This window comes from Camarhynchus parvulus, chromosome 3 (assembly GCF_901933205.1).
Source record: "Camarhynchus parvulus chromosome 3, STF_HiC, whole genome shotgun sequence".
NCBI lineage: Eukaryota > Metazoa > Chordata > Aves > Passeriformes > Thraupidae > Camarhynchus > Camarhynchus parvulus.
In genome coordinates, this window is record NC_044573.1 from 111,516,421 (window position 1) to 111,588,056 (window position 71,636).

At 47.3% G+C, this 71,636-nt stretch overlaps 2 protein-coding genes across 2 annotated transcripts in view; both read right to left on the reverse strand.

The window, feature by feature from the left end:
• Positions 1-1,193: 1,193 nt before the first annotated feature.
• Positions 1,194-37,022, reverse strand: ADCY3 (adenylate cyclase 3). Its single transcript, XM_030944794.1, is given in 9 exon segments — positions 1,194-1,487; positions 1,541-1,634; positions 13,084-13,211; positions 14,683-14,756; positions 14,759-14,790; positions 23,586-23,716; positions 29,665-29,814; positions 35,358-36,165; positions 36,466-37,022. Coding segments are annotated over 8 exon segments (1,596 nt in total). The 5' UTR covers positions 36,051-36,165; positions 36,466-37,022.
• A 12,426-nt stretch (positions 37,023-49,448) lies between these two features.
• Positions 49,449-71,636, reverse strand: part of DNAJC27 (DnaJ heat shock protein family (Hsp40) member C27) — a 35,264-nt gene continuing 13,076 nt past the window's right edge. The window contains exons 5-7 of the mRNA XM_030944795.1: positions 65,127-65,176; positions 62,841-62,963; positions 49,449-49,772 (exon numbers count right to left, since the gene is read on the reverse strand). Of these exons, the coding sequence (XP_030800655.1) occupies positions 49,640-49,772; positions 62,841-62,963; positions 65,127-65,176 (306 nt within the window). The 3' untranslated portion in view covers positions 49,449-49,639. The remainder of the gene's footprint in view (positions 49,773-62,840; positions 62,964-65,126; positions 65,177-71,636) is intronic.

The following is a 71,636-nucleotide window of genomic DNA, read 5'->3' on the forward strand; positions in this document are numbered from 1 at the left end:
TACCGTGTCACTGTCCCGTTCACTGCTGTCATTCGCGTCATGTCACTGTGTAGTGTCCTCACCTTGTCACCGCGTACACGTGTCACCCATTACGCCATGGCACGAGGTCAGGGACAGTGTTTGTGGTGGACGTGGTCACCCTGGATGTCCCCAGTGCCACCGGTGCCAGTCGCCACGCCACAGGACACGGTCAGTGACAGTGTCTGTGGTGGCACGCAGTCACCCTGTGTGTCCCCACACCCCATGTCCCCAATGTCCCCTCACTGTCCCCACCACTGTCACTCACCTCAGCGTGGGACACCATCAGTGACAATGTCCCCCCACCCCATGTCTCCCCACTGTCCCCACTGGTGCCACTCGCCACTCCGTGGAACACCATCAGTGACAATGTCCCCATGTCCCCAGTGTCCCCTCACTGTCCCCACCACTGTCACTCACCTCGGCGTGGGACACCATCAGTGACAATGTCCCCCCATTGTCCCCATTGGTGGCACTCACCGCTCCACTGACACAATCAATGGCAATGTCCCCATGTCCCCAATGTCCCCAATGTCCCCACTGGTGCCACTCACTGCTCCATTGACACAATGTCAATGTCCCCACACCCATGTCTCCTGTGTCCCCACATTGTCCCCATTGTCCCCATCAGTGCCACTCACGGCTCCATTGGCACAACGTCACTGTCCCCACACCAGTGTCCCCATGTCCCCCCCGTCCCCCCGGGGCCACTCCCCACACCATTCCCCAATCCCCCCATGTCCCCTGTGTCCCCTCGGTGCCACTCCCCACTCCATGGACACAACGTCAATGTCCCCACACCCATGTCCCCATGTCCCCCCGCTGTCCCTGCCGGTGCCACTCCCCACTCCATGGACACAATGTCAACGTCACTGTCCCCACACCCATGTCCCCATGTCCCCCCGCTGTCCCCGCCAGTGCCACTCCCCACTCCATGGACACAATGTCAACGTCAATGTCCCCACACCCATGTCCCCATGTCCCCCAGCTGTCCCTGCCGGTGCCACTCCCCACTCCATGGACACAATTCAATATCACCCACCCATGTCCCCATGTCCCCCACTGTCCCGCCGGTGCCCCTCATGGACACAATGTCAATGTCCCAATGTCCCCACACCCTGTCCCCCACTGTCCCTGCCGGTGCCACTCCCCACTCCATGGACACAATGTCAATGTCAATGTCCCCACACCCAATGTCCCCCCACTGTCCCTGCCGGTGCCACTCCCCACTCCATGGACACAATGTCAATGTCAATGTCCCCACACCCGTGTCCCCATGTCCCCCCGCTGTCCCCGCCGGTGCCGCTCACCACGCCGTTAACGCCGTGCCGCAGGCCCTGCTTGGGGACCACCACCAGGTAGGTGACAATGCCCTTGTCCCTCAGGTAGTCGCAGCGGGAGCCGCCCTCGCCCGGCTCCACCTCGAACTCTCCCTTGAGGCAGTCCACGGTGCTCTGCAGACGCTCACGCTCGCGCGGCCGCCGTCACCCGGCGCTGCCGGGCGCCACGAGCTGCCGCGGGCGCGGGGACACTCACCCGGGGATACCGCCTCCATCTTGTTGGCCACGGTGACGTCGGTGGACCAGACGTCGTACTGCCAGCGCTCCGGGCCCGCACTTGCCCAGCACGGGGGTGCCGCTCCACCGGTGCGATCCGCCCCGCGCTGGGCGGGCCGGGCTGTGGGACATGGGGGGTGTCCACGGCGGTGCGGCGCCGCTCCCGAGGCTGGGACATGGGGACACCCGTGGGGACATCGGGGGGGGAGGAATGGGGAATGGGGAATGTCCACGGCGGTGCGTGCTCCCGCACCGAGCTGGGACATGGGGACACCGTGGGGACATCGTGGGGACATGGGAATGGGGAATGGGGAATGTCCACGGCGTGCCGAGCGTCCGCTCCCGCACCGAGCTGGGACATGGGGACACCGTGGGGACATCGTGGGGACATGGGGAATGGGAATGTCCACGGCGGTGCGGGGCGGCGTCCCCCAACGAGCTGGGACATGGGGACACCGTGGGGACACCGTGGGGGGACATGGGGAATGGGGAATGGGGAATGTCCACGATTCTCATTCCTGTTTTCCCAAAAGAAACCCCAGAAACTCCATCCCAAATTCCCCATTTCTGTTTTCCCCAAAAGAAATCCTAGAAACTCCATCCCAAACCTCATTCCCTCGCTTTGTCCTCAAAAAGAAATCAGAAACTCCATCCCAAATTCCTCATTTCGTTTTCCCCAAAGAAATCCTAGAACTCATCCCAAATTTCTCATTTCTGTTTTCCAAAAGAAATCCTAGAAACTCATCCCCAATTCCCTACTTTCTGCTTTCCAAAAAAACTCGGGTGTGTCGATAGAAACTCAATCCCAAATTCTCATTCCCATTTCTCCCAAAAAACCCAGATCTGGTGAAATATCCATCTTGCAACCCACCCCAACTTCCCCATTCCCCAAGCTCAAAAAATCATGGATGTATGAAAACAAAGCCCCAAAACTCAAACTTGACTTCCATTCCCCGCTTCCCAAAAAATTAATCCTGGATGTGGGGATACAAATCAATCCCTAATTCCCATTCCCATTTTTCCCAAAAATAATCCAGATCTGGTGAAAAGACTACCACAAACCTCAGTCCTGACCTCTTCATTCCTATTTTCCCAAAAATCCCAAATATGGGGATACAAACTCAATCCCAAATTCTCATCCCAGTATTCCAAAAATTCGATGTGACGATACAAACTCAATCCCACCCTACTCATTCCAGTTTTCCTCCCCAAAAAAAATCCAGGATAAGGCAAAACGAAGTCCAACAAACTCAATCCCAAATTCCCCACTGGCTTCCGCACCAAAAAAGAAAAAATCATGGATACTGCCAAATGACTCCCCAAAAATTCAACTCCCAAATCTCGCCCTCGCTTCCAAAAATCCCAAATATGGGGATACAAACTAATCCTCACCCCCATTCCCAAGCTTCCAAAACCATCCTGGTAAGGCAAAACGACACAAAACCCAACCCCTGATTTCCATTCCTGAGTTTGTCCCCCACAAAAAAAAATCCCAGATTCAGTGAAACAACTCAAAAAACTCAATCCTCACCTTCCCATTCCAGTTTTCCCTAAAAAAACTCTTGGATGCGCGATAGAAACTCATTCCCTGACTTACTCATTCCCAGTTTCCCCAAAAATATCCAGGATGAGGCAAAAACGTATCACGACAAACTCCACCAACTCTGCTCCCTGCTTCCCCAAAAACTGGCGGATGTGGCGCAAACAAAGCCCCAAAAGCAGCAAAACTCAAACTTGACTTCCCATTCCTGTTTTCCCCAAAAAATCCCGGATGGGGATGCTCCATCCCAAGCTGCCACAAACTCAGCCCCAGCCTCCCCTTCCCCGCTTTCCCCCAAAAACAATCTGGGATGAGGCAAAATGACGCCGACAAACTCGATCCCTAATTCCTCATTTCTGTTTTGTCCAAAAGAACCCAGAAACTCGAATGAATCCTAAATTCCATTCCCTGTCAGTCCCCAAAAGAAATCCCAGAAACTCCATCCCAAATTCTCATTCCTGTTATCCCCAAAAGAAATCCCAGAAACTCGATCCCAAATTCCCTATTCCTGTTGGTCCCCAAAAAGAAATCCCAGAAACCCATCCCAAATTCTCATTTCTGTTTTCCCAAAAGAAACTCTGTGAAACTCGATCCCAAATTCTATTCCTGTTTTCCTCAAAGAAATCCTGTGAAACCTCATCCCAAATTCCTCATTCCTGTTTGTCCCCAAAAAGAAAATCCTGTGAAACTCCATCCCAAATTCTCATTTCTGTTTTCTCCCCAAAAGAAATCCCAGAACTCCATCCCAAATTCCCCATTTCTGTTTTCCCCAAAGAAATCCTAGAAACTCCATCCCAAATTCTATTTCTGTTTTCTCCCAAAGAAATCCCAGAAACTCATCCCAAATTCCCTCATTCCTGTCAGTCCCCCAAAAGAAATCCCAGAAACTCCATCCCAAATTCCTCATTTCTGTTTTCCCCAAAAGAAACCTAGAAACTCCATCCAAAATTCTATCCCCATTTTCCCCAAAAGAAATCCCAGAAACCTCACTCCCAAATTCCTCATTCCCACTTTGTCCTAAAGAAACCCAGAAACTCCATCCAAATTCTCATTTCTGTTTTCCAAAAAGAAACCCAGAACCCATCCCAAATCTCATTTCTGTCCCCAAAAGAAATCCCAGAACCGATCCCAAATTCTCATTTCTGTTGTCCCCAAAAGAAACTCCGGTGTGTCGATAGAACCAACCTACCACCCCATTTCTCCCAAAAATAAATCCCAGATCTGGTGAAAATGACGCATCTGCAAACTCAACCTCAACCTCCCCGCTCCCGTTTTCCCCAAAAAAATATGGATGTGGCTAAAACAAAGCCCTAAAAACTCAAACTGACTTCCCTCATTCCTGTTTTCCCAAAAAATAATCCCGATGTGGGGATACAAACTCAACTCCTAATTTCCCCATTCCCATTTTTCCTAAAAATAATCCCAGATCTTGGTGAAAAAAGACGCCACAAACTCTGGGCCCTGACTCTTCTATTCCCCGCTTTCCCAAAAAATCCCAAATATGGGGGATACGATAACTCAATCCCGACTTCCCCATCCCAGTTTTCTCCAAAAAATTCGATGTGACGATACAAACTCAATCCTGACTCTCATTCCCAGTTTTCCTCCAAAAATCCAGGATAAGTAGCAAAAACGGGGTTCAACAAACCCAACTTCAAATTCTCATTCCCCGCTTTCCCAAAAAGAAAATCATGGATGTTAAGCAAATGACGCCTCTAAAAATTAATCCCAATTCTCGCCCCGCTTTCCCCAAAAAAATCCCAAATATGGGGGGAGGGGATACAAACCCAACCCCACTTCCCCATTCCCCGCTTTCCCAAAACCATCCTGTAAGGCAAAACGTCGCCGACAAAAACCCAACCCCTCGAGCTTCCCCATTCCAGTTTGTCCCCCCAAAAATCAGATTCAGTGAAAACAACTCAAAACTCAATCCCTAATTTCCCATTCCAGTTTTCCAAAATCCTGGTGCGGCGACATAGAAACTCATCTCCGTTTCTATTCCCTTTTTCCCAGTTTTGGGAATTCTCACCGGTTTTCTGGGAATATTTTTTTAAGGAATTTTGGAATTGTATGCCGGGAATGTGTTCGGCACAGGACGGGGGAATTTTGGGAATTCCCGGCGGTTTTCTGGGAATGTTTTCCAGCCTGGAATTTTGGGAATTCCCACCATTTTTCCAGGAATCATTTTGCACGCAGAATGGGGGAATTTTGGGAATTCCCGCTGATTTTCCAGGAACATTTTCTGCACCGGAATTTTGGGAATTCCCTCCACTTTCCCGGCAACGTTTTCCACGCGGAACAGGAGAATTTTGGGAATTCCCGCCGGTTTTCTGGGAATGGTTTCTACACTGAAATTTCTGGAATTCCCGCCGGTTTTTCTGGAATGTTTTCTGCGCAGAACGGGGGAATTTTGGGAATTCCCGCCGATTTTCTGGGAATGTTTTCTGTGAGGAATGTTGGGGGAATTTGAGGAATTCTCACGTTTTCCGAATGTTTTCAAGGCAGAATGGGGAATTTTAGAATTCTCAAGTTTTCTGGAATGTTTTTCCACCCTTGGAATTTTGGGAATTCCACCATTTTTCCAGAAACTGTTTTCCACAGTGAATGGGAGAATTCCACACTCCCAAAGTGTTTTCTTGGGAATGTTTTTCACCCTGGAATTTTGGGAATTCCCACCATTTTTCCAAGAATCATTTTCCACACAGAATGGGGAGAGAATTTTGGGAATTCTCATGATTTTCCAGGAACATTTTCCTCAGACCGGATTCTTTAGAACCCCACGCTTTCCCCGCAACGCTTTCACATGGAACAGGAGAATTTTGGGAATTCCCGGCGGTTTTCTGGGAATGGTTTCTACACTGAAATTTCTGGAATTCCCGCCGGTTTTTCCGGAATGTTTTCTGCACAGAACGGGGGAATTTTGGGAATTCCACCCATTCGGGAATGTTTTCAGAGAACGTTGGGGAATTCTTCTCAGGAATTCCACCGGTTTTCTGTGCAAGGGAATGTTTTCCACCTCTGAATTTTGGGAATGTTATTGAATTGAAATTCTCTGGAATTCCCACCGGTTTTTCCGGAATGTTTTCTGTGAGGAATGGGGAATTTTTGGAATTCTTCAAGGTTTTCCAGGAATGTTTTTCCACCCTTGAATTTTGGGAATTCCCACCATTTTTCCAGGGAACTGTTTTCCACAGTGGAATGGGAGAATTCCATGAATTCTCGTATTTTCTGGGAATGTTTTCCACCTCTGTAATTTTGGGAATGTTTTTCTACACTGAAATTTCTGCACCCCCACTGCTCTTCCCGAATGTTTCTGTGCAGAACGGGGAATTTTGGGATTTCTAAAAGGTGTTTTCTGGGGAATGTTTTCCACTTGAATTTCTGGAATTCCACCCATTTTTCCAGGAATTTGTTTTCCACACTGGAATGGGAGAATTCCATGAATTCCCAGCAGTTTTCTGGGAATGTTTTCCACCCTGATTTTTGGGAATTCCCACCATTTTTCCAGGAATATTTTCCACATGGAATGGGAGAATTTTGATGGGGAATTCCCTGCTGATTTCTTCCGTTAATGTTTTCTTGTGAGTGGTCGTTGGGAATTTCAGGAATTCCCTACCAGTTTTCTGGTGCAGAATGGGGAATTTTGGGAATTCTGCTAAGCCTTTCTTGGGAATGTTTTCCACCCTGGAATTTTTGGGAATTCCACCATTTTTCCAGGAATCATTTTCCACACATGGAATGGGAGAATTTTAAATTCCCTGATTTTCCAGGAACATTTTCCTAATCAGAATTTTGGGGAATTCTCACGTTTTCCGGGAATGTTTTCTGTGCAGAATAGGGGAATTTTGGGAATTCTCAAGGGTTCTTTCCAGGAATGTTTTCCACCCTGGGAATTTTGGGAATTCTACCATTTTGCAGGGAATCGCTTTTCCACACTGAATGGGGAGAATTCTATGAATTCCCAGCAGTTTTTCTGGGAATGTTTTCCACTTTCAATTTTTGGGAATTCTTCACCATTCTTTTCCAGGAACATTTTCCACACAGAATGGGGGAATTTTTACCCCCGCTGATTTTCCAGGGAACATTTTCCAGATCGGAATTTTGGGAACTCCCCGCCGCTTCTCCCCGGCACGCTCTCTTCGTGGAATTGAGGAATTCTCGGGACTCCCCACCCGCTTTCCTGGCAACTGCTGGATTTTGGTGATTTTTTGGGGATTTCGGGATTTCACCTGACGCTCGTATGTACATGTACATGGTGTTGAACTGCTGCAGCTCCTTCTGGCTCGGGTCCTTCTTCATGTCCTTCTCAGCATCCTCAAGCCGTCACGGTTTGGGCAGGATGGAGAGCATCAGCTTCTCCTGGGGCCTACCATTCCCGCAGGGAGGGAAAAACACTCAAGGAATTACGTATGGGAGAAAAAAAAATCGGGAATTACCGGATAGGAAAAAATTCGGGAATTCGGAGGGAAAACCACGCTAGAATGCCAGGAAAGCTGGAGCAGCCTGGGATGGTGGGGTGGAATGTGGGATTTTAGAAGGTCCATGGATCCCATCCCCAACCGCTCTGGGATTCGGGATCCAGGATGGATCAGGATCCATGCCCAGGGATTTATGGAATTTGGGGTGGAAACAGAAGGGAATTGCAGGGAAAAGTCGAAATTCTGGGAAAATTTGGATCTGGTGGAGGGGAGGGGTTGATTCCCTTCCTGGGAGTGCCCATGGAAAAGGTTGGAGCAGTTTGGGATTGGGATTGGAATGTGGATGGGATTGAAGGTCCAGGGATCCCATCCCAACCGCTCGGGATTTGGGATCCAGGATACCTAGGATCCAACCTGAAGTTTTGGTGAATTTTGGGATGGAAAAGGGAAGTCTCCACATTCCAGGAATTCCCAAAATTCTTCCCCGGAGAGGAGTCAGGGTGGGAATGGGATGGGATTGAAGTCCATGGATCCCATCAATGGAATTCCGGGATTTTGGGATCCAGGATCCATCCTAAGTACTTTATGGAATTTTGGGAATGGACAAGAGAAGGGAGTCTCACATTCCCAGGGAATTCCCAAAATTACTTCCCGGAGAGGAGTCAGGGGTTGGAATGGGATGGGATTGAAGGTCCATGATCCCACTGAATTCTGTGATTTTGGGATCCAGGATCCATCCCTAGGGGTTTTATATGGGAATTTTGGGATGGAAAAGTGAAGTCCCAAATTTGTGGAATTCCCAAAAATTCCTCCCCAGAGAGGAGTCAGGGGTTGGAATGGGATGGGATTGAAGGTCCACGATCCCATCCCAACCGCCCGGGATTTAGATCCAGGATGGATCAGGACCATCCCGGTGGGGTTTTTAGTGGAATTTTTGGGATGGAAAGGGAAGTCCCAAATTCTGTGAGAATTCCCAAAATTCCTCCCCAGAGAGGAGTCAGGGGTGGGAATGGGATGGGATTGAAGGTCCATGGATCCCATCCTGAACTGCCTGATTTGGGTCCAGGATCAATCCTGGAGGGGTTTTAATGGAATTTTGGGATAGGCAGTCCCAATTCTAGGGAATTCTAAAAATTCTCCCCAGAGAGGAGTCATTGGGGTGGGAATGGGATGGTTGAAGGTCCATGGATCCCATCCTGAACCATTCAGGATTTGGGTCCAGGGATCCATCCTGAGGGGATTTTATGGAATTTTGGGGATGGAAGGGAAGTCCAAATCTCAGAGAATTCCAAAAATTTTCCTCGGAGAGGAGTCAGGTGGGACTGCATGGCATTGAAACTCCATGGATGCCATCCCGAACCGCTCGGGATTTTAGATCCAGGGATGACTAGGATCCATCCCTAGGAGTTTTACATGGGAATTTTTGGGGATGGAAAAGGGAAGTCCCAAATTCCCAGGGAATTCTGCAAAAATTCTCCCCATGAGAGGAGTCAGGAGTTGGAAATGGGATGGGATTGAAGGTCCATGGATCCCATCCTGAACCGCTCCGGGGATTTTTAGATCCAGCATGGATCAGGATCCATCCCCAGGGTTTTAATGGAATTCTTTGGGGTGGGAAACAGGAAAGGAACTGCAGGAAAAAGTTGGGAATTCTGGGAAAATTCTTGGATCTGGTGTGTGAGGGAGGGCTGATTCCCTTCCTGGGAGTGCCCATGGAAAGGTTGGAGCAGCTTGGGATTGGGATTGGAAATGTGGGATGGGATTGAAAGTCCAGGGATCCCATCCCAACCGTCTGGGATTCTGGGATCCAGGACACTCAGGATCCATCCCGAAAGGGGTTTTAATGCAATCTTTGGGATGGAAAAGGGAAGTCCCAAATTCCCAGAGAATTCTCAAAAATTCCTCCCTCGAGAGTAGTCAGGGGTTGGAAATGGGATGGGATTGAACCTGATGGATGCCATCCTCGAACCATTCCAGGATTTGGGATCCAGGATACACCTCGAGGGGATTTTTATGGAAGTCTGGGATGGAACAGGAAGGGACCCAGGAAAAGTCGGGAATTCTAGGAAAGGTGGACTGGTGAGGAGGGAGGGGTTGGTTCCTCCCTGGCAGTGTCCGTGGAAAGGTTGGAGCAGCCTGCTGGGGATGGATCAGGGATGGATCAATCACATCCTGACTATGGGACAGATCGGGACTAACATCCCCCGCCTAGGATGGATCAGGATTGATAAGGGATGGATCAGGGATTGATAAGGGGATTGATAAGGATCGATAAGGGGATCAATATCCCTGCATCAGGGATGGATCAGGATCAATATCCTGGCTCAGGGATGGATCAGGATGGATTAGGATTGATAGGGGGGGATCATCCCTGGCTCAGGATGCATCTGTGGACCGATAAGGGATTGATAAGTGATCAATATCCTGCATCAGGGATGGATTGGGGACGTATTATCCCGGCCTGTGGGACGGATCAGGGATGGATTAGGGATTGATAGATCAATATCCCTGGCCTTGTACGGATCTGGATGGCTCGATCAATATCCCCGATCAGGGATTGATCAGGATTGATATAGTGGATCAATATCCCCGCATCAGGGATTGATCAGGATCAATATCCTCGCCTCAGGGATTGATAAGACATTGATCAGGGATCGACATCCCTGGATCAGGCATTGATCAGGGATCGATATCCCCGCTCAGGGATTGGATAAGGGATTGATCAGGGATCGATATCCCCAGCTCAGGGATTGATCAGGTATCAGTATCCCCGGCTCAGGGATGGACTAGGATTGACAAGGGATTGACTAGATTGGATAAGGGATGGATCAGGGACCCATATCCCCGCTCAGGGATGGATCAGGGATTGATAAGGGATTGATCAGGATTGATAAGGGCGGATCAGGGATCATATCCCCGCCTGTGGAGACTCCATCAGGGATCCATATCCCGCTCAGGGATGGATCAGGGATTGGATCAGGGATCACATCCTCGGCTCAGGGATTGATCAGGGACATCCCCGCCTGTGGATGGATAAGGGACGATATCCCCGCCTGTGGGATTTCCCGATCAGGGATCATATCCCCGGCTCAGGGATGGATCAGGATCGTATATATCCCGGAATTGTGGGATGGATCAGGGACAATCAGGGACTATCCCCGCCTGTGGGATGCAATCAGGGATTGATAAGGGATTGACTAGGATGGATCAGGGATTGATCAGGGACTCCATATCCGGCCTAGGATGGACTAGATTGATAAGGGATTGATCAGGGATGGATCAGGGATTGATCAGGGATCGATATCCCTGGCTCAGGGATTGATCAGGGATCGATATCCCCGGCTCAGGGATTGATCAGGGATCGATATCCCCGCTCAGGGATTGATCAGATCGGTCCTCGCTCAGGCCGGGTTCCGCAGCTGCAGTAGTGGGATCGCCCTCGCCTCAGCCCGTGGCGCACCCCATCGAACGCTGAACCGCTGACCAGCCGCAGCCTCCAGAACGCTGAACGGCCGGAGCCAAGGGCATGCATGGGACGCCACAGCAACGCCAGCAGGTTCCATTCCCAGGGACATTCCCTGTCCCTGTTCCCAGGGGGACATTCCCTGTCCCTGTCCCCATTCCCAGGGGACATTCCCCTGCGTCCCTGTCCCTTAGAGGACATTCCCGCAGGTCCCCTGTCCCCATTCCCAAAGAACGGCTCTGTGTCCCTGTCCCCATCTCCACAGGAGGACATTCCCGCGTCCCTGTCCCCATTCCCAGGAGGACATTCCTGTCCTGTCCCCATTCCAAGGGAGGACACCTCGTCCCTGTCCCCATTCCAAGGAACAGGCCCCTGTCCTCGTCCCTATTCCCAGGGACATTCCCGCGGAACCTCGTCCTCATTCCTAGGGGACATTCCCCGTGTCCCCTGTCCCTCAGGAGGACATTCCTGCGGTTCCCTGCTGTCCCCATTCCCAAGGGAGGACATTCCCGCGGTCCCTGTCCCCATTCCCCAAGGAACGGCTCTGTGTCCCTGTCCCCATTCCCAGGAGGACATTCCTGTCCCTGTCCCCATTCCCAGGAGGACATTCCTGTCCCTGTCCCCATTCCAAGGAGGACATTCCCTCGTGTCCCTGTCCCTCATTCTCAAGGAACGCCCCTGCAACTCCCTGTCCCTCATTCCCAGGGGGGACACATTCCCTGTGTCCCAAGTCCCCATTCCCCAGGGGGACATTCCTGTCCCTGTCCCCAGGAGGACATTCCCAAGGTTCCTGTCCCCATTCCCGAGGACATTCCCTGTCCCCTGTCCCCATCTCAAGTGAAACTGCTCTGTGTCCCTGTCCCCATTCCCAGGAGGACATTCCCTGTCCCCAAGTCCCCATTCCCAAGAACCTGCTCTGTGTCCCTGTCCCCATTCCCAGGGAGGACACGTCCCAGTCCTGCCCCGTGAGGCCCTGTCCTCATCCCAGGAGTGACATTCTACTCCTGTCCCCATTCCCAGGAGGGACATTCCCTGTCCCTGTCCCCATTCCCAAAGAACGCTCTGTGTCCCCTGTCCCCATTCCCAGGAGGACATTCCCCGGTCCCCAGTTCTGTGGGGACATTCCCTGTCCCCTGTCCCCATTCCCAGAGGACATTCTGTCCCTGTCCCCATTCCCAGGAGGACATTCCCGTGTCCCTGTCCCCATTCCCAGGACATTCCCCGTGTCCCTGTCCCTATTCCCTCGGAGGACACCCTATGTCCCCTGTCCCCATTCCCAAGGGAGGACATTCCCCTGTCCCTGTCCTCATTCCCAGGACATTCCCGTGTCCCTGTCCTCATTCCCAGGACATTCCCATGTCCCTGTCCCCATTCCCAGGGGGACATTCCCCGTGTCCCCTGTCCCCATTCCCCAAGGGAGGACATTCCCCGTGTCCCTGTCCCCTATTCCCAGGAGGACATTCCCATGTCCCTGTCCCCATTCCCAAGGAAACATTCCCTGTCCCCAACCCCAATCCCCAACCCCAACCCTATACCCCAAATCCCCCATCCCCAACTCCCAATCCCCACTCCCCACCACCCCCAATCCCAATCCCCATCCCCAATCCCAACCCCACCCCCCAATCCCCAATCCCCAATCCCAATCCCCAATCCCAATCCCAATCCCAATCCCCAATCCCAACCCCCAATCCCCAACCCAATCCCAACCTCCCCAATCCCAATCCCCAATCCCAATCCCAACCCCCAACTCCTCCCAATCCCCAATCCCAATCCCCATCCCAACCCCAATCCCCAATCCCAACCCCAACCAATCCCCAATCCCCAATCCCAACCCCCACCCAACCCCCATCCCCAATCCCCAATCCCCAATCCCAATCCCCAATCCCCACCCAATCCCCAATCCCCAATCCCCAATCCCCAATCCCCAATCCCAAATCCCAATCCCCAATCCCCAATCCCCAATCCCAATCCCAACCTAATCCCAATCCCAATCCCGTCCCCAATCCCCAACCCCAATCAATCCCAACCCCAATCCCCAATCCCAATCCCAATTCCCGATTCCCAATCCCAATCCCCGGGCTCCCTTACGCGATGGCCTCCACCATGGCCAGCCCCATGCGGATGGAGCAGGCCGCGTGGTCCTCCCGGAATTCCGGCAGCCCGCAGATGCAGTAGTAGCAATCCCCCAGGATCTTGATCCGCAGCTGGTGATGCCTCTGGCATCCCAAAACAATTCCCCAAAATTCTGAACTTCCACATCATCCCACAAAATTCCCGACCCAAACCCTCGGATTTCCCTTTTTTCCCATTTCCAACCCATTTCCCGCCCACCGGAGCTTGAACATCTCCATCCCCTCAAGCACTCCCACCCTCCTGGTCCCATCCTGGATTTTTATTTTTCAGGGAATTCCAGGGATTTTTCCAGGAATTCGAGGAATTTTTTTCCCCCAAATTTTTATTATTAATATTATTATTATTATTTAGGATTATTTCAGACTTCTTCAATTTTTCCCGGATTTTTTTAAGGTTTTTCCCATTTTTTTTCCCCACGATTTTCCCAGATATTTCTAATTCTTTCCCTGATTTTCCCATTTTTTGCCCCGGAATTTTCCTGAATTTTTTCTGGGTTTGGGGGAGATTTTTGTTGGATTTTTCCCCGCAATTTTTGAGGTTTTTTTCCCAGTTTTCTCTGGAATTTTCCCAGATTTTTTCAGTTTTATTTTTATTTTTCCCCACATTTGGTTTTTCTTTAATTATTACTATTTTTAGGGGAATATTTTTTTAAATTTCTCCCAGACTTTTTTACCTTTTTTCCCCCTTTTTCCCTAGAATTTTTCACCCCGATTTCTTTTTAATTTTTTATTTTAATTTTCCTGGAATTCTGGGGATTATTTTCCCCCCAGATTTTTATTATTATTATTATTATTATTTAGGAATTTTTCAGACTTCTTCAATTTTTCCCGGATTTTTTTTAAGGTTTTTCCCATTTTTTTTCCCCACGATTTTCCCAGATATTTTTAATTTTTTCCCTGATTTTTCCCAATTTTTTGCCCCAGAATTTTCCTGGATTTTTTAATTTTTCTTTTTTTATTTTCCCGGGTTTGGGGGGAATTTTGTTGGTTTTTTCCCCCGGAATTTTTTTAGGTTTTTTCCCGGTTTTCTCTGGGATTTTTGCGTATTTTTTTTTTACATTTATTTTTCCCCATTTTGTTTTATATATATATTATACATAATAATAATAATAATATGTTACATACATAATAATAATATCTAAAATAATAATACATATAATATATTATTACTATTTATATATGTAATTATTTAATATTTTTATATATTTTTATAGATATTTATATGGATATATAAAATATATATATTTCTATATATATTTATATATATAAAATATATAAATAAATACATAAAATAAAATATATAATATATATTTTTATGTATGTATTTATACATTATATATTTAATTATTCAATTATTTATTATTTATTATATATTTAATAATAATAATAATAATAATAATATAATATTTTTTATTTTTTTTTTATGGATTTTTCACTTTTCTTTTATGTCTCCCAGACTTTTTTTCACCTTTTTTTCCCTTTTTTCCTAGGATTTTTCACATAATTTTTTAAAATTTTTTTTAAATTTTTTTCGCGTAAATTTGGGGAATCTCACGGCGGCCAGCTTGCCGGGCGGGGCGAAGAGCTCGTTGAGGAGCTTGACGAGCTCGGGGGCTGCAGGACGGGAAAGTGCGTGAAGCCCACGATGTCGGCGAACAGGATGCTGCCGGACGGAGCGGGGACAGCACGGATCACACCCGGCTTCCCGTGATCCCCAAAAAAATCCCGGATGTGGGGATGCTCCATCCCAACTTCCTCACCCCAGTTTTCCCAAAAAACAAATCCAGGATGAGGCAAAAACGACGCTCGACAAACTCCACCCCAACTTCCTGATTCCCGTTTTCCCCCCCAAAAAAATCATGGATGTGGTGAAAACAAAGCCCTAAAAACTCAAATTTGACTTCCTCATTCCTGTTTTCCCAAAAAAAAAAAAAATCCCGGATGTGGGGATGCTCCATCCCAAGCTGCCAAACTCAGCCCCAAGCCTCCCCGCTTCCCGTTTTCCCCACCCAAAAAAATAATCTGGGATGAGGCAAAAATGAGGCTCGACAAACTCGATCCCGAATTCCTCATTTCTGTTTTGTCCAAAAGAAATCCCAGAAACTCCATCCCAAATTCCTCATTTCTGCTTTGTCCCCAAAAGAAATCCCGGGGAAACTCATCCCAAATTCCTCATTTCTGTTTTCCCCAAAAGAAATCCCAGAAACTCCATCCCAAATTCCTCATTTCTGTTTTCCCCAAAAGAAATCCCAGAAACTCCATCCCAAATTCCTCATTCCCGTTTGTCCCCAAAAGAAATCCCAGAAACTCCATCCCAAATTCCTCATTTCTGTTTTCCCCAAAAGAAATCCCAGAAACTCCATCCCAAATTCCTCATTTCTGTTGTCCCCAAAAGAAATCCCAGAAACTCAATCCCAAATTCCTCATTTCTGTTTTGTCCAAAAGAAATCCCAGAAACTAAATCCCAAATTCCTCATTCCTGTTGTCCCCAAAAGAAATCCCAGAAACTCGATCCCAAATTCCTCATTCCCATTTTTCCCCAAAAGAAATCCCAGAAACTCGATCCCAAATTCCTCATTCCTGTTTGTCCCCAAAAGAAATCCCAGAAACTCCATCCCAAATTCCTCATTTCTGTTTTCCCCAAAAGAAATCCCAGAAACTCGATCCCAAATTCTTCATTTCTGTTGTCCCCAAAAGAAATCCCGGGTGTGTCAATAGAAACTCAATCCCAAATTCCTCATTCCCATTTTTCCCAAAAAAAATAAATCCCAGATCTGGTGAAAATGTCGATCTGCAAACTCAACCTCAACTTCCCCGTTCCCGTTTTTCCCCCCAAAAAAATCATGGATGTGGCGACAACAAAGCCCTAAAAACTCAAACTTGACTTCCTCATTCCTGTTTTCCCAAAAAAAAAAATAATCCCGGATGTGGGGATACAAACTCAATCCCGACTTCCCCATTCCCATTTTTAATAAAAAATAATCCCAGATCCGGTGAAAAAGACGCTCGACAAACTCAGTCCTGACTTCTTCATTCCCGTTTTCCCAAAAAAAATCCCAAATATGGGGATACAAACTCAATCCTGACTTCCCCATTCCAGTTTTCCCAAAAAAAAATCCGGGATGTGATGATACAAACTCATTCCTGACTTCCTCATTCCCAGTTTTCCCATAAAAAAATCCAGGATAAGGCAAAAACGAAGCCCAACAAACTCAATCCCAAATTCCTCATTCCCGTTTTCCCAAAAAAAAATCATGGATGTTGCCAAAATGACGCCCTAAAAATTCAATCCCAAATTCCTGCCCGTTTTCCCCGAAAAAATCCCAAATATGGGGATACAAACCCAATCCCGACTTCCCCATTCCCGTTTTCCCAAAAAACCATCCTGGGTAAGGCAAAAACGACGCTCGACAAACCCAACCCTGATTTCCCCATTCCAGTTTGTCCCCCCCACAAAAAAATCCCAGATTCAGTGAAAACAACTCAAAAACTCAATCCCGACTTCCCCATTCCAGTTTTCCCCTAAAAAAATCCTGGATGTGGGGATACAAACTCATTCCTGACTTACTCATTCCCAGTTTTCCCCTAAAAACAAATCCAGGATGAGGCAAAAACGACGCTCGACAAACTCCACCCCAACTTCCCGATTCCCGTTTTCCCCCCCAAAAAAATCATGGATGTGGCGAAAACAAAGCCCTAAAAACTCAAACTTGACTTCCTCATTCCCGTTTTCCCAAAAAAAATAATCCCGGATGTGGGGATACAAACTCAATCCCGACTTCCCCATTCCCATTTTTAATAAAAAATAATCCCAGATCCGGTGAAAAAGACGCTCGACAAACTCAGTCCTGACTTCTTCATTCCCGTTTTCCCAAAACAAATCCCAAATATGGGGATACAAACTCAATCCTGACTTCCCCATTCCAGTTTTCCCAAAAAAAATTCCGGGATGTGACGATACAAACTCAATCCTGATTTACTCATTCCCAGTTTTCCTCCCCCCAAACAAATCCAGGATGAGGCAAAAACGAAGCCCAACAAACTCAATCCCAAATTCCTCATTTCCGTTGTCCCAAAAAAAAAAAAGAAAAAAATCATGGATGTTGCCAAAATGACGCCCTAAAAATTCAATCCCGAATTCCTCGTTCCCGTTTTCCCGAAAAAAAATCCCAAATATGGGGATACAAACTCAATCCCGACTTCCCCATCCCAGTTTTCCCAAAAAACCATCCTGGGTAAGGCAAAACGATTTCACAAACCCAACCCCGATTTCCCCATTCCAGTTTTTCCCCCCCACAAAAAAATCCCAGATTCAGTGAAAACAACTCAAAAACTCAATCCCGACTTCCCCATTCCAGTTTTCCCCAAAAAAAATCCTGGATGTGGGGATACAAACTCATTCCTGACTTACTCATTCCCAGTTTTCCCTTAAAAATATCCAGGATGAGGCAAAAACGACGCTCGACAAACTCCACCCCAACTTCCCCGTTCCCGTTTTCCCCCCCAAAAAAATCATGGATGTGGCGAAAACAAAGCCCTAAAAACTCAACCTTGACTTCCTCATTCCTGTTTTCCCAAAAAAAAAATAATCCCGGATGTGGGGATACAAACTCAATCCCGATTTCCCCATTCCCATTTTTAATAAAAAATAATCCCAGATCCGGTGAAAAAGACGCTCGACAAACTCAGTCCTGACTTCTTCATTCCCGTTTTCCCAAAAAAAATCCCAAATATGGGGATACAAACTCAATCCCAAATTCCTCATCCCAGTTTTCCCAAAAAAAAATCCGGGATGTGACGATACAAACTCAATCCTGATTTACTCATTCCCAGTTTTCCTCCCCCCCAAAAAAATCCAGGATAAGGCAAAAACGAAGCCCAACAAACTCAATCCCAAATTCCTCATTCCCGTTTTCCCAAAAAAAAAGAAAAAAATCATGGATGTTGCCAAAATGACGCCCTAAAAATTCAATCCCGAATTCCTCGTTCCCGTTTTCCCGAAAAAAAATCCCAAATATGGGGATACAAACTCAATCCCGGCTTCCCCATTCCCGTTTTCCCAAAAACCATCCTGGGTAAGGCTTAAAACGTACGACAAACCCCAACCCTGATTTCCCCATTCCAGTTTGTCCCCCCCACAAAAAAATCCCAGATTCAGTGAAAACAACTCAAAAAACTCAATCCCGACTTTCCCATTCCAGTTTTCCCCAAAAAAAATCCTGGATGCGGCGATAGAAACTCATTCCTGACTTACTCATTCCCAGTTTTCCCCTAAAAATATCCAGGATGAGGCAAAAACGACGCTCGACAAACTCCACCCCAACTTCCCCGTTCCCGTTTTTCCCCCCAAAAAAAATCATGGATGTGGCGCAAACAAAGCCCTAAAAACTCAAACTTGACTTCCTCATTCCTGTTTTCCCAAAAAAAAAAAAAATCCCGGATGTGGGGATGCTCCATCCCAAGCTGCCAAACTCAGCCCCAGCCTCCCCCTTCCGTTTTCCCCCCCCAAAAAAATAATCTGGGATGAGGCAAAAATGACGCTCGACAAACTCGATCCCGAATTCCTCATTTCTGTTTTGTCCAAAAGAAATCCCAGAAACTCCATCCCAAATTCCTCATTTCTGCTTTGTCCCCAAAAGAAATCCCAGAAACTCGATCCCGAATTCCTCATTCCTGTTTTCCCCAAAAGAAATCCCAGAAACTCCATCCCAAATTCCTCATTTCTGTTTTCCCCAAAAGAAATCCCAGAAACTCCATCCCAAATTCCTCATTCCCGTTTGTCCCCAAAAGAAATCCCAGAAACTCCATCCCAAATTCCTCATTTCTGTTTTCCCCAAAAGAAATCCCAGAAACTCCATCCCAAATTCCTCATTTCTGTTTTCCCCAAAAGAAATCCCAGAAACTCGATCCCGAATTCCTCATTTCTGTTTTCCCAAAAAAAAAAATCCCGGGTGTGTCGATAGAAACTCAATCCCAAATTCCTCATTCCCATTTCTCCCAAAAAAAAAAAATCCCAGATCTGGTGAAAATGACGATCTGCAAACTCCACCCCAACTTCCCGATTCCCGTTTTTCCCCCCAAAAAAATCATGGATGTGGCGAAAACAAAGCCCTAAAAACTCAAACTTGACTTCCTCATTCCCGTTTTCCCAAAAAAAATTAATCCCGGATGTGGGGATACAAACTCAATCCCGACTTCCCCATTCCCATTTTTCCTAAAAAATAATCCAGATCTGGTGAAAAAGACGCTCGACAAACTCAGTCCTGACTTCTTCATTCCCATTTTCCCAAAAAAAATCCCAAATATGGGGATACAAACTCAATCCCAAATTCCTCATCCCAGTATTCCCAAAAAAAATTCCGGGATGTGACGATACAAACTCAATCCTGACTTACTCATTCCCAGTTTTCCTCCCCCCAAAAAAAATCCAGGATAAGGCAAAAACGAAGCCCAACAAACTCAATCCCAAATTCCTCATTTCCGTTTCCACCAAAAAAAAAGAAAAAAATCATGGATATTGCCAAAATGACGCCCTAAAAATTCAATCCCAAATTCCTCGTTCCCGTTTTCCCCAAAAAAAATCCCAAATATGGGGATACAAACCCAATCCCGGACTTCCCCATTCCCGTTTTCCCAAAAAACCATCCTGGGTAAGGCAAAAACGACGCTCGACAAACCCAACCCTGATTTCCCCATTCCAGTTTGTCCCCCCCACAAAAAAATCCCAGATTCAGTGAAAACAACTCAAAAAACTCAATCCCGACTTTCCCATTCCAGTTTTCCCCAAAAAAAATCCTGGATGCGGCGATAGAAACTCATTCCTGACTTACTCATTCCCAGTTTTCCCCTAAAAATATCCAGGATGAGGCAAAAACGACGCTCGACAAACTCCACCCCAACTTCCCCGTTCCCGTTTTTCCCCCCAAAAAAAATCATGGATGTGGCGCAAACAAAGCCCTAAAAACTCAAACTTGACTTCCTCATTCCTGTTTTCCCCAAAAAATCCCGGATGTGGGGATGCTCCATCCCAAGCTGCCAAACTCAGCCCCAGCCTCCCCCCTTCCCGTTTTCCCCCCCCAAAAAAATAATCTGGGATGAGGCAAAAATGACGCTCGACAAACTCGATCCAGAATTCCTCATTTCTGTTTTGTCCAAAAGAAATCCCAGAAACTCGATCCCAAATTCCTCATTCCTGTCGTCCCCAAAAGAAATCCCAGAAACTCCATCCCAAATTCCTCATTCCTGTTGGTCCCCAAAAGAAATCCCAGAAACTCGATCCCAAATTCCTCATTCCTGTTGGTCCCCAAAAGAAATCCCAGAAACTCCATCCCAAATTCCTCATTTCTGTTTTCCCCAAAAGAAATCCCAGAAACTCGATCCCAAATTCCTCATTCCTGTTTTCCCCAAAAGAAATCCCAGAAACTCGATCCCAAATTCCTCATTCCTGTTTGTCCCCAAAAGAAATCCCAGAAACTCCATCCCAAATTCCTCATTTCTGTTTTCCCCAAAAGAAATCCCAGAAACTCCATCCCAAATTCCTCATTTCTGTTTTCCCCAAAAGAAATCCCAGAAACTCCATCCCAAATTCCTCATTTCTGTTTTCCCCAAAAGAAATCCCAGAAACTCGATCCCAAATTCCTCATTCCTGTCGTCCCCAAAAGAAATCCCAGAAACTCCATCCCAAATTCCTCATTTCTGTTTTCCCCAAAAGAAATCCCAGAAACTCCATCCAAAATTCCTCATTCCCATTTTTCCCCAAAAGAAATCCCAGAAACTCGATCCCAAATTCCTCATTCCTGTTTTGTCCGAAAGAAATCCCAGAAACTCCATCCCAAATTCCTCATTTCTGTTTTCCCCAAAAGAAATCCCAGAAACTCCATCCCAAATTCCTCATTTCTGTTGTCCCCAAAAGAAATCCCAGAAACTCGATCCCAAATTCCTCATTTCTGTTGTCCCCAAAAGAAATCCCGGGTGTGTCGATAGAAACTCAATCCCAAATTCCTCATTCCCATTTCTCCCAAAAAAAATAAATCCCAGATCTGGTGAAAATGACGATCTGCAAACTCAACCTCAACTTCCCCGTTCCCGTTTTCCCCCCAAAAAAATCATGGATGTGGCGAAAACAAAGCCCTAAAAACTCAAACTTGACTTCCTCATTCCTGTTTTCCCAAAAAAAAATAATCCCGGATGTGGGGATACAAACTCAATCCCGACTTCCCCATTCCCATTTTTCCTAAAAAATAATCCCAGATCTGGTGAAAAAGACGCTCGACAAACTCAGTCCTGACTTCTTCATTCCCGTTTTCCCCAAAAAAATCCCAAATATGGGGATACAAACTCAATCCTGACTTCCCCATCCCAGTTTTCCCAAAAAAAATTCCGTGATGTGACGATACAAACTCAATCCTGACTTCCTCATTCCCAGTTTTCCTCCCCCCCCAAAAAAAATCCAGGATAAGGCAAAAACGAAGCCCAACAAACTCAATCCCAAATTCCTCATTCCCGTTTTCCCAAAAAAAAAAATCATGGATGTTGCCAAAATGACGCCCTAAAAATTCAATCCCAAATTCCTCGTTCCCGTTTTCCCCAAAAAAAATCCCAAATATGGGGATACAAACCCAATCCCGACTTCCCCATTCCCGTTTTCCCAAAAAACCATCCTGGGTAAGGCAAAAAGCCCTTCGACAAACCCAACCCCATTTCCCATTCCAGTTTGTCCCCCCCACACAAAAATCCCAGATTCAGTGAAAACAACTCAAAAAACTCAATCCCGACTTCCCCATTCCAGTTTTCCCCAAAAAAAAAAATCCTGGATGCGGCGATAGAAACTCAATCCCGGTTTTCTCATTCCCTTTTTCCCAGTTTTGGGAATTCTCACCGGTTTTCTGGGAATATTTTTGGCGCGGAATTTTGGGAATTCAGGGCGCTTTTCCGGGAATGTGTTCGCACTGGGCGGGGGGTGTTGGGTTTGGGATGTTTCCACTGAATTTTGGGAATTCCCACCATTTTTCAGGAACTGTTTTCCACAGTGGAATGGGAGGAATTCCATGAATTCCCAGCAGTTTTCTGGGAATGTTTTCCACCCTGGAATTTTGGGAATTCCCACCATTTTTCCAAGAATCATTTTCCACACAGAATGGGAGAATTTTGGGAATTCCCGCTGATTTTCCAGGAACATTTTCCGCACCGAATTTTTGGGAACTCCCGCCGCTTTCCCGGCAACGTTTTCCACGCGGAACAGGAGAATTTTGGGAATTCCCGGCGGTTTTCTGGGTGGTCTACACCGGCACAGGGTGGCCCCCGGTGTGTGTGGGTTTACACCGGTTTTCCCGGAATGTTTTCTGTGAGGAATGGGGGAATTTTGGGAATTCTCGGCGGTTTTCCAGGAATGTTTTCCACCCTGGAATTTTGGGAATTCCCACCATTTTTCCAGGAACTGTTTTCCACAGTGGAATGGGAGAATTCCATGAATTCCCGGGGCTTTTCTGGGAATGTTTTCCACCCTGGAATTTTGGGAATGTTTTCTACACTGAAATTTCTGGAATTCCCGCCGGTTTTCCCGGAATGTTTTCTGTGCAGAACGGGGGAATTTTGGGAATTCCCAGCGGTTTTCTGGGATGTTTTCCACCCTGGAATTTCTGGAATTCCCACCATTTTCCAGGAACTGTTCCACACTGGTGGGGATTCCTGATTCCCGAGTCTGGGATGTTTCCACCCTGGGATTTTGGGAATTCCCACCATTTTTCCAGGAATATTTTCCACATGGAATGGGAGAATTTTGGGAATTCCTGCTGATTTTCCGGTAATGTTTTCTGTGAGGAATGTTGGGGGAATTTCAGGAATTCCCGCCAGTTTTCTGTGCAGAATGGGGAATTTTGGGAATTCCCGGCGGTTTTCTGGGAATGTTTTCCACCCTGGAATTTTGGGAATTCCCACCATTTTTCCAGGAATCATTTTCCACATGGAATGGGAGAATTTTGGGAATTCCCGCTGATTTTCCAGGAACATTTTCCGCACCAGAATTTTGGGAATTCCCGCCGGTTTTCCGGGAATGTTTTCTGTGCAGAATAGGGGAATTTTGGGAATTCTCGGCGGTTTTCCAGGAATGTTTTCCACCCTGGAATTTTGGGAATTCCCACCATTTTTGCAGGAATCGTTTTCCACACTGGAATGGGAGAATTCCATGAATTCCCAGCAGTTTTCTGGGAATGTTTTCCACCCTGGTATTTTGGGAATTCCCACCATTTTTCCAGGAACATTTTCCACACAGAATGGGGGAATTTTTGGAATTCCCGCTGATTTTCCAGGAACATTTTCCGCACCGGAATTTTGGGAACTCCCGCCGCTTTCCCGGCAACGTTTTCCGCGTGGAATTCGTGAGGAATTTCGGGGATTCCCACCCGTTTTCCTGGCACCGTTTTCGGATTTTGGTGATTTTGGGGATTTCGGGGATTTCACCTGACGTTCTCGTGGCGGTACATGTACATGGTGTTGAACTGCTGCAGCTCCTTCTGGCTCGGGTCCTTCTTCATGTCCTTCAGCATCTCGTCGGCCACGTGCTTGGGCAGGATGGAGAGCATCAGCCGCTCCTGGGGCGCCCACGATTCCCGCAGGGAGGGGAAAAAAACACGTCGGGAATTACGGCGGGGGAGAAAAAAAAAAAAAAAATCGGGAATTACGGCAGGGAAAAAAAATTCGGGAATTCCGGAGGGAAAAAACCACGTCAGGAATGCCAGGGAAAGCTGGAGCAGCCTGGGATGGTGGGGTGGGAATGTGGGATGGGGTTGAAGGTCCATGGATCCCATCCCGAACCGTTCTGGGATTCGGGGATCCAGGATGGATCAGGATCCATGCCCAGGGATTTTTATGGAATTTGGGGGTGGAAACAGGAAGGGAATTGCAGGGAAAAGTCGGAAATTCTGGGAAAATTTGGATCTGGTGTGGAGGGGAGGGGTTGATTCCTTCCTGGGAGTGCCCATGGAAAGGTTGGAGCAGTTTGGGATTGGGATTGGAATGTGGGATGGGATTGAAGGTCCAGGGATCCCATCCCGAACCGTTCCGGGATTTTGGGATCCAGGACACTCAGGATCCATCCCGAGGGGTTTTTATGGAATTTTTGGGGATGGAAAAGGGAAGTCTCACATTCCCAGGGAATTCCCAAAATTCCTTCCCGGAGAGGAGTCAGGGGTGGGAATGGGATGGGATTGAAGGTCCATGGATCCCATCAATGGAATTCCGGGATTTTGGGATCCAGGATCCATCCCAAGGGGTTTTTATGGAATTTTGGGAATGGACAAGAGAAGTGGAGTCTCACATTCCCAGGGAATTCCCAAAATTACTTCCCGGAGAGGAGTCAGGGGTTGGAATGGGATGGGATTGAAGGTCCATGGATCCCATCCATGGAATTCTGTGATTTTGGGATCCAGGATCCATCCCGAGGGGTTTTTATGGAATTTTTGGGGATGGAAAAGGGAAGTCCCAAATTCCCAGGGAATTCCCAAAATTCCTCCCCAGAGAGGAGTCAGGGGTTGGAATGGGATGGGATTGAAGGTCCACGGATCCCATCCCGAACCGTTCCGGGATTTTGGGATCCAGGATGGATCAGGATCCATCCCGAGGGGTTTTTATGGAATTTTTGGGGATGGAAAAGGGAAGTCCCAAATTCCCAGAGAATTCCCAAAATTCCTCCCCAGAGAGGAGTCAGGGGTGGGAATGGGATGGGATTGAAGGTCCATGGATCCCATCCTGAACCGTTCCGGGATTTTGGGATCCAGGATCAATCCTGAGGGGTTTTAATGGAATTTTTGGGGATGGAAAAGGGAAGTCCCGAATTCCCAGGGAATTCCCAAAATTCCTCCCCAGAGAGGAGTCAGGGGTGGGAATGGGATGGGGTTGAAGGTCCATGGATCCCATCCTGAACCATTCCGGGATTTTGGGGTCCAGGATCCATCCTGAGGGATTTTTATGGAATTTTTGGGGATGGAAAAGGGAAGTCCCAAATTCCCAGAGAATTCCCAAAATTCTTTCCCGGAGAGGAGTCAGGGGTGGGAATGGCATGGCATTGAAACTCCATGGATGCCATCCCGAACCGTTCCGGGATTTTGGGATCCAGGATGGATCAGGATCCATCCCGAGGAGTTTTTATGGAATTTTTGGGGATGGAAAAGGGAAGTCCCAAATTCCCAGGGAATTCCCAAAATTCCTCCCCAGAGAGGAGTCAGGAGTTGGAATGGGATGGGATTGAAGGTCCATGGATCCCATCCTGAACCGTTCCGGGATTTTGGGATCCAGCATGGATCAGGATCCATCCCCAGGGGTTTTAATGGAATTTTTGGGGTGGAAACAGGAAAGGAATTGCAGGGAAAAGTTGGGAATTCTGGGAAAATTTGGATCTGGTGTGGAGGGGAGGGGTTGATTCCTTCCTGGGAGTGCCCATGGAAAGGTTGGAGCAGTTTGGGATTGGGATTGGAATGTGGGATGGGATTGAAAGTCCAGGGATCCCATCCCGAACCGTTCCGGGATTCTGGGATCCAGGACACTCAGGATCCATCCCGAGGGGTTTTAATGGAATTTTTGGGGATGGAAAAGGGAAGTCCCAAATTCCCAGAGAATTCCCAAAATTCCTTCCCGGAGAGAAGTCAGGGGTTGGAATGGGATGGGATTGAAACTCCATGGATGCCATCCCGAACCATTCCAGGATTTTGGGATCCAGGATACACCCCGAGGGATTTTTTATGGAAGTCTGGGATGGAAACAGGAAGGGAATTCCAGGGAAAAGTCGGGAATTCTAGGGAAAGGTGGATCTGGTGAGGAGGGGAGGGGTTGGTTCCTCCCTGGCAGTGTCCGTGGAAAGGTTGGAGCAGCCTGGGATGGATCAGGGATGGATCAGGGATCAATATCCCTGGATCATGGGACAGATCGGGATCAAATCCCCGGCTCAGGGATGGATCAGGGATTGATAAGGGATGGATCAGGGATTGATAAGGGATTGATAAGGGATTGATAAGGGATCAATATCCCTGCATCAGGGATGGATCAGGGATCAATATCCCTGGCTCAGGGATGGATCAGGGATGGATTAGGGATTGATAGGGGATCAATATCCCTGGCTCAGGGATGGATCAGGGACTGATAAGGATTGTAGATAATATCCTATGGATTTCCCTGGGATGATAGGGATGTAGGGATTATAGGGGATCAATTCCCTGGCTCGGATGGATCTGGGATGGCTCAGGGATCAATATCCCCGGATCAGGGATGGATCAGGGATTGATAAGGGATCAATATCCTGCATCAGGGATTGATCAGGGATCAATATCCCCGGCTCAGGGATTGATAAGACATTGATCAGGGATCGATATCCCTGGATCAGGCATTGATCAGGGATCGATATCCCCGGCTCAGGGATTGATAAGGGATTGATCAGGGATCGATATCCCCAGCTCAGGGATTGATCAGGTATCAGTATCCCCGGCTCAGGGATGGATCAGGGATTGATAAGGGATTGATAAGGGATTGATAAGGGATGATAGGGTATCCCGCTCAGGGATGGATCAGGGATGAAAGATTGATCAGATTATAAGGGATGGATCAGATCTTCCCGCTCAGGGATCGATCAGATCGATATCCCGGCTCAGGGATTGATCAGGGATTGATCAGGGATCAATATCCCGCTCAGGATTGATCAGGGATCAATATCCCCGCTCAGGTTAACCCTTTTAGCTTGTTTATCGCGTTGTATCTATAATATTTCCGTCCGCCGGGCCGTCCGCAGCTGCAGAGGGACGGGCCGCCCGCCCCGACGCAATTCCATCAACGCGGAACTCGGCTGACGAGCTGCAGCTTCCCCCAGGAACGCGGGAACTCTGCCGGGAGCGCCGGCGTGCGGCGGGGACGCTGCCGAGCAACGGCGCCGTGTCCCCATTCCCAGGGGACATTCCCGTGTCCCTGTTCCCAGGGGGACATTCCCGTGTCCCTGTCCCCATTCCCAGGGGGACATTCCCGTGTCCCTGTCCCCAGGAGGACATTCCCGTGTCCCTGTCCCCATTCCCAAAGAACGGCTCTGTGTCCCTGTCCCCATTCCCAGGAGGACATTCCCGTGTCCCTGTCCCCATTCCCAGGAGGACATTCCCGTGTCCCTGTCCCCATTCCAAGGGGACATTCCCGTGTCCCTGTCCCCATTCCCAAGGAACGGCCCGTGTCCCTGTCCCCATTCCCAGGGGGACATTCCCGTGTCCCTGTCCCCATTCCCAGGGGGACATTCCCGTCTCCTGTCCGCAGGAGGACATTCCCGGTCCCTGTCCCCATTCCCAAGGAGGACATTCCCGTGTCCCTGTCCCCATTCCCAAGGAACGGCTCTGTGTCCCTGTCCCCATTCCCAGGAGGACATTCCCGTGTCCCTGTCCCCATTCCCAGGAGGACATTCCCGTGTCCCTGTCCCCATTCCAAGGAGGACATTCCCGTGTCCCTGTCCCCATTCCCAAGGAACGGCCCCGTGTCCCTGTCCCCATTCCCAGGGGGACATTCCCGTGTCCCTGTCCCCATTCCCAGGGGGACATTCCCGTGTCCCTGTCCCCAGGAGGACATTCCCGTGTCCCTGTCCCCATTCCCAAGGAGGACATTCCCGTGTCCCTGTCCCCATTCCCAAGGAACGGCTCTGTGTCCCTGTCCCCATTCCCAGGAGGACATTCCCGTGTCCCTGTCCCCATTCCCAAAGAACGGCTCTGTGTCCCTGTCCCCATTCCCAGGAGGACATTCCCGGGTCCCCGTTCCCAGGAGGACATTCCCGTGTCCCTGTCCCCATTCCCAGGAGGACATTCCCATCTCCCTGTCCCCATTCCCAGGAGGACATTCCCGTGTCCCTGTCCCCATTCCCAAAGAACGGCTCTGTGTCCCTGTCCCCATTCCCAGGAGGACATTCCCGGGTCCCCGTTCCCAGGGGGACATTCCCCTGTCCCTGTCCCCATTCCCAGGAGGACATTCCCGTGTCCCTGTCCCCATTCCCAGGAGGACATTCCCGTGTCCCTGTCCCCATTCCCAGGACATTCCCGTGTCCCTGTCCCCATTCCCCGGAGGACATTCCCATGTCCCTGTCCCCATTCCCAAGGAGGACATTCCCGTGTCCCTGTCCCCATTCCCAGGACATTCCCGTGTCCCTGTCCCCATTCCCAGGACATTCCCATGTCCCTGTCCCCATTCCCAGGGGGACATTCCCGTGTCCCTGTCCCCATTCCCAAGGAGGACATTCCCGTGTCCCTGTCCCCATTCCCAGGAGGACATTCCCATGTCCCTGTCCCCATTCCCAAGGAACATTCCCGTGTCCCTGTCCCCATTCCCAGGAGGACATTCCCGTGTCCCTGTCCCCATTCCCAGGGGACATTCCCATGTCCCTGTCCCCATTCCCAAGGAATGGCCCCGGTCCCTGTCCCCATTCCCAGGGGACATTCCCGGTCCCTGTCCCCATTCCCAAGGAACATTCCCGTGTCCCTGTCCCCATTCCCAGGAGGACATTCCCGTGTCCCTGTCCCCATTCCCAGGAGGACATTCCCATGTCCCTGTCCCCATTCCCAAGGAATGGCCCCGTGTCCCTGTCCCCATTCCCAAGGAGGACATTCCCGTGTCCCTGTCCCCATTCCCAGGAGGACATTCCCGTGTCCCTGTCCCCATTCCCAGGGGGACATTCCCGTGTCCCTGTCCCCATTCCCAGGAGGACATTCCCGTGTCCCTGTCCCCATTCCCAAGGAATGGCCCCGTGTCCCTGTCCCCATTCCCAGGAGGACATTCCCGTGTCCCTGTCCCCATTCCCAAGGAACGGCCCCATGTCCCTGTCCCCATTCCCAGGAGGACATTCCCGTGTCCCTGTCCCCATTCCCAGGAGGACATTCCCGTCTCCCTGTCCCATTCCCAACTCCTCGGATCCTGCCTGGCTCAGCCCCACCCATCCATCTGGAATTTGGGGATCCCATTCCCACCTCAATCTCAAAACCTTGCCAAGGATCCCAGCCCCATTCCCGCCTGCTGCTGGCTCTGCTCCTCCAGGTTGAGTTTGACCTCAATCCCAATCCCAATCCCAATCCCATTCCCAATTCCCATTCCCAATTCCCATTCCCAATCCCATTCCCAATTCCAATCCCAATCCCAATTCCCAATAATTCCCGCCACGTCCCCACCAGCTGTTGGCTCTGCTCCTCCAGGTTGGGTTTGACGTCAATCCCATTCCCATTCCCACTTCCCATTCCCAATCCCATTCCCAATTCCCATTCCCAATCCCATTTCCTATTCCCATTCCCAATCCCATTCCCAATTCCCATCCCCAATGCCATCCCCAATCCCATTCCCAAACCCATTCCCACTTCCCATCCCCAATCCCATTCCCAATCCCACTTCCCAAATCCCAATAATTCCCACTAATTCCCGCCACGTCCCCACCGGCTGCTGGGCTCTGCTCCTCCAGGTTGGGTTTGACCTCAAACCCAATCCCAATCCCATTCCCAATCCCAATTCCCAATAATTCCCAATAATTCCGCCCCATTCCCACCTGCTGCTGGCTCTGCTCCTCCAGGTTGAGTTTGACCTCCAGCGACTGCCGCGCCTCCAGGAACGCCTTCCGGTGCTTCCGGTCGGCCATGACGTACGACATGGCGCCCACGGCCACCGCGCAGGCGTACAGCGCCACGTTGGACAGCAGCTGTGCAGGGAAACCACCCAAATTCGGGGATTTGGGATATTTGGGAATTTGGGATATTTGGGATGGAGCAGAGGAGGTTTGGCAGGAACGCCTTCCGGTGCTTCCGGTCGGCCATGACGTCCAACATGGCGCCCACCACCGCGGCCCCCGCCAGGCGTACGGCGCCACGTTGGACAGCAGTTGGGGACAGGGGAACCACCAAAATTCGGGAATTTGGGATATTTGGGACATTTGGGATATTTGGGAATTTGGGATATTTGGGATGGAACACGGAGATTTGGCAGGAACGCCTTCCGGTGCTTCCGGTCGGCCATGACGTACGTCCGACATGGCGCCCACCACCATGGCCACCGCGCAGGCGTACGGCGCCACGTTGGACAGCAGCTGGGGAGAGGGGAACCACCAAAATTCGGGGATTTGGGATATTTGGGACATTTGGGATATTTGGGATGGAACACCAGGATTTGGCAGGAACGCCTTCTGGTGCTTCCGGTCGGCCATGATGTCCAACATGGCGCTTACCCCCACGGCCACCGCGCAGGCCTTCCGAGATTCGGGATCACGAGATATTCGGGAATTTGGGAATTCGGGATATTCGGGAATTTGGGATCGCGGGATGGAATGGCGGGGGGTTTGGGATCGGGGATATTCGGGGCGGAATGGCGGAGATTTGGGATCGGGGGATATCAAGGGTAGAACGGCGGGAATTTGGGGTCGGGCGGTATTTGGCGCGGAACAGCGGGAATTTGGGATAAGGAATCTTCGGGGTGAAAGGCGGGAATTTGGGATCAGGGGATCTTTGGGACGGAATCGAGGGAATTCGAGATGACGGGATTAATCGAGATGGAACGGCGAGAATTTGGGATTGGGGAATCTTCAGGAGGAAAATTCGGGATCAGGGGATCTTTGGGATGGAATCAAGGGAATTTAGGGTCAGGGATTTTGGGGATGGAATGGCAGGAATTTGGGATCACGGGATATTTGGGATGGAAACGGGCCCAGATTTGGGATCACGGGATATTCAGGAATTTGGAATCTTTGGGATGGAATGGCGGGAATTTGTTACCGTGGGATCTTTGGGGAGAAACGGCAGGAATTTGGGATCACGGGATAATCAGGATGAAAGAGCGGGTATTTGGGATCAGGGATATTCGGGATGGAAGAGCAGGGATTTGGGATCTCAGGATCTTTGGGATGGAATTGTGGGGATTTGGGATCTCAGGCTTAAACAGTGGGAATTTGGGATCAGGGATATTCGGGATGGAAGAGCAGGAATTTGGGATCACAGGATATTTGGGATGGAAGCGGGCCCAGATTTGGGATCACAGGATATTCAGGAATTTGGGATTGTGGAATCTTTGGGATGGAATGGAGAGAATTTGGGATTTCCGGATCAAACGGCGGGAATTTGGGATCAGGGATATTCAGGATGAAAGAGCAGGAATTCGAGATCTCAGGATCTTTGGGATGGAATTGAGGGAATTTGGGATCCGGGATATTTGGGGACAAAGACGAGGAATTTGGGATCAGGGATATTTGGGATGGAAGAGCAGGGATTTGGGATCTCAGGATCTTTGGGATGGAATTGAGGGGATTTGGGATCTCAGGCTTAAAGAGTGGGATTTTGGGATCAGGGATATTCGGGATGGAACTGCGGGAATTTGGGATCACAGGATATTTGGGATCACAGGATATTTGGGATCACAGGATATTTGGGATGGAAGCGGGCCCAGATTTGGGATCACAGGATATTCAGGAATTTGGGATTGTGGAATCTTTGGGATGGAATGGAGAGAATTTGGGATTTCCGGATCAAACGGCGGGAATTTGGGATCATGGATATTCAGGATGAAAGAGCGGGAATTTGGGATCACAGGATCATTGGGAATAAACAACAGGAATTTGGGAACACGGGATCATTGGGATAAAAGAGCAGGAATTTGGGATCATAGGATATTTGGGAAAAAAACAGGGAATTTGGGATCACAGGATCTTTGGGAACAAACAGCAGGAATTTGGGAACACAGGATCATTGGGATAAAAAAACAGGAATTTGGGAACACAGGATATTTGGGATAAAAGACCTGGCATTTGGGATCACAGTATTTTTGGGAAGAAAGAGCAAGAATTTGGGATCACAGGATCATTGGGATAAAAGATCTGGAATTTGGGGACACAGGATATTTGGGATAAAAGAGCAGGAATTTGGGATCACAGGATTTTTGGGAACACAGGATTTTTGGGAACAAATAGCAGGAATTTGGGAACACAGGATCATTGGGATAAAAGATCTGGCATTTGGGATCACAGGATTTTTGGGAAGAAAGAGCAGGAATTTGGGATCACAGGATCATTGGGATAAAAGAGCAGGAATTTGGGAACACCCAATTTTTGGGATAAAACAGCAGGAATTTGGGATCATAGGATATTTGGGGAAAAAAAACAGGAATTTGGGATCACAGGATATTTGGGAACAAACAGCAGGAATTTGGGAACACAGGATATCTGGGATAAAAGATCTGGCATTTGGGGACATAGGATATTTGGGATAAAAGAGCAGGAATTTGGGATTACAGGATCTTTGGGAACAAACAGCAGGAATTTGGGAACACAGGATCATTGGGATAAAAAAAACAGGAATTTGGGAACACAGGATATTTGCGATAAAAGATCTGGCATTTGGGATCACAGGATCTTTGGGAAGAAAAAGTGGAAATTTGGGATCATGCAATCTCCAGGATGAACAAGGAGAAATTCCAGGATGAACGGATCCGGCGTGGATCCAATCCTTGTTCCAACCCCGAAGGAAAACCTCAGATCCCATTTTGGGGGGAAATACTGGGAATTCGGGGGCAAAAGCGGCTCCAGGAGCATCCCGGGGGATTCCCGGCGTTTGAAATCCGGGAGATGTTTTGGAAGAAGGCGGCAGCTGGGCCGGGATCCCCGGGGATCCGGGCGGATCACGCGGCGCTTCCCTGGGAATTGCACGCCCTGGGAGCGAGAAGGTTCCGGAAAAACACGGCCCAGGCTCCGAATCCGGATTGCTGGGAACGGCCAAAAATTTGGGAGAGGTTCTGCTCTGTCCCGCCAGGAACATCCCGGGCAGGGGTGGAGCCTGGGTGATCGCACGGGATTGGTCCTGGTCCGTGGGGTGGATCCCATCCTTGGGTTGGATCTGTTCCCATGGGTTGGATCCCGACCCCAAGGATCAAATCCTGACCCCAAGGATTGGGTCCTGTCCCCATGGATTGGATCCTGTCCCAATGGATTGGGCTCGGACCCCATGGATTGGATCCCATTCCCATGGATTGGATCCTGACCCCAAGGATTGGATCCTGATCCCATGGATCGGATCCTGACCCCATGGATCGGATCCTGACCCCATGGATTGGATCCTGATCCCATGGATTGGATCCTGACCCCATGGATTGGATCCTGACCCCATGGATTGGATCCTGATCCCATGGATTGGATCCTGACCCCATGGATTGGATCCTGATCCCATGGATTGGATCCTGACCCCATGGATTGGATCCTGACCCCATGGATTGGATCCTGATCCCACGGATTGGATCCTGATCCCACGGATTGGAATGCTGAAAATCCCAGGAATGCCGAAAATCCCAGGAATGCCGACAATCCCAGGAATGCCGACAATCCCAGGAATGCTGACAATCCCAGGAATCCTGTCGCCCATCCCATCCCAGCTGCTTTTCCGCAGGTGTCCTGCTGCCCTTCCGTGAGTCTCATCCCAAAAACAAACCTCTCCCGATGCGTCCTGAGATCCAAAACTCTTCCCAGACCCCACATTTGATGGGAAAAGATTCGGAACGCAGGAGGCGCTGGATCCCAAATCCCAAATTTTGTGGGAAAAGTTCCAACGCTAGATCCCAAATCCTGTGGCAAAAGCTCCAATCCCAAATCTTATATTCTGTGGGAAAAGCTCCAATCCCAGATCCCAATTCCTGCAGGAAAAGTTCCAATCCCAGATCCCAAATCCTGTGGGAATAGCTTAGATCCCAAATCCTGTGGGAAAAGCTCTGATCCCAGATCCCAAATCCCGCGGGAAAAGCTCCAATCCCAGATCCCAAATTCTGTGGGAATAGCTCTGATCCCAGATCCCAGATTCTGTGGGAAAACCTCTGATCCCAGATCCCAAATCCTGCAGGAAAAGCTCCAGCGTGGAGGAGATCCCAGATCCCGGATCCCAAATCCTGCAGGAAAAGCACCGATCCCGAATCCCAAATATTCTGTGGGGAAAGCTCTGATCCCAAATCCCAAATCCAGTGGGAAAATTTCCAACATGGAAGAGATCTCAGATCCCAAATCCTGTGGGAAAAGCTCCAATCCCAGATCCCAAATCCTGCAGGAAAAAACTCAGCACAGAGGGAATCCCAGATCCCCAATTCTGTGGGAAAACTGCGATCCCAAATCCCAAATCCTGCGGGAAAATCTCCAACACCAAGGAGATCCCAGTTCCCAAATCCTGTGGGAAAAGCTCTGATCCCAAATCCCAAATCCTGGAAGAACTCCCATCCCACCCCCATCCCATTCCCTGTCCATTCCTTATTCATTCCCGCCATTCCCAGCCCATTCCCGCCCCATTCCCGCACCTGCCTGGCCAGAACCCCTCAATCCATGGAATTCCCACCCCATTCCCTGTCCTCATTCCCAGTCCCCATTCCCGGCCCATTCCCAGCCCCATCCCCAGCCCCATTCCCGCACCTGCCTGGCCACCTCCCCTCGATCCATGGAATTCCAATCCCATTCCCAGCTCCATTCCCAGCCCCATTCCCGCACCTGCCTGGCCACCTCCCCTCGATCCACGTTCTCGGGGCCCCTCTGGAATTCCACGATCCCCAGGACGAGCGCGTGCCCGCCGCAGGAGGCGGCCGCCAGCAGCAGGATCCGCCCCACGCCCAAACCATTCCCAGCATTCCCAAACTGTTCCCTGACCAATTCCCACCATTCCCTGGCCCCATTCCCTGGCCCCATTCCCTGGCCCCATTCCCACCATTCCCAACCCATTCCCTGGCCCCATTCCCAACCCATTTCCTGACCAATTCCCATCATTCCCAACCCTTTCCCTGGCCCCATTCCCTGGTCCCATTCCCAGCCCATTCCCTGAGCAATTTCCATCATTCCCAACCCATTCCCACCCCATTCCCACTCCATTCCTATTTAATTCTCTTTCCATTCCCAGTCCATTCCATGTCCATTCCCACCCCATTCCTTGTCTATTTCTATCCCTTTTCCACAATTCCCAGCCCCATTCCCACACCTGCCTGACCAGAACCCCTCAATCCATGGAATTCCCACCCCATTCCCACTCCATTCCCAGCCCATTCCCTGGTCCATTCCCACCAATCCCACCATTCCCACCCCATTCCTGGTCCATTCCCATCGCTTCTTCACCATTCCCAGCCCCATTCCCGCACCTGCCTGGCCACCTCCCCTCGATCCAATCCCATTCCCAGCCCCATTCCCGCACCTGCCTGGCCACCTCCCCTCGATCCAATCCCATTCCTGCCCCATTCCCGCACCTGCCTGGCCACCTCCCCTCGATCCACGTTCTCGGGGCCCCTCTGGAATTCCACGATGCCCAGGACGAGCGCGTGCCCGCCGCAGGAGGCGGCCGCCAGCAGCAGGATCCGCGCCAGGCGCAGCGGCAGCGTCAGGAAGCAGGAGAAGGCGAAGAACGCCTGCCAGCCCGCCGTGTCCACCGCCTCGGGGAAACTCCTGCGGAACTCCAGCCCCAGCAGCGCCCACAGCTGCGCCACCGCCAGCGCCCACAGCCCGCAGGGCAGGAATTTCTGCGAGAAATCCTCCGGGAGCAGCCGGGATTTCAGCAGCAGGAAAATCGCCCCGTGCGCCACCAGCCCGCCCAGCGCCGCCAGCGCCGGGAGAAGTTTTTCCAGGCGGGAAAACGCCGCGCACATTCCCAGGATGTAGCAGTCGAAGAGGGCGGAGAAGACCACCAGGACCAGCAGCGTTTCGTGGCGCTGGCGGCGGAAATAGGTCTGGTAGAGCTTTTCCAGGGATTCCGGGGAGAAGGAGAAGCGCCGGGAATGCGGCAGGCACGGGCAGGGCGCGCCGCGGTGCCAGCCCCGCGGGGCCGGCGATTCCCGCGATCGGCGGAGATTCCCGTCGGGATCCGATGGGAAGCTCAGCGAGTAATCGGCGGAATATTCCGCCGAGAACTCGGGCTCGGAGAAGGCGCGGTTGTTCCTGGCCATCCTGCTGGCAACGCTGGGATTGGAATTCCCGGGGTTTTTGGGGGTTTTGGGTGTTTTCTCCAGAGGGAATCGTGGGGATGCTCAGCGCAGCAGCGTCACTCGCGGCATCGCCATCCTGCAGGGCCGCAATCCGAGAAAAATTCCAGGATCGGGAATTGTGGAGGTTGGGATTCACGAAATTCCTTCCCCGGCCGATTCCCGAAATTCCTTCCCGGCCAATTCCCGGTTTCGTCCCGGCCGATTCCCAAAATCCTTTCCCGGTTCCTACCCCGCCGATTCCCGGCCAATTCCCGGTTTCTTCCCGGCCGAATCCCGAAATTCCTTCCCGGTTTTTACCTGGTCAATTCCCGGTTTCTTCCCGGGTGATTCCCGGCTGATTCCCGGCCGAATCCCGAAATTCCTTCCCGGTTTTTACCCGGCCAATTCCCGGATCCTTCCCGGCTGAATCTCCGGCTCCTTCCCCTCCAATTCCCGGAATTTCTTCCCGACTCCTTCCCGTGCAATTCCCGGAATTTCTTCCCGGTTCCTTCCCCTCCAATTCCCGGCTGATTCCTGAATTTCCTTCCCGGCCGAATCTCAGCTCCTTCCCCGCCGATTCCCGGATTTTTCCCGGATTATTCCCGCCTTTTTCCCGGTTCCTTCCCTGTCGATTCCCGGTTTTTCCCGGTGGTTTCCCGGTCGATTCCCGGTTTTTTTTTTCCCGATTTTTCCCAGTTTTTTTCCCGGTTCCTCTGGCTGGTTTTCCAGGCGCTTTTTCCCAGCTTTCCCAGCTCTGCCCCAGAGATGTCGCGATGCCTCCCCTGCTCCTCCTTCCCGAGATGCCGCGTTCCCGCCGGGATCCGCAAAACCCGGGAAAAAAAAAACCGGGAAAAATATAAATAAATATAAAAATAAAAATGAAATAAAATAAAATAAAATGAAGCGGGAATGAGGCGGGAATAGCGGGACGCGATCCCGGCGGCGCTTCCCGGTTGCCGCATCCTCGGAATTCCCGCTGGAGGTTTTTCGGCGGCGCTCGGGCGAAGGGAAAAGCTCGGGATGGAAAAACGGGAAGGGATTTTTTCCCGGGATTCGCGGCGGTCCCGCCTCCCGTAACCCGCTGGGTGCCGGGATGGGGGGAAAGAAACGGAAAAAATACCCAAAAAATCATTTAAAAACCCAAAAAACAAAAACAAAAACAAAAAACCCAAACAAACAACAACAAAAAACCAAAAAAAAAAAAAAACAAACAAAAAAAAAAAAAAAAAAAACCAAAAAACCCTAAAAAACCAAATCCCCTCCCCAAAAAAAACCCTAAAACCACACAAAAAAACCTCAAAAAAACCCGAACCTCCCCCCAAAAAAAACCCCAGAAAACAAAAAAAAATGACCCAAAAAAACCCCCCCAAAAAATCCCCAGGAAACAAATAAAATGACCCAAAAAAACCCCCCCAAAAAATCCCCAGGAAACAAATAAAAATGACCCAAAACCCCCAAAAAATCCCCAGAAAACAAATAAAAATGACCCAAAAAACCCCCCAAAAAATCCGGAGAAAACAAATAAAAATGACCCAAAAACCCCAAAAAAATCCCCAGAAAACAAATAAAAATGACCCAAAAACCCCCCCAAAAAAATCCCCAGAAAACAAATGAAAATGACCTAAAACCCCCAAAAAATCCCCAGAAAACAAATAAAATGACCCAAAACCCCCAAAAAATCCCCAGAAAACAAATAAAAATGACCCAAAAACCCCCCAAAAAAACCCCAGAAAACAAATAAAAATGACTCAAAAAAAACCCAAAAATCCCCAGAAAACAAATAAAAATGACCCAAAAACCCCCCAAAAAATCCCCAGAAAACAAATAAAAATGACCCAAAAAAACCCCAAAAAATCCCCAGAAAACAAATAAAAATGACCCAAAAAACCCAAAAATCCCCAGAAAACAAATAAAAATGACCCAAAAAAAAACCCCAAAAAATCCCCAGAAAACAAATAAAAATGACCCAAAAAACCACCCCCCAAAAATCCCCAGAAAACAAATAAAAATGACCCAAAAAACCCCAAAAATTCCCAGAAAACAAATAAAATGACCCAAAAAACCCCAAAAATCCCCCAGAAAACAAATAAAAATGACCCAAAAAAAACCCAAAAATTCCCCAGAAAAACAAATAAAAATGACCCAAAAAAACCCCCCAAAAATCCCCAGAAAACAAATAAAAATGACCCAAAAACACCCCAAAAAATCCCCAGAAAACAAATAAAAATGACCCCCAAAACCCCAAAAATCCCAAGAAAACAAATAAAAATGAACCAAAAACCCCCAAAAATCCCCAGAAAACAAATAAAAATGACCCAAAAAAAACCAAAAAATCCCCAAAAAACAAATAAAATGACCCAAAAAACCCCCAAAAATCCCCAGAAAACAAATAAAAATGACCCAAAAAACCCCCCAAAAATCCCCAGAAAACAAATAAAAATGACCCAAAAAAAAACCCCCAAAAAAATCCCCAGAAAACAAATAAAAATGACCCAAAAACCCCCCAAAAATCCCCAGAAAACAAATAAAAATGACCCAAAAACCCCCCCAAAAAATCCCCAGAAAACAAATAAAAATGACCCAAAAACCCCCCCAAAAATCCCCAGAAAACAAATAAAAATGACCCAAAAAACCCCCAAAAATCCCCAGAAAACAAATAAAAATGACCCAAAACCCCCCAAAAATCCCAGAAAACAAATAAAAATGAACCAAAACCCCCCAAAAATCCCCAGAAAACAAATAAAAATGACCCAAAAACCCCCCAAAAAATCCCAAAAAGGAAAATAAATAAAATGACCCAAAAAACCCCAAAAACCCCAGAAAACAAATAAAAATGACCCAAAAACCCCCAAAAATCCCCAGAAAACAAATAAAAATGACCCAAAAACCCCCAAAAAACCCCAGAAAACAAATAAAATGACCCCCAAAAAACCCCCCAAAAAATCCCCAGAAAACAAATAAAATGACCCAAAAACCCCAAAAAATCCCCAGAAAACAAATAAAAATGACCCAAAAAACCCCCAAAAAATCCCCAGAAAACAAATAAAAATGACCCAAAAAACCCCAAAAAATCCCCCAGAAAACAAATAAAAATGACCCAAAAACCCCCAAAAAATCCCCAGAAAACAAATAAAAATGACCCCAAAAAACCCCAAAAAATCCCCAGAAAACAAATAAAATGACCCAAAAACCCCCAAAAAATCCCCAGAAAACAAATAAAAATGACCCCAAAAAACCCCCCCAAAAATCCCCAGAAAACAAATAAAAATGACCCAAAAAACCCCCAAAAATCCCCAGAAAACAAATAAAAATGACCCAAAAAACCCCCAAAAATCCCCAGAAAACAAATAAAAATGACCCAAAAACCCCCCAAAAATCCCCAGAAAACAAATAAAAATGACCCAAAAACCCCCAAAAATCCCCAGAAAACAAATAAAATGACCCAAACCCCCCACAAAAATCCCCAGAAAACAAATAAAATGACCCCCCAAACCCCCAAAAATCCCAGAAAAACAAATAAAAATGACCCAAAAAACCCCCCAAAAAATCCCAGAAAACAAATAAAATGACCCAAAAAACCCCCAAAAAAATCCCCAGAAAACAAATAAAAATGACCCAAAAAAAACCCAAAAAAATCCCCAGGAAACAAATAAAAATGACCCAAAAAACCCCCAAAAAATCCCCAGAAAACAAATAAAAATGACCCAAACCCCCCCAAAAAATCCCCAAAAAAAAACCCCAAAAAACCCCAAAAAAACCCCAAAAATCCCCAAAAAAGGAATTTTGGGAATTCCTTGGGAATTCGGGACTCAATTTCCCTTTTCCATCCCCGAAAATTCCATACAAATCCCTCGGGATGGATCCTGGATCCCAAAATCCCGGAAATTTTTTGGGATGGGATCCGTGGATTTTCAATCCCAGGGTGCTCCGGATTTTCCTTGGGTGTTCCCAAAGATTTTTTGGGAATTCCTTCCCAAATCTCCCCCCAAATTTGACCCCAAATCTCACCCCAAATTTGACCCCAAATCTGACCCCAAAACCCCCAAATCTCCCCCAAAATCCTCCCCAAAATGCCCCAAACTCCACAAATCTCGCCCCAAATCCTCCAAATTTCACCCCAAACCCCACAAAGTTCACCCCAAAATCCCCCAAACCCCACAAATCTCGCCCCAAATCCCCCAAATTTCACCCCAAGTTCCCCCAATTCGCCCCAAATCCCCAAATCTGACCCCAAATCCCCCAATAATCCCCAAACCCCCCGAAACCTCACCCCAAACCCCCCAAATCTGACCCCAAAATCCCCAAACCTCCCAAATTCCACCCCAAAACCCCCAAATCTCTCCCCAAAATCCCCAAACTCCCCAAATCTGACCCCAAAAAATTGATTTAAAATCCTTAAAAAAAAAGATTTAAAATTCTCACCCCAAATCCCCAAATCTTACCCCAAAATCCTCCCAAAAATCCCCCAAAATCCCCCAAATCTCTCCCCAAAATTCCCAAATGCCCCCAAATCTGACCCCAAAAATTGATTTAAATTCTTTAAAAAAAGAGATTTAAAATTCTCACCCCAAAATCCCCAAATCCCCAAATCTGACCCCAAAATCCTCCCAAATCTGACCCCAAAATCCCCAAATGTCCCCAAATCTGACCCCCAAAAAATTGATTTAAAATTCTAAAAAAACGATTTAAAATTCTCACCCAAACCCCCAAATCTCCCCAAAACCCCCCAGAAATGGATTTAAAATTCTTAAGAAAAGGTATTTAAAATTCTCACCCCAAATCCCCCCAAATCCCCAAATCTGACCCCAAAATCCTCCCAAAATCCCCAAATCTCCCCCCAAATTTCACCCCAAAATCCCCAAATCTCTCCAAAATCTGACGCCAAAAAATTGACTTAAAATTCAAAAAAAGAGATTTAAAATTCTCAACCCAAATCTCCCAAAAATCCCCAAATCTGACCCCAAATCCCCCAAATCTCCTCAAAAAATCGATTTAAAATTCTTACAAAAAAGAGATTGAAAATTCTCACCCCAAATCTCCAAATCTGACCCCAAAATCCTCAAATCTCACCCAAAAATCGTCCCCAAAAAATTGATTTAAAATTCTAAAAAAAAAGATTTAAAATTCTCACCCAAAACTCCCCAAATCCCCAAATCTGACCCCAAAAATTGATTGAAAATTCTTTAAAAAAAGAGATTGAAAATTCTCAACCTAAATCTCCCAAATCTCCCCAAAATCCCCAAATCTCACCCCAAATCTCACCCCAAAATCCCCCAAATTTCACCCCAAAATTCCCAAATCTCCCCAAAACCTGACCCCAAAAAATTGATTTAAAATTCTAAAAAAAAGAGATTGAAAATTCTCACCCCAAACCCCCAAATCCTCAAATCTGACCCCAAAATCCCCAAATCTGACCCCAAAATCCCCCCAAAAAATCCCCAAATCCCCCAAAAAATCGATTTAAAATTCTTACAAAAGGAGATTTAAAATTCTCACTCCAAATCCCCAAATCTGACCCCAAAATCCCCAAATCTCACCCAAAAATCGTCCCAAAAAATCGATTTAAAATTCTTACAAAAAGAGAGATTGAAAATTCTCACCCCAAAATCCCCAAATCTGACCCCAAAATCCTCAAATCTCACCCAAAAATCGTCCCCAAAAAATTGATTTAAAATTCTTTAAAAAGAGAGATTTAAAATTCTCAACCTAAATCTCCCAAAAATCCCCAAATCTCGCCCCAAAATCCTCCCAAAAATCCCCAAATCTGACCCCAAAAAATTGTTTTAAAATTCTAAAAAAAAGAGATTGAAAATTCTCAACCCAAACCTCCCCAAATCCCCAAATCTGACCCCAAAATCCCCAAATCTGACCCCAAATCTGACCCCAAAAAATTGATTTAAAATTCTAAAAAGAAGAGATTGAAAATTCTCACCCCAAACCCCCCCAAATCGCCAAATCTGACCCCAAAATCCCCAAATCTGACCCCAAAATCCTCCCAAAAATCCCCAAATCTGACCCCAAAAAATTGATTTAAAATTCTAAAAAAAAATTTAAAATTCTCACCCCAAATCCCCCCAAATCCCCAAATCTGACCCCAAAATCCCCAAATGTCCCCAAATCTGACCCCAAAAAATTGATTTAAAATTCTAAAAAAAAAGAGATTTAAAATTCTCAACCCAAACCTCCCCAAATCCCCAAATCTGACACCAAAATCCTCCCAAAAATCCCCAAATCTCCTCAAAAAATCGATTTAAAATTCTTACAAAAAGAGAGATTGAAAATTCTCACCCCAAATCCCCAAATCTGACCCCAAAATCCTCAAATCTCACCCAAAAATCGTCCCAAAAAATTGATTTAAAATTCTAAAAAAAAGATTTAAAATTCTCACCCAAATCCCCAAATCCCCAAATCTGACCCCAAAAATTGATTTCAAATTCTAAAAAAAAAAAGATTTCAAATTCTCACCCCAAATCCCCAAATCTGACCCCAAAATCCCCAAATCTCACCCAAAATCCTCCCAAAAAATGGATTTAAAATTTTTAAAAAAAGATTTCAAATTCTCACCCCAAAATCCCCAAATCTGACCCCAAAATCCCCAAATGTCCCCAAATCTGACCCCAAAAAATTGATTTAAAATTCTAAAAAAAAAGAGATTGAAAATTCTCACCCCAAATCCCCAAATCTCCCCAAAACTCCCCAGAAATGGATTTAAAATTCTTAAGAAAAGGTATTTAAAATTCTCACCCCAAATCCCCCCAAATCCCCCAAATCTGACCCCAAAATCCTCCCAAAAATCCCCCAAATTTCACCCCAAAATCCCCAAATGTCCCCAAATCTGACCCCAAAAAATTGATTTAAAATTCTAAAAAAAAGAGATTGAAAATTCTCAACCCAAATCTCCCAAAAATCCCCAAATCTCACCCCAAAATCCTCCCAAAAATCCCCAAATCTCCTCAAAAAATCGATTTAAAATTCTTACAAAAATCGATTTAAAATTCTCACTCCAAAGCCCCAAATCTGACCCCAAAATCCCCAAATCTCACCCCAAAAATCCTCCCAAAAAATGGATTTAAAATTTTTTAAAAAAAGATTTCAAATTCTCACCCCAAAATCCCCAAATCCTCCCAAATCTGACCCCAAAATCCCCAAATGCCCCCAAATCTGACCCCAAAATCCCCAAATGCCCCCAAATCTGACCCCAAAAAATTGATTTAAAATTCTGAAAAAAAGAGATTGAAAATTCTCACCCCAAATCTCCCCAAACCCCCAAATCTGACACCAAAATCCCCAAATCTGACCCCAAAATCCTCCCAAAATCCCCAAATCCCCTCAAAAAATCGATTTAAAATTCCTACAAAAAGAGAGATTGAAAATTCTCACCCCAAATCTCCAAATCTGACCCCAAAATCCTCAAATCTCACCCAAAAATCGTCCCAAAAAATTGATTTAAAATTCTTTAAAAAAAGATTTAAAATTCTCACCCAAATCCTCCCAAAAATCCCCAAATCTGACCCCAAAAATTTATTTAAAATGGTTAAAAAAAAGATTTAAAATTCTCACCCCAAATCCCCCCAAATCCCCAAATCTGACCCCCAAAATCCCCAAATGCCCCCCAAATCTGACCCCAAAAAATTGATTTAAAATTCTGAAAAAAAGAGATTGAAAATTCTCACCCCAAATCTCCCCAAATCCCCAAATCTCGCCCCAAAATCCCCAAATCTGACCCCAAAATCCTCCCAAAAATCCCCAAATCCCCTCAAAAAATTGATTTAAAATTCTTACAAAAAGAGATTGAAAACTCTCACCCCAAATCCCCAAATCTGACCCCAAAAACCCCCAAAAATCCCCCAAATCTCACCCCAAAAACCCCCAAATTTCACCCCAAAATTCCCAAACTCCCCAAATCTGACCCCAAAAAATTGATTTCAAATTCTAAAAAAAAAATATTTCAAATTCTCTCCCCAAACCCCCAAATCTGACCGTAAAATCCCCAAATCTCACCCCAAAATCCTCCCAAAAAATGGATTTAACATTTTTAAAAAAAAGATTTCAAATTCTCACCCCAAAATCCCCAAATCCCCTCAAAAAATTGCTTGAAAATTAAAAAAAAACACAAGAAATCCATGTCACGTGCATCATTTCTTTCGTTTTTTATTTTTATTTTCCTCCATTGTTTTCTTCCGTAGTTTCTTTCCGTTTTCTTCGTTTTTTAAATTTTTTTGCCTCCAACAATTTCATTTTTTCTTTTGGCCCGAGAAGCCCTTGAGTTTCCAAATTTCAAGAATGGAATTGAATGAAATGATAAGAATTTAATTGAATATAATTTTAATATCAATGTGGAGTTAATAATATTCTATTAATATTATGCTGTATTGCTATTGATATTGATATTATATTAAATTATTATTTATTGTAATTAATTTTGATTTAATTTAATCAAATTCATTTTTATTTTCATTTGATTTATTTTGATTTAATTGAATTTTAATTTCATTTGATGTAATTTAATTTAATTTAATTGAACTGCATTTATTTCACTTTAACTGTATTTTAATTTAATTCAATTTATTTCAGTTGATTGTAATTTAATTCAATTTAATATAATTCCATTTAATATAATTTATTTTAATTTAATTTAATTCATTTAATATAATGTATTTTAATTTAATTTAATTCAATGTAATATAATTTATTTTAATTTAATTTAATTCAATTTAATATAATGTATTTTAATTTAATTTAATTCAATGTAATATAATTTATTTTAATTTAATTTAATTCAATGTAATATAATTTATTTTAATTTAATTTAATTCAATGTAATATAATTTATTTTAATTTAATTTAATTCAATGTAATATAATTTATTTTAATTTAATTTAATTCAATTTAATATAATTTATTTTAATTTAAGTTAATTTAAGTTAATTTATTTTAATTTAATCTAATTTTATTTTATTTTATTTTATTTTGTTTCGTTTTGTTTTATTTTATTTTATTTTATTTTATTTTATTTTATTTTGTTTCATTTTATTTTATTTTATTTTGTCTTATTTTATTTTGTTTTTATTTTATTTTATTTTATTTTATTTTATTTTATTTTATTTTATTGTATTGTATGGTATTTTATTTTATTTTATTTTATTTTGTTTTATTTTATTTTATTTTATTTTATTTTGTCTTATTTTATTTTATTTTGTTTTATTTTATTTTATTTTATTTTATTTTATTTTATTTTATTTTATTTTATTTTATTTTATTTTATATAATATCCATACATCTTTATTTACAATAAATATTGTAACCTCGGAGACCCCGGAAAATTGGGAATAATCCTGGGAAAATTGGGAAAAATTCACGGAAAATTGGGAAGAACGCTGGAAAAACGGGAAAAAAACCATGGGAAATTGGGAATAATCCTGGAAAAATTGGGAAAAATCCTTGGAAAATTTGGAATAATCCTCGGGAAAATCGGGAATAACCCTGGAAAAATGGGAAAAAATCACGGGAAATTGGGAATAATCCTTGGAAAATTGGGAAAAAATCTCAGAAAATTGGGAATAATCCTCGGAAAAATGGGAAAAATCCTTGGAAAATGGGGAAGAACCCTGGAAAAATGGGAAAAAAATCACGGGAAATTGGGAATAATCCTCGGGAAATTGGGGAAAAAATCACAGAAAATTTGGAATAATTCTCAGAAAAATGGGGAAAAAACACAGAAAATCGGGAATAATCCTCGGAAAATTGGGGAAAAATCACAGAAAATTTGGAATAATCCTCGGAAAATTGGGAAAAATTCACGGAAAATTGGGAATAACCCCTGGAAAATTGGGGAAAAAGCACGACAAATTTGGAATAATTCTCAGAAAATTGGGAAAAAATCACAGAAAATTGGGAATAATCCTCGGGAAATTGGGAAAAATTCACGGAAAATTGGGAGTAACCCTCGGGAAAATTGGGAATAATCCTGAAAAAACGGGAAAAAAATCACGGAAAATTGGGAATAATCCTGGGAAAATTGGGAATAAGCCTGGAAAAATAGGAAAAAATCACAGAAAATTGGGAATAATCCTCGAAAAAATGGGAATAATCCTTGGAAAATTGGGAATAACCCTGGAAAAAAGGGGAAAAAATCACAGAAAATTGGGAATAACTCTGGAAAAAAGGGAAAAAAATCATGGGAAATTGGGAATAATCCTGGGAAAATGGGAAAAAATCACGGCAAATTGGGAATAATCCTTGGAAAATTGGGAATAATCCTGGAAAATTGGGGGAAAATCACGGAAAACTGGGAATAACCCTCAGAAAATTGGGAATAATCCTTGGAAAATTGGGAATAACCCTGGAAAAGTGGGAAAAAATCACGGCAAATTGAGGATAATCCTCAGGAAAATTGGGAATAACCCTGGAAAAGTGGGAAAAAAATGACAGCAAATTGGGAAAATCCTCAGAAAATTGGGAAAAATTCACGGAAAATTGGGAATAACCCTCGGGAAAATTGGGAATAACCCTGAAAAAATGGGAAAAAGATCACAGAAAATTGGGAATAATCCTCAAGAAAACTGGGAAGAAATCACGGAAAATTGGGAATAACTCTGGAAAAATGGGAAAAATCCACGGAAAATTTGGGAAAAATCACAGAAAATTTGGAATAATCCTGAAAATTGGGAAAAAAGTCACGGGAAATTGGGAATAACCCCTAGAAAAATGGGGAAAAACACCGAAAATTTGGAATAATTCTCGGAAAATTGGGAAAAAATCACGGAAAATTGGGAATAATCCTCGGAAAATTGGGAAAAATCCACGGAAAAATTGGGGAGAAACCCTCACAGAAAATTGGGAATAATCCTCAAGAAAACTGGGAAGAAATCACGGAAAATTGGGAATAACTCTGGAAAAATGGGAATAATCCTGGGAAAAATTGGGAATAAGCCTGGAAAATAAATAACGGAAAAAGTCACAGAGAAACTGGGAATAATCCTCAAGAAAAATGGGGAAAAATCACAGAAATGGGAATAATCCTGGGAAAATTGGGAAAAAATCACGGAAAATTGGGAATAATCCTCGGAAAATTGGGAATAACCCTGAAAAAATGGGAAAAAGATCACAGAAAATTGGGAATAATCCTCAAGAAAACTGGGAAGAAATCACGGAAAATTGGGAATAACTCTGGAAAAATGGGAAAAATCACGGCAAATTTGGAATAATCCTTGGAAAATTGGAATAACCCTGGAAAAATGGGAAAAAAGTCATGGGAAACTGGGAATAATCCTCAAGAAAAATGGGGAAAAATCACAGAAAATTGGGAATAATCCTGGGAAAATTGGGAAAAATCACGGAAAATTGGGGATAATCCTCAGGAAAATTGGGAATAACCCTGAAAAAATGGGAAAAAAATGACAGAAAATTGGGAAAAATCCTCAAGAAAATTGGGAAAAAATCACGGAAAATTGGGAATAACCCTCGGGAAAATTGGGAAAAACCCGGAAAAATTGGAAAAATCACTGAAAAATTGGAATAACCCTGGAAAAAGAGAAAAGTCATGGGGAATGGGAATAATCCTCAAGAAAATTGGGAAAAATCACAGAAAAATGGGAATAACCCGGGCAAAATGGGAAAAATCCTTGGAAAATTGGAATAACCCTGGAAAAATGGGAAAAAGGTCATGGGAAACTGGGAATAATCCTCAAGAAAAATGGGGAAAAATCACAGAAAATTGGGAATAATCCTGGGAAAATTGGGAAAAAATCACGGAAAATTGGGAATAATCCTCGGGAAAATTGGGAATAAGCCTGGAAAAATGGGAAAAAATCACGGAAAATTGGGAATAATTCTCGGGAAATTGGGAAAAATCCCGGAAAAATGGGAAAAAATCACGGAAAATTGGGAATAATTCTCGGGAAATTGGGAATAACCCTGGAAAAATGGGAAAAATTCACGGAAAATTGGGAATAATTCTCGGGAAATTGGGAATAACCCTGGAAAAATGGGGAAAAATCACGGTAAATTTGGAATAATCCTCGGAAAATTGGGAAAAAATCACGGAAAATTGGGATTAATCCCCGGGAAAATTGGGAATCACCCTGGAAAAATGGGAAAAAATCACAGAAAATTGGGAATTATCCTCGGGAAAATTGTGAAAAAAATCACGGAAAATTGGGAATAATTCTCAGAAAATTGGGAAAAATCACAGAAAAATTGGGAATAATCCTCCTGGAAATTGGGAATAAGCCTGGAAAAATGGGAAAAAATCACAGAAAACTGGGAATAATTCTCGGAAAAAAGGGAAAAAAATCATGGGAAATTGGGAATAATCCTGGAAAAATGGGGAAAAAATCACGGGAAACAGGGAATAATCCTCGGGAAATTGGGAAAAAAATCACAGAAAATTGTAATCCTCGGAAAATTGGGAATAATCCTAGAAAAAAGGGAAAAAAATAATGGGAAATTGGGAATAATCCTCGGAAAATTGGGAATAATTCTCGGGAAATTGGGAATAACTCTGGAAAAATGGGAAAAATCACGGCAAATTGGGAATAATCCTTGGAAAATTGGAAATAAGCCTGGAAAATTGGGAAAAAGTCATGGGAAATTGGGAATAATCCTGGAAAATTGGGGAAAAATCACGGAAAATTGGGAATAATTCTCGGGAAATTGGGAATAATCCTGGGAAAAATGGGAAAAAATCACGGAAAATTGGGAATAATTCTCAGAAAATTGGGAAAAATCACAGAAAAATTGGGAATAATCCTCCTGGAAATTGGGAATAACCCTGGAAAAATGGGAAAAAATCACGGAAAATTTGGAATAATTCTCGGGAAATTGGGAATAATCCTGGGAAAAATGGGAAAAAATCATGGAAAATTGGGAATAATTCTCAGAAAATTGGGAAAAATCACGGAAAATTGGGAATAATCCTCCTGGAAATTGGGAATAACCCTGGAAAAATGGGAAAAAATCACAGAAAATTTGGAATAATTCTCGGGAAATTGGGAATAATCCTGGGAAAAATGGGAAAAAATCACGGAAAATTGGGAATAATTCTCAGAAAATTGGGAAAAATCACGGAAAATTGGGAATAATCCTCCTGGAAATTGGGAATAAGCCTGGAAAAATGGGAAAAAATCACGGAAAATTGGGAATAATCCTGGGAAAATTGGGAAAAATCACGGAAAATTGGGAATAACTCTGGAAAAATGGGAAAAAAATCATGGGAAATTGGGAATAACCCTGGAAAATTGGGAAAAAAATCACGGAAAATTGGGAATAACTCTGGAAAAAAGGGAAAAAATCACGGAAAATTGGGAATAAGCCTGGAAAATTGGGAAAAAGTCATGGGAAATTGGGAATAATCCTGGAAAATTGGGGAAAAATCACGGAAAATTGGGAATAACCCCTGGAGAACTGGGAATAACGCACAGAAAAATGCAAATAATCCACGGAGAACCGGGAATAACGCACAGGAAAATCAGGAATAAACCACAGGAACCCCGTCCCCTGTCCTCCCCTGTCCCGGCACGACGCGGATCCGATGCCGGCGCCGCGAAAACCCGGGAATTGTCCCGCGTGGGTCATTTGATGTTCTTGAGGAGCGCGGTGCGGGCGCCGACCACGGCCTTGAAGGCGTCCTCGGAGCCGGGCGCCGGGCACTTGTCGGGGTGCAGCAGCACGGCCAGGCGCCGGTACGCCCGCGTCACCTCCTCCCTGCAACGGCACAAAACGGGCACAAAACACGGGAATTTGGGCAAAAGCACCAAAATCCGGGGGTGCAGGGCGGGGATTTTGGGGTTCCAAGCGGGGATTTTGGGGTTCCAAGCGGGGATTTTGGGGTTCCAAGCGGGGATTTTGGGGTTCGGGGCAGGGATTTTGGGGTTCGGGCAGGGATTTTGGGGTTCCAGCAGGGGATTTTGGGGTTCGGGGCGGGATTTTGGGGTTCAGAGCGGGGATTTGGGGGTTCGGGGCGGGGATTTTGGGGTTCAGGATGGGGATTTTGGGGTTCAGAGCGGGATTTTGGGGTTCAGGATGGGATTTTGGGGTTCGGGGTGGGGATTTTGGGGGTCCAAGCGGGGATTTTGGGGTTCAGAGCGGGGATTTTGGGGTTCAGAGCGGGATTTTGGGGTTCCGGATGGGATTTTGGGGTTCAGAGCAGGGATTTTGGGGTTCCAAGCGGGGATTTTGGGGTTCGGGGCAGGGATTTTGGGGTTCAGGGCAGGGATTTTGGGGTTCGGGCAGGGATTTTGGGGTTCGGGGGGGATTTTGGGGTTCAGGATGGGGATTTTGGGGGTTCGGGGCGGGGATTTTGGGGTTCAGGGCGGGGATTTTGGGGTTCGGGGCAGGGATTTTGGGGTTCCAAGCGGGGATTTTGGGGGTTCCAAGCGGGGATTTTGGGGTTCGGGATGGAGATTTTGGGGTTCAGGATGGGGATTTTGGGGTTCGGGGCGGGGATTTTGGGGTTCCAAGGGGGATTTTGGGGTTCCAAGCGGGATTTTGGGGTTCGGGATGGGGATTTTGGGGTTCGGGGCGGGGATTTTGGGGTTCCGGGCGGGGATTTTGGGGTTCAGGATGGGGATTTTGGGGTTCAGGATGGGATTTTGGGGTTCAGGGCGGGGATTTTGGGGTTCGAGGATGGGGATTTTGGGGTTCCAAGCGGGGATTTTGGGGTTCCAAGCGGGGATTTTGGGGTTCAGGGCGGGGATTTTGGGGTTCCGGGATGGGGATTTTGGGGTTCAGGATGGGGATTTTGGGGTTCCAGATGGGATTTTGGGGTTCAGGATGTGGATTTTGGGGTTCCGAGCGGGGATTTTGGGGTTCAGGGCGGGATTTTGGGGTTCGGGGCGGGGATTTTGGGGGTTCAGGGCGGGATTTTGGGGTTCAGGGCGGGGATTTTGGGGTTCAGAGCGGGGATTTTGGGGTTCGGGATGGGGATTTTGGGGTTCGGGGCGGGGATTTTGGGGTTCAGGATGGGGATTTTGGGGTTCAGCACGGGGATTTTGGGGTTCGGGGTGGGGATTTTGGGGTTCCAAGTGGGGATTTTGGGGTTCGGGGCGGGGATTTTGGGGGTTCCAAGCGGGATTTTGGGGTTCAGGGCGGGATTTCGGGGGTTCAGGATGGGATTTTGGGGTTCGGGGCCGGGATTTTGGGGTTCGGGATGGAATTTTGGGGTTCGGGGCAGGGATTTTGGGGTTCAAGGCGGGGATTTTGGGTTTTGGGGCGGGGATTTTGGGGTTCAGGGCGGGATTTTGGGGTTCAGGGCGGGGATTTTGGGGTTCGGGGCGGGGTTTTGGGGGTTCAGGGCGGGGATTTTGGGGTTCCAAGGCGGGGATTTTGGGGTTCGGGGGGGGGATTTTGGGGTTCAGGGCGGGATTTTGGGGTTCGGGATGGGGATTTTGGGGTTCCAGGCGGGGATTTTGGGGTTCAGGGCGGGATTTTGGGGTTCAGGATGGGGATTTTGGGGTTCCAAGCGGGGATTTTGGGGTTCCAAGCGGGGATTTTGGGGTTCGGGATGGGGATTTTGGGGTTCCAAGCGGGGATTTTGGGGTTCAGGATGGGGATTTTGGGGTTCCAAGCGGGGATTTTGGGGTTCGGGATGGGATTTTGGGGTTCAGGATGGGGATTTTGGGGTTCGGGGCGGGGATTTTGGGGTTCAGAGCGGGATTTTGGGGTTCAGGGCAGGGATTTTGGGGTTCAGGATGGGGATTTTGGGGTTCCAAGCGGGGATTTTGGGGTTCAGAGCGGGGATTTTGGGGTTCAGGGCGGGATTTTGGGGTTCAGGATGGGGATTTTGGGGTTCGGGGTGGGGATTTTGGGGTTCCAAGCGGGGATTTTGGGGTTCGGGGCGGGATTTTGGGGGTTCGGGATGGGGATTTTGGGGTTCAGGGCCGGGATTTTGGGGTTCAGAGCGGGATTTTGGGGTTCGGGGCGGGATTTTGGGGTTCCCAGCAGGGATTTTGGGGTTCAGGGCAGGGATTTTGGGGGTTCAGGGGGGGATTTTGGGGTTCAGGATGGGGATTTTGGGGTTCGGGGCGGGGATTTTGGGGTTCGGGATGGGGATTTTGGGGTTCAGGGCGGGATTTTGGGGTTCCAAGCGGGGATTTTGGGGTTCCAGGGGGGGATTTTGGGGTTCCAAGGGGATTTTGGGGTTCCAAGCAGGGATTTTGGGGTTCAGGATGGGGATTTTGGGGTTCGGGGCGGGGATTTTGGGGTTCAGGATGGGGATTTTGGGGTTCAGGGCGGGATTTTTGGGGTTCAGGGCGGGAATTTTGGGGTTCAGAGCAGGGATTTTGGGGTTCGGGATGGGGATTTTGGGGTTCAGGGCGGGGATTTTGGGGTTCGGGGCGGGGATTTTGGGGTTCAGGGGCAGGGATTTTGGGGTTCAGGGCGGGGATTTTGGGGTTCAGGATGGGGATTTTGGGGTTCAGGGCGGGGATTTTGGGGTTCGGGATGAGGATTTTGGGGTTCCAAGAGGGGATTTTGGGGTTCCGAGCGGGGATTTTGGGGTTCGGGGCAGGGATTTTGGGGTTCGGGGCGGGGATTTTGGGGTTCGGGATGGGGATTTTGGGGTTCCAAGCGGGATTTTGGGGTTCCGGGGGGGGATTTTGGGGTTCGGGGGTGGGGATTTTGGGGTTCGGGGCGGGGATTTTGGGGTTCCAAGGGGGGATTTTGGGGGTTCAGGGCAGGGATTTTGGGGTTCGGGATGGGGATTTTGGGGTTCAGCACGGGGATTTTGGGGTTCAGCACGGGGATTTTGGGGTTCAGGATGTGGATTTTGGGGTTCCGGGGCAGGGATTTTGGGGTTCAGGAAGGGATTTTGGGGTTCGGAGCAGGGATTTTGGGGTTCAGGATGGGGATTTTGGGGTTCAGGGCGGGATTTTGGGGTTCAGGGCGGGGATTTTGGGGTTCGGAGCAGGGATTTTGGGGTTCGGGATGGGGATTTTGGGGTTGGGGGGGGGGATTTTGGGGGTTCGGGGTGGGGATTTTGGGGGTTCGGGGCGGGGATTTTGGGGTTCCAAGCGGGGATTTTGGGGTTCAGGATGGGGATTTTGGGGGTTCAGGATGGGGATTTTGGGGTTCGGGGTGGGGATTTTGGGGTTCAGGGCGGGGATTTTGGGGGTTCAGGGCGGGGATTTTGGGGTTCGGGTGGGGATTTTGGGGTTCAGGATGGGGATTTTGGGGTTCAGGATGGGGATTTTGGGGTTCAGGGCAGGGATTTTGGGGTTCAGGATGGGGATTTTGGGGTTCCAAGCGGGGATTTTGGGGTTCAGGATGGGGATTTTGGGGTTCGGGGTGGGGATTTTGGGGTTCAGGGCGGGGATTTTGGGGTTCCGAGGCGGGGATTTTGGGGTTCAGGATGGGGATTTTGGGGTTCAGGGCAGGGATTTTGGGGTTCAGGGCGGGATTTTGGGGTTCAGGGCGGGGATTTTGGGGTTCGGGCGGGGATTTTGGGGTTCAGGGCGGGGATTTTGGGGTTCAGGATGGGGATTTTGGGGTTCCAAGCGGGGATTTTGGGGTTCGGGATGGGGATTTTGGGGTTCAGGATGGGGATTTTGGGGTTCGGGGTGGGGATTTTGGGGTTCAGGGCGGGGATTTTGGGGTTCAGAGCGGGGATTTTGGGGTTCAGGATGGGGATTTTGGGGTTCAGGATGGGGATTTTGGGGTTCAGGATGGGGATTTTGGGGTTCAGGGCAGGGATTTTGGGGTTCGGGATGGGGATTTTGGGGTTCGGGATGGGGATTTTGGGGTTCAGGATGGGGATTTTGGGGTTCGGGGTGGGGATTTTGGGGTTCAGGGCGGGGATTTTGGGGTTCAGGGCGGGGATTTTGGGGTTCGGGATGGGGATTTTGGGGTTCAGGATGGGGATTTTGGGGTTCAGGATGGGGATTTTGGGGTTCGGGGCAGGGATTTTGGGGTTCCAAGCGGGGATTTTGGGGTTCAGGATGGGGATTTTGGGGTTCGGGGTGGGGATTTTGGGGTTCGGGGCAGGGATTTTGGGGTTCAGGGCGGGGATTTTGGGGTTCAGGATGGGGATTTTGGGGTTTGGGGTTTTGGGGTTCAGGGGATTTTTGGGGTTCAGGATGGGGATTTTGGGGTTCAGGAGGGGATTTTGGGGTTCGGGGCGGGGATTTTGGGGTTCAGGATGGGGATTTTGGGGTTCAGGGGGGAGTTTGGGGTTCCAAGCGGGGATTTTGGGGTTCGGGATGGGGATTTTGGGGTTCGGGGCGGGGATTTTGGGGTTCAGGACGGGGATTTTGGGGTTCAGGGAGGGATTTTGGGGTTCGGGGCGGGGATTTTGGGGTTCGGGATGGGGATTTTGGGGTTCAGGGCGGGGATTTTGGGGTTCCAAGCAGGGATTTTGGGGTTCCAAGCGGGGATTTTGGGGTTCGGGATGGGGATTTTGGGGTTCAGGGCGGGGATTTTGGGGTTCGGGATGGGGATTTTGGGGTTCAGGACGGGGATTTTGGGGTTCGGGGCGGGGATTTTGGGGTTCAGGATGGGGATTTTGGGGTTCAGAACGGGGATTTTGGGGTTCAGGGCAGGGATTTTGGGGTTCCAAGCGGGGATTTTGGGGTTCAGGGCGGGGATTTTGGGGTTCAGGATGGGGATTTTGGGGTTCAGGAGGGGATTTTGGGGTTCGGGGGGGGGATTTTGGGGTTCGGGATGGGGATTTTGGGGTTCCAAGCGGGGATTTTGGGGTTCAGGGCAGGGATTTTGGGGTTCGGGCCGGGGATTTTGGGGTTCGGGATGGGGATTTTGGTGTTCAGAGCGGGGATTTTGGGGTTCGGGGCTGGGATTTTGGGGTTTCGGTGGGGATTTTGGGGTTCGGGCGGGGATTTTGGGGTTCAGGATGGGGATTTTGGGGTTCGGGGCGGGGATTTTGGGGTTCAGGAGGGGATTTTGGGGTTCGGGGCGGGGATTTTGGGGTTCCAAGCAGGGATTTTGGGGTTCGGGGCAGGGATTTTGGGGTTCAGAGCGGGGATTTTGGGGTTCGGGATGGGGATTTTGGGGTTCGGGGGGATTTTGGGGTTCGGGATGGGGATTTTGGGGTTCGGGGCAGGGATTTTGGGGTTCCAAGCGGGGATTTTGGGGTTCGGGGCGGGGATTTTGGGGTTCCAAGCGGGGATTTTGGGGTTCCAAGCAGGGATTTTGGGGTTCAGGATGGGATTTTGGGGTTCGGGGGGGATTTTGGGGGTTCAGGATGGGGATTTTGGGGTTCAGGGGCGGGATTTTGGGGTTCAGGGCGGAATTTTGGGGTTCAGAGCAGGGATTTTGGGGTTCGGGATGGGGATTTTGGGGTTCAGGGGGGGGATTTTGGGGGTTCGGGGGGGGGTTTTTGGGGTTCGGGGCGGGGATTTTGGGGTTGGGTGGGGTTCAGGATGGATTTTTGGGGTTCGGGGCGGGGATTTTGGGGTTCGGGATGAGATTTTGGGGTTCCAAGAGGGGATTTTGGGGTTCCGAGCGGGGATTTTGGGGTTCGGGGCAGGGATTTTGGGGTTCAGGGGGGGGATTTTGGGGTTCGGATGGGGATTTTGGGGGTTCCAAGCGGGGATTTTGGGGTTCAGGGTGGGATTTTGGGGTTCGGGGTGGGGATTTTGGGGTTCGGGGCGGGGATTTTGGGGTTCCAAGCGGGGATTTTGGGGTTCAGGGCAGGGATTTTGGGGTTCGGGATGGGGATTTTGGGGTTCAGCACGGGGATTTTGGGGTTCAGCACGGGGATTTTGGGGTTCAGGATGTGGATTTTGGGGTTCGGGGCAGGGATTTTGGGGTTCAGGAAGGGGATTTTGGGGTTCGGAGCAGGGATTTTGGGGTTCAGGATGGGGATTTTGGGGTTCAGGGCGGGGATTTTGGGGTTCAGGGCGGGGATTTTGGGGTTCGGAGCAGGGATTTTGGGGTTCGGATGGGGATTTTGGGGTTCGGGGCAGGGATTTTGGGGTTCGGGGTGGGGATTTTGGGGTTCAGAGCGGGGATTTTGGGGTTCCAAGCGGGGATTTTGGGGTTCGGGATGGGGATTTTGGGGTTCAGGATGGGGATTTTGGGGTTCGGGGTGGGGATTTTGGGGTTCAGGGCAGGGATTTTGGGGTTCAGGCGGGGATTTTGGGGTTCGGGATGGGGATTTTGGGGTTCAGGATGGGGATTTTGGGGTTCAGGATGGGGATTTTGGGGTTCAGGGCAGGGATTTTGGGGTTCAGGATGGGGATTTTGGGGTTCCAAGCGGGGATTTTGGGGTTCAGGATGGGGATTTTGGGGTTCGGGGTGGGGATTTTGGGGTTCAGGGCGGGGATTTTGGGGTTCAGGGCATTTTTTTGGGGTTCAGGATGGGGATTTTGGGGGTTCAGGGGGGGATTTTGGGGGTTCGGGGGGGGGATTTTGGGGTTCAGAGCGGGGATTTTGGGGTTCGGGGCGGGGATTTTGGGGTTCAGAGCGGGGATTTTGGGGTTCAGGCATGGGGATTTTGGGGGTTCAGGGTGGGGATTTTGGGGTTCAGGATGGGGATTTTGGGGTTCAGGGTGGGGGGTTTTGGGGTTCAGGGGGGATTTTGGGGTTCAGGGCAGGGATTTTGGGGTTCAGGATGGGATTTTGGGGTTCAGGATGGGGATTTTGGGGTTCAGGGTGGGGATTTTGGGGTTCGGGCAGGGATTTTGGGGTTCAGGATGGGGATTTTGGGGTTCAGGATGGGGATTTTGGGGTTCAGGGTGGGGATTTTGGGGTTCCGGGGTGGGGATTTTGGGGTTCGGGGCTGGGATTTTGGGGTTCAGGAGGGGATTTTGGGGTTCGGGGTGGGGATTTTGGGGTTCAGGATGGGGATTTTGGGGTTCAGGACGGGGATTTTGGGGTTCAGGGCGGGGATTTTGGGGTTCGGCGGGGATTTTGGGGTTCAGGATGGGATTTTGGGGTTCAGGGGCGGGGATTTTGGGGTTCGGGGCGGGGATTTTGGGGTTCAGGGCGGGGATTTTGGGGTTCAGGATGGGGATTTTGGGGTTCAGGGTGGGGATTTTGGGGTTCAGGGCGGGGATTTTGGGGTTCAGGATGGGGATTTTGGGGTTCAGGGGGGGGATTTTGGGGGTTCAGGGGGGGGATTTTGGGGTTCAGGATGGGGATTTTGGGGTTCGGGGCGGGGATTTTGGGGTTCCAGGGGGATTTGGGGTTAGGATTTTGGGGGTTCGGGGGGGTTTTGGGGTTCAGGGCGGGGATTTTGGGGTTCAGGGCGGGGATTTTGGGGTTCGGGGGCGGGGATTTTGGGGTTCAGGATGGGGATTTTGGGGTTCAGGACGGGGATTTTGGGGTTCGGGCAGGGATTTTGGGGTTCCGGGGGGATTTTGGGGTTCGGGATGGGGATTTTGGGGTTCAGGGGGGGGGGGTTGGTTGGGGGGGGTTGGGGTGGCGGGGATTTTGGGGTTCAGGATGGGATTTTGGGGTTCAGAGCGGGGATTTTGGGGTTCAGGGCAGGGGATTTTGGGGTTCCAAGTTTGGGGTTAGGGTTTTTGGGGTTCAGGGATTTTGGGGTTCAGGGGCGGGGATTTTGGGGTTCGGGGTGGGATTTTGGGGTTCGGATGGGTTTTGGGGTTCAGGCGGGGATTTTGGGGTTCAGGGCGGGGATTTTGGGGTTCGGGGGGGTTTAGGATGGGTTTTGGGGTTCCGGGCGGGGATTTTGGGGTTCGGGGATTTTGGGGGTTCGGGGGGGGGATTTTGGGGTTCGGCGGGGATTTTGGGGTTCAGGGATGGGGATTTTGGGGTTCAGGGCGGGGATTTTGGGGTTCAGGGCGGGGATTTTGGGGTTCAGGGTGGGGATTTTGGGGTTCAGGGCGGGGATTTTGGGGTTCAGGATGGGGATTTTGGGGTTCAGGGTGGGGATTTTGGGGTTCAGGATGGGATTTTGGGGTTCAGGGCGGGGATTTTGGGGTTCAGGATGGGGATTTTGGGGTTCGGGATGGGGATTTTGGGGTTCAGGCGGGGTTTTGGGGTTCAGGGCTTTTTGGGGTTCAGGGATTTTGGGGTTCGGGCAGGGATTTTGGGGTTCGGGATGGGATTTTGGGGGTTCGGGGCGGGGATTTTGGGGGTTCAGGGCGGGGATTTTGGGGTTCAGGGCGGGGATTTTGGGGTTCAGGATTTGGGGTCGGGGGATTTTGGGGTTCAGGGCGGGATTTTGGGGGTTCAGGGGATTTTGGGGTTCAGGGCGGGATTTTGGGGGGTTTCGGGGGGGGGATTTTGGGGTTCAGGGGGGGGATTTTGGGGTTCGGGGCGGGGATTTTGGGGTTCAGGGGGTTTGGGTTAGGGGGTTTTGGGGTTCAGGCGGGATTTTGGGGGTTCAGGATGGGGATTTTGGGGTTCAGAGCGGGGATTTTGGGGGGGGAGGGGATTTTGGGGTTCAGTTCGGGCGGGGATTTTGGGGTTCAGGGCGGGATTTTGGGGTTCAGGGCGGGGATTTTGGGGTTCAGGATGGGGGATTTTGGGGTTCAGGATGGGGATTTTGGGGTTCGGGGCGGGATTTTGGGGTTTTTGGGGTTAGGGTGGGGTTTTGGGGTTCGGGGGTTTTGGGGTTCGGGGTGGGGATTTTGGGGTTCAGGGCGGGGTTTTGGGGTTCATTTTTTGGGGTTAGGGATTTTGGGGTTCAGGTTTTGGGGTTCGGGGGGGATTTTGGGGTTCGGGTTTTGGGGTTCAGGGGTTTGGTTTGGGGGTGGGGGTGGTTTTGGGGAGGCTGGGGTTTTTTGGGGTTCAGATGGGGTTTTTTTTTGGGTTGGGGGTGGGGGTTTTGGGGGGGGGTTTGGGGTTGGGGTTGGTGGGGCAGGCGGGGATTTTGGGGTTCAGGGCGGGGATTTTGGGGGTTTTGGGGTTCAGGTGGGGATTTTGGGGGTTCGGGGCAGGGATTTTGGGGTTCGGGGTGGGGATTTTGGGGGTTCAGGGTTGGGGCGGGATTTTGGGGTTCAGGGCGGGGATTTTGGGGTTCAGAGCGGGATTTTGGGGTTCAGGATGGGATTTTGGGGTTCAGGGTGGGGATTTTGGGGTTCAGGATGGGGTTTTTGGGGTTCGGATTTTGGGGTTCAGGATGGGGATTTTGGGGTTCAGGATGGGGATTTTGGGGTTCCAAGCGGGGATTTTGGGGTTCAGGATGGGGATTTTGGGGTTCCAGGGATTTTGGGGTTCGGGGATTTTGGGGTTCAGGCGGATTTTGGGGTTCAGGATGGGGATTTTTGGGGTGGTTTTGGGGTTGGTTTGGGGGGTGTGGGTTTTGGGGTTCGGTGGGGATTTTGGGGTTCCAAGCGGGGATTTTGGGGGTTCGGATGGGGATTTTGGGGTTCAGGGTATTTTGGGGTTCGGGATGGGATTTTGGGGTTCGGGGTGGGGATTTTGGGGTTCAGGGAGGGGATTTTGGGGTTCGGGGCAGGGATTTTGGGTCGGGGTTTTGGGGTTCAGGGGATTTTGGGGCTTGGGGGGTGTGGGGTCCAGGGGGATTTTGGGGTTCAGGGCAGGGATTTTGGGGTTCGGGATGGGATTTTGGGGTTCGGGGGGATTTTGGGGTTCAGGATTGTTTTGGGGTGGGTTAGGGGGGGATTTTGGGGGTTCAGGGGGGATTTTGGGGTTCGGGGTGGGGATTTTGGGGGTCAGGATGGGGATTTTGGGGTTCGGGATGGGGATTTGGGGGTTCGGGGCGGGGATTTTGGGGTTCGGGGTGGGGATTTTGTGGGGTTTGGGGTTCGGATGGGGATTTTGGGGTTCGGGGCAGGGATTTTGGGGTTCGGGATGGGGATTTTGGGGTTCGGGGGATTTTGGGGTTCGGGTTTTTGGTTTGGGGGTTCAGGATGGGGATTTTGGGGTTCAGGATGGGGATTTTGGGGTTCGGGGCAGGGATTTTGGGGTTTGGGATGGGGATTTTGGGGTTCAGGGTGGGGATTTTGGGGTTCCAAGCGGGGATTTTGGGGTTCCAAGTGGGGATTTTGGGGTTCCAAGCGGGGATTTTGGGGTTCCAAGCGGGGATTTTGGGGTTCAGGGCGGGGATTTTGGGGTTCGGGGCGGGGATTTTGGGGTTCGGGATGGGGATTTTGGGGTTCCAAGCGGGGATTTTGGGGTTCAGGATGGGGATTTTGGGGTTCCAAGCGGGGATTTTGGGGTTCGGGGGGATTTTGGGGTTTGGGGATGACAAGCGGGGATGAGGGGAAAATCCTGGAATTCCAAACCTTTGGAATTGCGGGGGAAATGGGAGGAGATTGGTGAGAAAAGGAAAATTGGGAAAATCGGGAAAATTGGGGAAGAACATGAGAATTCGGGCTGGAATTATCCTCAGAATTCCCGGGGTTCTAGAAGCGGGGATGAGGGAAAAATCCTGGAATTCTGGGGTTTCCATGGGAATTCTGGGGTTTGGGGCGGGAATTTTGGGGTTTCCATGGGGATTCCTGAGGGAAATCTGGGTTTTCTGCAAGGAATTTCGGCTTTTCCTGCAGGAAGTCTCATTTCTTTCCTGAAGGGATTTTGGGTTTTCCTGAAGGCATTTTGGCTTTTCCTACTGGAATCTTGAGTTTTCCCCGGGAATTTCGGCTTTTCCATGGGAATTCTGGGATTTTTGGGCAGCGATTTTGGGGTTTCCATGGCGATTCCTGAGGGAAATCTCGAGTTTTCCCGGCAGGAATTTCAGTTTTTCTCCCTGCAGGAATTCCACCTTTTCCTGTTTCAATTCCAATTTTTCCCTTGGATAATTCTGGGGTTTCTCACGGGAATTTTGGAATTTCCCCTGCAGGAATTTCGGCTTTTCCCACAGGAATTCCGCCTTTTCCCTGAGAAACTCCTGAGGGAAATTTGGGTTTTCCTGGCAGGAATTTCGGCTCTTCCCTGGGAATTTTGGCTTCTCCCACAGGGATTTTGTTTTTTCCCGCAGGAATTCCACATTTTCCCCACAGGAATTCTGATTTTTCTTTTTTTTTTTCCCCCACAGGAATTTGTCTTTTCCCAAAGGAGTTCCAGGTTTTCCCACAGGAATTCCACCTTTTTCTCCTTGGAATTCCGCCTTTTCCTGCAGGAATTCTGGCGGTTTGGGGCAGCGATTTTGGGGATTTCCATGGGAATTCCTGAGGGAATTCCGGGGTTTTTCTGCAAAGAAATCCCTCCTTTTCCTGCTGGAATTCTGGGCTTTTCCCCAAAGGAATTTCGGCTTTTCCCAGAAGAATTCCACCTTTTCCCACAGAAATTTTGGGCTTTTCCATTGGAAATTCCGCCTTTCACCTTTGGAAATTCCACATTTTCCCATTGGGAATTCCACCTTTTCCCCGGGTTTTTCCCACTGCAATTCCACCTTTTTCCCTTGGAAATCTTTTGGCTTTTCCCTTGGAAACTCCACACTTTTCCTTGGAAATTTTGGGCTTTTCCATTGGAAATTCCATCTTTTCCCACTGGAATTCCAACTTTTCCCTTGGGAATTTTTTGGCTTTCCCACAGAAATTCCGCCTTTTCCATTGGAAATTCCACCTTTTCCATCGGAAATTCCACCTTTTCCCTTCGGAAATTCCACATTTTCCCGCTGGAATTCCACCCTTTCCCCAGGTTCTTCCCACAGGAATTCCACTTTTCCCTTGGAAATTCCCCCTTTTCCCATGGAAATTCCACCTTTTCCCTTGCAAATTCCACATTTTCCATTAGAAATTCCGCCTTTTCCCATCGGAATTCCACCTTCTCCCGCATGAATTCCACCTTTTCCATTAGAAATTTTTTGGCTTTTCCCTTTCAAATGCCCCCTTTTCCCATGGAAATTCCCCCTTTTCCATGGAAATTCCCCCTTTTCCCATGGAAATTCCATCTTTTCCCACTGGAATTCCACCTTCTCCTGTGGAAATTCCACCTTTTCCCTTGCAAATTCCACATTTTCCCTTTCAAATTCCCCCTTTTCCCATGGAAATTCCACCTTTTCCCTTGCAAATTCCACATTTTCCCATGGAAATTCCCCCTTTTCCCATGGAAATTCCCCCTTTTCCCGTGGAAATTCCCCCTTTTCCCATGGAAATTCCATCTTTTCCCACTGGAATTCCATCTTTTCCCGGGTTTTTCCCCCAGGAGTTCCACATTTTTGCCGTGGAAATTCCACATTTTCCCTTCGGAAATTCCACATTTTCCCACTGGAATTCCACATTTTTCCTTGGAAATTTTTTTGCCTTTTCCCACTGGAATTCCACCTTTTTCCCTTGGAAATTTTTTGGCTTTTCCCTTGGAAATTCCACACTTTCCATTGGAAATTCCCCCTTTTCCCACTGGAATCCCTGGTTTTCCTTGGGGAATTTGACCTTTTCTATTGGAAATCCCACATTTTCCCACAGGAATTCCACACTTTCCATTGGAAATGTCACCGTTTCCATTGGAAATTCCACTTTTCCCTTGGAAATTCCCCCTTTTCCCATGGAAATTCCACCTTTTCCCTTGCAAATTCCACATTTTCCATTAGAAATTCTGCCTTTTCCCATCGGAATTCCACCTTCTCCCGCATGAATTCCACCTTTTCCATTAGAAATTTTTTGGCTTTTCCATCGGAAATTCCCCCTTTTCCCATAGAAATTCCGCCTTTTCCCATGGAAATTCTGCCTTTTCCCTCGGAAATTCCACGATGTCCCCCAGGAATTCCACCTTTTCCCTTGCAAATTCCACATTTCCCCTTGCAAATTCCCCCTTTTCCCATGGAAATTCCCCTTTTCCATGGAAATTCCCCCTTTTCCATGGAAATTCCATCTTTTCCCATGGAAATTCCCCCTTTTCCCCCGGGGTAATTCCCCTTTTCCCCCCGGGCAATTCCCATTTCCGCACCTGGAGGCGCCGGGTTTGAGCCCCAGCAGGTCCCAGCTGTCCTTGCTGCCGCGGATGCGCCGGATGGCGTCGGCCTGCTCGTAGGTGAACCCCGGGCGCCACCGGCCGCTTCCCGCCCGCTGGCTCCCACGCCATGGCCGAGTAGAAATTCTGCCATTCCCAAACGGCATTTTTTGGCATTTTTGGGGATTTTTAGCGATTTTGGGGGTTTTTCCCATTATTTTTGGGGGTTTTGGGGGATTTTTGGGGGATTTTTTGGTGGTTTTTTGGGAGAATTTTTTAGGATTTTGGAGGTTCCCGCCGCTCTCGCACAGCTCCACGATGGCCGAGTAGAAATTCTGCCATTCCCACATTTTCGGGGATTTTTAGCGATTTATTGTGATTTTTTGGGAATTTTTGGGGGATTTTTTGGGGTTTTTTTTGGGATTTTTCGGCATTTTTGGGGATTTATTTGGGATTTTGGGGCTTCCCGCCGCTCTCGCACAGCTCCACGATGGCCGAGGAGAAATTCTGCCATTCCCAACGGAATTTTGGGGGATTTTTAGCGATTTATTGTGATTTTTTGGGAATTTTGGGGGGGTTTTTTTGGGGATTTTTTGGGGGGATTTTGGGGCTTCCCGCCGCTCTCGCACAGCTCCACGATGGCCGAGGAGAAATTCTGGGAATGCCCAGGGCTTTATTGGAGTTTTTGAATTTTTTTTGGTTTTTGGCGATTTTTTGGCGCTTTTTGGGGAATTTGGGGTTTTTGGGATTTTGGGGATTTTTTGGGATTTTTTGGGGCATTTTTTGGCGATTTTGAAATCTTTTTGTTTGTTTTTTGGGGATTTTTAGGGGGATTTTTTAGGATTTTGGGGGTTTTTTCCATTATTTTTGGGGATTTTTGGGGGATTTTTGGGAGATTTTGAGAGCATTTTGGGGGGGAATTTTATGTGAATATTTTGGGGTTTTTTGTGATTTTTGGGTGGGTTTTTTTGTGATGTTTTGGCGTTCTCTGCCGCCCGGCGGCCGCTTCCCGCCGCTCTCGCACAGCTCCACGATGGCCGAGTAGAAATTCTGCCATTCCCACATTTTCGGGGATTTTTAGCGATTTATTGTGATTTTTTGAGAATTTTGGGGGGATTTTTTGGGTTTTTTTGGGGATTTTTCGGCATTTTTTGGGGATTTATTTGGGATGTTGGGGCTTCCCGCCGCTCTCGCACAGCTCCACGATGGCCGAGTAGAAATTCTGCCATTCCTACATTTTGGGGGATTTTTAGGGGGATTTTTTAGCGATTTTTGGGGGGATTTTGGGGGATTTTTTGGGGATTTTTTGTGATTTTTTACGGGAATTTTTGGGGGGATATTTCGACTTTTGGGGGATTTTTTTGGTGATTTTTTTTGGATTTTTTAAATGTTTTTTGGGGGATTTTTAGAGATTTTTTTGGAGGTTTTTTTAGGATTTTTTAGGATTTTGGGGGGGTTTTGGCCATTTTTGGGGGTTTTTTTGGGGGATTTTGGGGATTTTTTGGGGGATTTTGGGGCTTCCCGCCGCTCTCGCACAGCTCCACGATGGCCGAGTAGAAATTCTGCCATTCCCGGGCATTTTCGGGAATTTTTAGGGGGATTTTTTAGCGATTTTTGGGGTTTTTTCCCATTATTTTGGGGGGTTTTGGGGGAATTTTTTGGGGATTTTTGGGGAATTTTTTGGGGATTTTTGGGGGGATTTTGGGGCTTCCCGCCGCTCTCGCACAGCTCCACGATGGCCGAGTAGAAATTCTGCAATTCCCACATTTTGGGGAGTTTGGGGGATTTTTTAGCGATTTATTGTGATTTTTTGGGAATTTTTGGGGGATTTTTTGGGGTTTTTTTTTGGGATTTTTCGGCATTTTTGGGGGATTTATTTGGGATTTTGGGGCTTCCCGCCGCTCTCGCACAGCTCCACGATGGCCGAGTAGAAATTCTGCCATTCCCAGGGCTTTATTGGAGTTTTTGAATTTTTTTTGGTTTTTGGCGATTTTTTGGTGCTTTTTGGGGAATTTGGGGGTTTTTTGGGATTTTTGGGATTTTTTGGGATTTTTTGGGGCATTTTTTGGTGATTTTTGAAATCTTTTGTTTGTTTTTTGGGGATTTTTAGGGGGATTTTTTAGGATTTTGGGGGGTTTTTTCCATTATGTTTGGGGATTTTTGGGGGATTATTGGGAGATTTTGAGAGCATTTTGGGGGGGAATTTTATGTGATTATTTTGGGGTTTTTTGTGATTTTTGGGTGGGTTTTTTTGTGATGTTTTGGCGTTTTCTGCCGCCCGGCGGCCGCTTCCCGCCGCTCTCGCACAGCTCCACGATGGCCGAGTAGAAATTCTGCCATTCCCACATTTTCGGGGATTTTTAGCGATTTATTGTGATTTTTTGAGAATTTTGGGGGAATTTTTTGGGGATTTTTGGGGAATTTTTTGGGGATTTTTGGGGAATTTTTGGGGATTTTTGGGGGATTTTTTGGGGATTTTTGGGGGGATTTTGGGGGTTCCCGCCGCTCTCGCACAGCTCCACGATGGCCGAGTAGAAATTCTGCCATTCCCAATGGCATTTATTGGCATTTTTGGGGATTTTTTAGCGATTTATTGTGATTTTTTGGGAATTTTTGGGGGATTTTTTGGGGTTTTTTGGGATTTTTCGGCATTTTTTGGGGATTTATTTGGGATTTTGGGGGTTCCTGCCGCTCTCGCACAGCTCTACGATGGCCGAGTAGAAATTCTGCCATTCCTACATTTTGGGGGATTTTTAGGGGGATTTTTTAGCGATTTTTGGGGGGATTTTGGGGGGATTTTGGGGGATTTTTGGGGATTTTTTTGTGATTTTTTTACGGGAATTTTTGGGGGGATATTTCGACTTTTGGGGGATTTTTTTGGTGATTTTTTTTGGATTTTTTTAATGTTTTTTGGGGGATTTTTAGAGATTTTTGGAGGTTTTTTTAGGATTTTTTAGGATTTTGGGGGGGTTTTGGCCATTTTTTGGGGGTTTTTTTGGGGATTTTGGGGATTTATTTGGGATTTTGGGACTTCCCGCCGCTCTCGCACAGCTCCACGATGGCCGAGGAGAAATTCTGCCATTCCCACATTTTGGGGGATTTTTAGGGGGGATTTTTTAGCGATTTTTGGGGGGATTTTTGGGGGATTTTTGGGGATTTTTTGGGGATTTTTTGTGATTTTTTGCGGGAATTTTTGGGGGGATATTTGGACTTTTGGGGGATTTTTTTGGTGATTTTTTTTTTGGTATTTTTTTAATGTTTTTGGGGGGATTTTTAGAGATTTTTTGGAGGTTTTTTTAGGATTTTTGGGGGATTTGTGGGGGTTTTTGACCATTTTTTTGGGGTTTTTTTGGGATTTTTCGGCATTTTTGGGGATTTATTTGGGATTTTGGCGGTTCCCGCCGCTCTCGCTCAGCTCCACGATGGCCGAGGAGAAATTCTGCCATTCCCACATTTTGGGGGATTTTGGGGGATTTTTTAGCGATTTTTGAGGGGATTTTTAGGGGATTTTGGGGGAATTTTTTGGCGATTTTTGGGGAATTTTTTGGGATTTTGGGAGAATTTTTTGGGGGATTTTGGGACTTCCCGCCGCTCTCGCACAGCTCCACGATGGCCGAGTAGAAATTCTGCCATTCCCAACGGCATTTATTGGCATTTTTTGGGATTTTTTAGCGATTTTTGGGGTTTTTTCCCATTATTTTTGGGGGTTTTGGGGGGATTTTTGGGGGATTTTTTGGTGGTTTTTTGGGAGAATTTTTTGGGATTTTGGGGCTTCCCGCCGCTCTCGCATAGCTCCACAATGGCCGAGGAGAAATTCTGCCATTCCCAACGGCATTTATTGGCATTTTTGGGATTTATTGGGGGATATTTTGTGATTTTTTGGGAAATTTTTGGGGATTTTTTGGGGATTTTTTGAATTTTTTGGGGGATTTTTGGAGGTTTTTTTGGAGGTTTTTTTGGCAATTTTTGGGGGGTTTTTTTAGAATTTTTTGGTGATTTTTTGGCCATTTTTGGGATTTTTCGGCATTTTTTGGGGATTTATTTGGGATTTTGGCTTCCCACCGCTCTCGCACAGCTCCACGATGGCCGAGTAGAAATTCTGCCATTCCCACATTTTGGGGGATTTTTAGGGGGATATTTTAGCGATTTTTGGGGGGATTTTGGGGGATTTTTGGGGATTTTTGGGGGATTTTTTGTGATTTTTTGCGGGAATTTTTGGGGGGATATTTCCACTTTTGGGGGATTTTTTTGGTGATTTTTTTGGATTTTTTAAATGTTTTTTGGGGGATTTTTAGAGATTTTTTGGAGGTTTTTTTAGGATTTTTTAGGATTTTGGGGGGGTTTTGGCCATTTTTGGGGGTTTTTTTGGGGATTTTGGGGATTTATTTGGGATTTTGGGGCTTCCCGCCGCTCTCGCACAGCTCCACGATGGCCGAGTAGAAATTCTGCCATTCCCAACGGAATTTTTTGGCATTTTTGGGGATTTTTTAGCGATTTTTGGGGTTTTTTCCCATTATTTTTGGGGGTTTTGGGGGATTTTGGGGGGATTTTTTGGTGGTTTTTTGGGAGAATTTTTTGGGATTTTGGGACTTCCCGCCGCTCTCGCACAGCTCCACGATGGCCGAGTAGAAATTCTGCAATTCCTACATTTTGGGGGATTTTTAGGGGGATTTTTTAGCGATTTTTGGGGGGATTTTGGGGCATTTTTTGGGGGTTTTTTGGGGATTTTTTGGGATTTTTTACGGGAATTTTTGGGGGGATATTTCGACTTTTGGGGGATTTTTTTGGTGCTTTTTTTGGATTTTTTTAATGTTTTTTGGGGGATTTTTAGAGATTTTTTGGAGGTTTTTTTAGGATTTTTTAGGATTTTGGAGGGGTTTTTGGCCAGTTTTGGGGGATTTTTTGGTGGTTTTTTGGGAGAATTTTATGGGATTTTGGGGCTTCCCGCCGCTCTCGCACAGCTCCACGATGGCCGAGTAGAAATTCTGCAATTCCCAACGGCATTTATTGGCATTTTGGGGGGGATTTTTTAGCGATTTATTGTGATTTTTTGGGAATTTTTGGGGGATTTTTTGGGGATTTCTTTTGGGATTTTTCGGCATTTTTTGGGAGAATTTTTTGGGATTTTGGGGCTTCCCGCCGCTCTCGCTCAGCTCCACGATGGCCGAGTACAAATTCTGCCATTCCCAACGGAATTTATTGGGATTTTTGGGATTTATTGGGGGATTTTTTTGTGATTTTTTGGGAAATTTTTGGGGATTTTTTGGGGATTTTTTGAATTTTTTTGGGGATTTTTGGACGTTTTTTTGGAGGTTTTTTTGGCAATTTTTGGGGGGTTTTTTCAGAATTTTTTGGTGATTTTTTGGCCATTTTTCAGATTTTTCGGCATTTTTTGGGGATTTATTTGGGATTTGGGGCTTCCCACCGCTCTCGCTCAGCTCCACGATGGCCGAGTAGAAATTCTGCAATTCCCACATTTTCGGGGATTTTTAGGGGGATTTTTTAGCGATTTTTGGGGGGATTTTTTGGGATTTTTGGGGATTTTTTGGGGATTTTTTGTGATTTTTTGCGGGAATTTTTGGGGGATATTTCCACTTTTGGGGGATTTTTTTGGAGATTTTTTTTGGATTTTTTAAATGTTTTTTGGGGGATTTTTAGAGATTTTTTTGAGGTTTTTTTAGGATTTTTTAGGATTTTGGGGGGGTTTTTGGCCATTTTTGGGGGTTTTTTTGGGATTTTTCGGCATTTTTTGGGGGATTTATTTGGGATTTTGGAGGTTCCCGCCGCTCTCGCTCAGCTCCACGATGGCCGAGTAGAAATTCTGCCATTCCCGGGCATTTTGGGGGATTTTTAGGGGGAATTTTGAGCGATTTTTGGGGGTTTTTCCCATTATTTTGGGGGGTTTTGGGGGATTTTTGGGGGATTTTTTGGTGGTTTTTTGGGAGAATTTATTTGGGATGTTGGGGCTTCCCGCCGCTCTCGCACAGCTCCACGATGGCCGAGTAGAAATTCTGCCATTCCCACATTTTGGGGGATTTTGGGGGACTTTTTAGCGATTTTTGGGGGGATTTTTAGGGGATTATTTGGGAATTTTTTGGGGTTTTTTGTGATTTTTTCCAGGGATTTTTTGGGGGATATTTCGACTTTTGGGGGATTTTTTTGGTGATTTTATTTAATCTTTTTTATGTTTTTGGGGGGATTTTTAGAGATTTTTTTGAGGTTTTTTTAGGATTTTGGGGGGATTTTGGGGGGTTTTTGGCCATTTTTGGGGGGTTTTTTGGGATTTTTCGGCATTTTTTGGGGATTTATTTGGGATTTTGGGGCTTCCCTCACGCTCTCGCACAGCTCCACGATGGCCGAGTAGAAATTCTGCAATTCCTACATTTTGGGGGATTTTTAGGGGGATTTTTTAGCGATTTTTGGGGGGATTTTTTGGGGATTTTTTGGGGAATTTTTGGGGGTTTTTTGTGATTTTTTACGGGAATTTTTGGGGGGTATTTCGACTTTTGGGGGATTTTTTTGTGATTTTTTTTGGATTTTTTAAATGTTTTGGGGGGGATTTTTAGAGATTTTTTGAGGTTTTTTTAGGATTTTTGGGGGATTTTGGGGGGTTTTTGGCCATTTTTTGGGTTTTTTTGGGATTTTTCGGCATTTTTTGGGGATTTATTTGGGATTTTGGGGCTTCCCGCTGCTCTCGCACAGCTCCACGATGGCCGAGTAGAAATTCTGCCATTCCCACATTTTCGGGGATTTTTAGCGATTTATTGTGATTTTTTGGGAATTTTTGGGTGATTTTTTGGGGTTTTTTTGGGATTTTTCGGCATTTGTTGGCGATTTTTTGGGATTTTGGGGCTTCCCGCCGCTCTCGCACAGCTCCACGATGGCCGAGGAGAAATTCTGCCATTCCCACATTTTCGGGGATTTTGGGGGATTTTTTAGCGATTTTTGGGGGGATTTTTAGGGGATTTTGGGGGAATTTTTTGGCGATTTTTGGGGAATTTTTTGGGATTTTGGGAGAATTTTTTGGGGGATTTTGGGGCTTCCCGCCGCTCTCGCACAGCTCCACGATGGCCGAGTAGAAATTCTGCAATTCCTACATTTTGGGGGATTTTTAGGGGGATTTTTTAGCGATTTTTGGGGGGATTTTGGGGCATTTTTTGGGGATTTTTTGGGGGTTTTTGGGATTTTTACGGGAATTTTTGGGGGGATATTTCGACTTTTGGGGGATTTTTTGGTGCTTTTTTTGGATTTTTTTAATGTTTTTTGGGGGATTTTTAGAGATTTTTTGGAGGTTTTTTTAGGATTTTTTAGGATTTTGGAGGGGTTTTTGGCCATTTTTGGGGGATTTTTTGGTGGTTTTTTGGGAGAATTTTATGGGATGTTGGGGCTTCCCGCCGCTCTCGCACAGCTCCACGATGGCCGAGTAGAAATTCTGCAATTCCCAACGGCATTTATTGGCATTTTGGGGGATTTTTTAGCGATTTATTGTGATTTTTTGGGAATTTTTGGGGGATTTTTTGGGGATTTCTTTTGGGATTTTTCGGCATTTTTTGGGAGAATTTTTTGGGATTTTGGAGGTTCCCGCCACTCTGGCACAGCTCCACGATGGCCGAGTACAAATTCTGCAATTCCCAACGGCATTTATTGGCATTTTTGGGATTTATTGGGGGATTTTTTTGTGATTTTTTGGGAAATTTTTGGGGATTTTTGGGGATTTTTTGAATTTTTTGGGGATTTTTGGACGTTTTTTTGGAGGTTTTTTGGCAATTTTTGGGGGGTTTTTTCAGAATTTTTTGGTGATTTTTTGGCCATTTTTCAGATTTTTCGGCATTTTTTGGGGATTTATTTGGGATTTGGGGCTTCCCGCCGCTCTCGCACAGCTCCACGATGGCCGAGTAGAAATTCTGCCATTCCCGGGCATTGTGGGGGATTTTTAGCGATTTATTGTGATTTTTTGGGAAATTTTGGGGGATTTTTTGGGATTTTTCGGCATTTTTTGGGGATTTATTTGGGATTTCGGGGGTGCCCGCCGCTCTTGCTCAGCTCCACGATGGCCGAGTAGAAATTCTGCCATTCCCAACGGCATTTATTGGCATTTTTGGGGATTTTTTAGCGATTTTTGGGGTTTTTTCCCATTATTTTTGGGGGTTTTGGGGGATTTTTGGGGGATTTTTTGGTGGTTTTTTGGGAGAATTTTTTGGGATTTTGGAGGTTCCCGCCGCTCTCGCACAGCTCCATGATGGCCGAGTAGAAATTCTGCCATTCCCGGGCATTTTCGGGGATTTTTTAGCGATTTATTGTGATTTTTTGGGAATTTTTGGGGGATTTTTTGGGGTTTTTTGGGGATTTTTCGGCATTTTTTGGGGATTTATTTGGGATTTTGGGGCTTCCCGCTGCTCTCGCACAGCTCCACGATGGCTGAGTAGAAATTCTGCAATTCCTACATTTTGGGGGATTTTTAGGGGGATTTTTTAGCGATTTTTGGGGGGATTTTGGGGCATTTTTTGGGGATTTTTTGGGGATTTTTTGGGATTTTTTACGGGAATTTTTGGGGGGATATTTCGACTTTTGGGGGATTTTTTTGGTGCTTTTTTTGGATTTTTTTAATGTTTTTTGGGGGATTTTTAGAGATTTTTTGGAGGTTTTTTTAGGATTTTTTAGGATTTTGGAGGGGTTTTTGGCCATTTTTGGGGGATTTTTTGGTGGTTTTTTGGGAGAATTTTTTGGGATTTTGGAGGTTCCCGCCACTCTCGCACAGCTCCACGATGGCCGAGTACAAATTCTGCAATTCCC